Below are 72,089 nucleotides of genomic sequence, written 5' to 3'. Positions count from 1 at the left end.
AATACCTGTCCACTGACCACCGCCCCATATTCGTAGCAACTGAGGAAACAAGTGTTTTCACATCGCTAAATTATCGTGAAAATCCTATATAGCATTATGTCATAAACTACATTTCTTGTAAGCATTGTTTCATCCAGTAAAATAATATGTTCTAAGCTGTTGCGTCCCACAACGAGAAACTGCTGATTACTGATCCGACTCACATATCATATCTGTGGCGACTGCCATTCTCTGGCATGGTGTGTAGCCGCCCCCCACTATACCAGCACCACCAGGTAGAAGCCCTGCCACTCAAGCGGCGAACAGTGAACAAAATATTTCTATACCTATCTTCAGCTAACAATCATCATTACGCATAAGCGCCTGATGATGAGCAAAACATGCCTGAAATAGGTTGTAATTTGTTAAACGAAACATAAAATAAATATAACGGCTAAGTTCTGCCTTAGCCTGTACTAAAGCAATGAGAGAGTGGTCACATTCTCGACGATGTCTCACTAGCTCTGTTCTGCTGCAACTGTAGCCATGCATTGAGATCCCACTACAAACGTATTTCTAAAGTCTGATGTTTTTCTTCTTCCTCTGTTTTCATTCAAAGTGATCGCTACGAAATCAAACTAAAGAAGTCCTATGAAACACATGAGTTCGTAATCGTCAAATGAATGATGGAGTTCGCTTCAAATTGCCAGTCACTACTATAATATTGTTTATCAGTAATAAGCTCATTTATGCCTCCCATTTTCACTGCATTGTGAATGGTGGAGCTCGAAGCTTGGAGTCACTGGATGTTCACCACAACACAATATTAGTGTTAGCCTTACATATTCCTCTTCAGAGTAACAACAGAATAACCACCCAAAAAAAGCTGACAACAAGAAGCCGATAAGCTAGGTATGAAACTACATCCAGTGTCATATTTTAAGAAACATCCACGCTCGTTGATGTGGTTGGGCGGGGAGGGATGGGTGTGTATTATGTTGTGGTAACTGTAACAATTGTTTATTGCTTATAAGAGGAGGTGACTACTGCAAAAGAAGAAAAAAGAAAAAAAAATACGCAGCCGGAAAGTTGCGAGCGTACGGCATTTCACTGCGACCAAAAAATGGTTCAAATGGCTCTGAGCACTATGGGACTCAACTGCTGTGGTCATCAGTCCCCTAGAACTTAGAACTACTTAAACCTAACCTAAGGACATCACACACATCCATGCCCGAGGCAGGATTCGAACCTGCGACCGTAGCGGTCGCACGCACTGCGACCAACTGGCGTATTATGGGTCTTTGTGATGTGTGGGATACCAGGGTGTGGATGCTATTCATCCACTGGTGGGCAGATGTTTCATGAGCGGAAAATAAGTCTGAGTTACGATGACATGTAGTGGTAGTTTAACGTCATGAAGCCGGCCGAAGTGGCCGTGCGGTTAAAGGCGCTGCAGTCTGGAACCGCAAGACCGCTCCGGTCGCAGGTTCGAATCCTGCCTCGGGCATGGCTGTTTGTGATGTCCTTAGGTTAGTTAGGTTTAACTAGTTCTTAGTTCTAGGGGACTAATGACCTCAGCAGTTGAGTCCCATAGTGCTCAGAGCCATTTGAACGTCATGAACCAGCAGCATATAGATAGTCTCTGAAAGTACTAGAATTGTCTGCCCATCTGTGCCGTCGCATTACAGCCTGATAATTCTCATCTGAGTACTGTGGCAAGATAGAGGTGTCGTTAGTAATTGATATCATCACTGACTCAGTTAATAGCACCGTGTACCGACTGAAGATCTGCATAGAAAGTTAGCACTACGCTCAGAATGCTCAGCGTATTGTTATTTCGGTATCTCTCTGTCACAACCATAATGTGAGTTGAAAAGTTCTTCAGCGTGGATGCTCTTCCCTTTTGCCGAAAAAAAATCAGCAGTGGTTATTCTGTACTCATTATGAGTATATATTGTCATTCTTCCAGTATTTATAGGCTTAATGACAGTTTTGCTTAAGGATGACTTACTCCAGACATTTTCCTTACTCTTTGTCCTGATGACAACTGCTTCTCCTTTCATGTTAGCAGCAGCTCGAATAGAACTAACACTGCGCATATTCGCTGGCGTCAATTTTTACGCAGTTCGTTGAGCTCGCTTTTCACCTAATTCTTGGTCTGGAACCGAAAGTCATTCGTAGCTTATGAAGACTCTCCTTGGATGTTCACGTTTTGCAATGAAAGGTGTGCTGCCCTTTTTATTTGTGTTCTTCTGTTTCGGAGACGGTGTCAATGACAGAATTCTTAAGGGAAACATTTTCGAAATCTGTAATGTTGATAAGGCGTGTTACCTTCTCATAACGTATGCACTATAACACACTAGAGACGCTGCAGACCTGTGGGTGCCGTTTGGTGAATTAGCTTTTCAGTGTTCAATGCGCTTACGAAAGACAAACAGAAATATTAGTGACAGTTACTGATTTATGATCTTTGATCTGCAGACGGAGTATCTGAATATTTAATAACTACGCTGTAGTTCAGAAACGTGAATAAAATTCATTGCAATATATTTTTGGTATACAAGCCCTTATTCGCCGTGTCTTTCAGAAACAAGACGTGCTCGGTTAAGCGCCAGGCTTCACATCGTCTGGTGAAATGAATTCTTCCTGATCGTAGTATAACTGAAACTTGGTAACAAAGTAGAATACATTTGGCAATGGTGTGACTGCCGAGTTACTTTCTGGATGACATATAAACATACTGACAAATTCACATGATATATCCCTGTCAGTTTGATTGAATAATCTGAGTTATTTACTTCAAAAGTATGACATCGGCTTATCACCTTTTCCTTTTGAGTGCAGGGAGGTTATGCCACGCGGAAATTGCAACTAATCTCGTCTTTTACGTTGCAGTTTATCAGTTCTAGCCACCACTGGCACTATAAGGAAGAGACGATCACAACAGCACTTCAGCGGTACTGATTTGGATTGGATTGTTTGGGGGGGAAGAGACCAAACAGCGAGGTCATCGGTCTCATCGGATTAGGGAAGGACGGGGAAGGAAGTCGAGGAACCATCCCGGCATTTGCCTGGAGTGATTTAGGGAAATCACGGAAAACCTAAATCAGGATGGCCGGACGCGGGATTGAACATTCGTCCTCCCGAACGAGCGGCACTGAGACAATGTATTTGCTTCCGAAGCGCGGGCTGCAGTGGGTCACATTTCCAGTTTCGCTGAAGTCCAGATTTTTTAAGCCCGTTCCGGATAGAGAGCTACAGGCAGTCAGATCCGAAATCAATAAATAAATTGTAACTATGAAAAGCCAAATTTGCATACTGTTTCAGTTTTACATAGGACAGCAGGTAAACACAGACCATTTCGAAGTCCAGATTGAGTAGTATCTTATTCATTCGCGCTGTCATGGGCACCTTTGAGTTACAGTACTATCTGTTTTATTAAAACAGACTTTCGCCGTGAAGTTACCATGGTAAGCTTAATTACAGTTCTTAGTTGTTGACAACAAATACCAGCTGCAGTAGACACAGCCCTGGGGAGGCCTTCGTAGTGCACAGCACCCTTGTTGAGTCACCAGCTGCAAAATATGATGTTCTCACCTCCCTTTTCTAGAGGAGATATCTTTTCTATCAGTTTCATGTTAAGGAGTTAACATAAAGATGTCATAACCAGACATCAATTACAATATTGCATAGAATTCTCAATGAGCGAAATGATGACGTTGAAGGTAAAATACCGTAATAGTCGCCCCTTTGATTTTTGTTGCTTTCATTTAGAGCCTGTTTTACTTCTGCACCAGACTTCTGAACCTTGTTTAGTGAATACAAATGGCGTACTACGGTTAAATCGTCGCGGTCCATCATGTATAAAATGAGCCATGACTGAATGAAAGACAGTTCTTGAAACAGTAATATCCTTTCATAACATTTAAGTTTTCACGGCCAGCGTCTTCATTAAGTATAACTACCGGGCTGAATTGCCGTGGTCCATACATAAAACTTCTTCTGCTTCCTGACGTTTCGTTTCCTACTTCGGGCAACATCTTCTGAGGTGAGTCGGCGACTGACTGCTAGGCGCTGGAGATCACGCGTATATAGAGCGCTTAGCTGGCGCCACCACTTATCACGTGCTTTCGACTTTAAAACTATCTCTGGCTAGTGCCATCTCTCTCGATTACAGCTAATCGATTGTCACTTCGCTGGCACAAAGTCGACCGCCATATCTTATCTGGTTTTAATCCTTCTTCTTTTTTATTAAAATTATTTTCGTGCTTGTGGACCTCTATAGCTTCATGCGGGTATAATAATGTGAGGTCCTAGCTGTAACGTTTGTCTCACTAAATTTTATTTCTTGATCACTGTCTTTGAAAACGTGTTCCGCTACAGCTGATTTGTCAATTTGTCCCACTCTACAGTTCTTTTTGTGTTCCTTTAGGTGAGTATTAACACTCCTTTTAGTTGTTCCAATATAAACCATGCCACAGCTACACGGAATTTTATACACACCTGGGGTAGCTAAGGGGTGTCATGCATCTTTCACTGTTCTTAAACTTTCACTAATTTTCTTGGTAGGTCGAAAGATTGTCTCCACTTGAAACTTGGCCAAAACTTTCCCAATATGGTCTGTGATGTTACGAATAAATGGAAGAAAAACTTTTCCAGCCGACGGTTGTTGTTGTTGTTGTGTACCATGGCAATTCAGCCTGGAAGTTTTAATTAATGAGTAATATCCTTTGTTGAAGTGTTTTGCCCAAAAACACTTGTTCCACACACAGGGCTAGTGTTCTGGGCTGCCTTGCTGCCCTCACACCTCTGTTGAACCCAGAGGCCGGTCCTTGTGGCCGAGCGGTTCTAGTCTGGAACCACGGGATCGCTCCGGTCGCAGGTTCGAATCCTGCCTAGGGCCTGGATGTGTGTGATGTCCTTAGGTTAGTTAGGTTTAAGTAGTTCTAAGTTCTAGGGGACTGATGACCTCAGATGTTAAGTCCCATAGTCCTCAGAGCCATTAGAACCATTTTAACCCAGAGAAAACAATATGTTTCAAATTTTAAACTTTTTTCCACTTACAGCTCTATTTTACAACTCTTGAACAATGTTCATAGGATTCAAGCATGCAGAATCCAATATGTAACTGCAAAATAAAAGAACTTCAGATTAGAAAATGACAGTTGATGAAAACAATCACAGCGCCGCATTCACCAGGTAGCACGACGCCTGACGAAGCTGGCGAGTGTGTGCTGCCGGTAGCCGGCTGCCCGGGGCCGCTGTAGGGCGAGGAAGCTGTCGCGCGTAAGCTTGGTCTCTACACAGCCGCGACCTGTGTGGTGGAATTGTTGTGGAGATTTCTGGTATTACAGAGGGGTTAAAAAGTGAAGGGAAGTATTTTTATCTCCATCAGACTGACTGGTTTGGCAGTCAACCGAAATACGATTAAAAAATAAAAATAAAAAAAATAGGAATGGAGTGCATCTGATCTCGCGACTTCGTGGCCACATTGCGCGACGTTTTCCAGTAGACCACGAGCTGTTACAGCCTTACAGCCACTCGAGGAAAGGACAATACTACCTGCCGGCATTTCCGCGCTCTACAGTGCTGCCAGGTCGTGCATTTCGCCGGTCTTAGAATTCTGATGGGGCGATCTACTTTATTGGCCACCTTAAGTGAACGGCAGGCAATCAATTTGTTTGTCTAAGACTCTACATCCATCTTTATAAGGGGTTCACATCGTATCATTTTAACTGTGTATCTTTTTCGTTCTTAATCGAGAAACCCTTATGAAAGTGTCTTGATTTTTCTGAAGTCTTTCTTCCATTAGCGCGCGTAAAGGTGAACTGCCATCAAGAGACTGTTGTGAGTAAAGAAAAGAGGTGCAACAGTCAGTCCACAACCACCCTAGTGTAAACTAACATTAGGGTTCTGCTCTCCAAAATGCTAGTTATCTCTCATTGCATAAGAACATGAGACTCTACCTAGTTCGGCCCTCCCATCATATTGGGGCTTAAAAATTCAGCGATATTCTTGGTGTCACTCTCTGCTGTGTGTTTTCGCGATGATGATTAAAGTTAAAGCGATGAAGGAGAACTGAAAATGCGTAAATCTGACATAGTTATTGTTGTGGCGTAACAAGCTAGCTACGCCACACTGAGAAGGGAGCCGAAAGGCACGCGTACACACACGCCGACTGGCGTCAAGTCTGGAACAGGATAAGTAGGGAAAGCTAATAAGAAAAGTATGCAGCTCCACGAATACTTAACTTTTATTTCTTCATGTGACTACAGCATTCTTGATGTTGAGACATTTCATACGATAACTATCAAACTATGTAAGGCTAATGGCGCCTTGCTAGGTCGTAGCCATGGACTTAGCTGAAGGCTATTCTAACAGTCTCTCGGCAAATGAGAGAAGGCTTCATCAGTGTAGTCGCTAGCAAAGTCGTCGTACAACTGGGGCGAGTGCTATATCGTATCTCGAGACCTGCCTTGTGGTGGCGCTCGGTCTGCGATCACACAGTGGCGACACGCGGGTCCGACATGTACTAAATGGACCGCGGCCGATTTAAGCTACCACCTAGCAAGTGTGATGTCTGGCGGTGACACCACAGTTATCTTAGTCTGTAGAGACTCAGTTAAAAATTGGTAACGAAAATAAGAAATCTGCATACAGCATTTGCCGTTAGTCTGCTTAAGGCGATGAAAATCCAAGTAAACGCCTTGTCACAACAGTTTTATGTACCTACGAAACTCGAACAGAGTGAATTCGTAGCTGCTCTTCAAAGTGGCTTCCCCCAGCTCTTAAGCGTGACATCGTCGCAGCATCTTCTGTTGTTGGAACGGTATCTCAGGGTGCGACAACCTCGTCGTTGTGCGCCCAAAAATCACACACACACGAAACAATGTCACATCCACAAAAATTATTACCAGGTGACCCTCTGCACTCAGAGCACGTGTCTTTTACTGAAGGCTTTTCAGGCGATGGCAGAAGTAGAAATTACTTCAGATCAGATGAGGTGATCGAGTAAGTCACAAAAAAGGAACTCACTTTCGTTTACATGTTTAAGAGGACATCGGGCTTTGGTGTTCACGAGCTGGATGTGATAAGTGAGCTGAGGTCTAATTCGAAATTTGAAGCGTAGATCAGTTGAAACATCATTCAACAACGCGTGACCAAGTCTCAGATGAAACAGCGTATACCGGTGTAGGTAACTGGGGGTTAGGCAAATATAAATGTCTTAACCAATCATTGACTGTCCCCAGCCATAAACTGACAGCATATGTGTGTTGATTGCTCTTTGCGACTGTAGCGTACACGCACCCAACGGCCCATACATGACTAATAATTGTAAGAATTGGGCATCCCTTCTTCAGGGCTTCATCTAAGCAGAGTACATACGCAACACGCTGGGGATCAAGCATAAAGCATTGCAAATCTCACTGGCTACACAAATGTCAGATTCTAAGGCGTGAGTGAAAGCTGTGAACTATCGATGTAGCTGATATTGCTATATTACTTCCCACACAAAACTTATTTCCTGTGCAATTGATGGCGTGCTGATTGTTCTTCATTTACGCATGTAAGCACTGGTTCAGCCAAATCGAGAGTCCATACAGTCCCATGTCCTGCTCCGGTATTGTGTTGTATCCCGAAGATTGGTTTGATGCGGCTCTCCACGCTAATCTTTCCTGAGCTAGCCTCTTGTTCTCTGCACAACTACTTCCACAAATACGAACTTGCTTGCTGTATTCAAGATTCTATGACGCCTCAAGTTAATATTGCATCAGCTGATCCCTTCTTTTATTCAAGTTGCGTCAAAGATTTCTTTCTTTCCCCAATACGATTCAGTACCTCCTCAGTAGCTATTCGGTCTACGAATCTAAATTTCAACATTCGTCTGTAACACCACATTTCAGAAACTCCTGTTGTCTCCATATCTGTACTATTTATTAACCACGTTTAACGTCCACATATGGTTGCATTCCAAATAAATATTTTCGGAAAAGAAACCCTGACACTTAAATCTATATTCAATGTTAACAGATTTCACTTTCTCCGAAACGCTTTTCATTCCTTTATAGTCTCTCTACTTCGACCATCATCAGTTACTTTGCTACCTAAATAGAAAACTCATCTACTCCGTTTAGTGCCTCATTTCCTAATCTAATGCCCTCAGCATTGCCCTACTTAATACGATTACATTCCATTACCATCGCTTTACTTTTTTATTTTTAAAGACACTGTCCATTCTGTTCAGATGTTCTTACAAGGACACTGACGTCGCTGACGAAGTTACACTGTCATTGTCAGTGCTTAAAATTTCCATTTCTTCTCTCCAAACGTTAATTTTGACCCAAATTTCTCTTACAGTTTGCTTTTTGAACTGATTGAATAATGTAAGGGAGAAGCTACCATTTGTCTCACTCCTTCTCAACGAATGCTTCTGTTTCATGTTCTTCAACACATCTTGGAACTCTTGTCTGGTGTAAAAGTTGCAGATAGCCTTTCGCTCGCTATATTGTATCCCTGAGAACTTCAGTATTTCGAAGTGCGTATAAACTACAAAACATAATCAAATGGTTCAAATGGCTCTGAGCACTATGGGACTTAACATCTTAGGTCATCAGTCCCCTAGAACTTAGAACTACTTAAACCTAACTAACCTAAGGACATCACACACATCCATGCCCGAGGCAGGATTCGAACCTGCGACCGTAGCAGTCCCGCGGTTCCGGACTGCAGCGCCTAGAACCGTACGGCCACCGCGACCGGCCCAAACATAATCAATCAATTTGTTACATTGTACAAACAACGACTTGGTAGGTTTTCGTATCTTACGTTTCGTCTTTTAACTTCCGGTTCAGACTTTTATGGACCAAGGCTTCTCATTTCAGATTCACACAATAACACTTATATATTGTTCCTGAGAGCTTTATCATCATCACTAAAACACCGTGTATGCAGTGATCGCTGCTCAGCGCAGTTCGGGGAGGTACTGCGAGGAAACCGCCTTTGTTACGTAACTGAAATATCGCACTCCGCTTCGCAAGGAGACCGGTATGGCCTTATCTAGACTGAGAAAGATAATAGTGTTTCAACAGCCGCTCTTTCCGTTATCTGGTGTAACAGATTCGTGTTTTGTAAATATTAGTACACGTTGCGGACGATCCACTATATCTTGAACTTTGTTATGTCACACTACAAACGTGGGCCTGACAAGGTTAGCCCCTCTGTTACGCGATGAGATGCTCCCGCTATCGGACTGTAGGTTGAAGCGTTTCTTTCGACTCTAGTGCACTTCTGCCGTTACAAAGTGGTTTTCCCCGAACTGTTGGTCGACAAAACACACCGAACACTATTTGATGCTTTTCTTTTAGCAGCGCGTTTAGAGCAGATATCATAGTTACTTTGCATATAAGTAAATGTCATTGCTTTTTTTAATACTTAGTAGTTCTTTTATCTCCTGTCCTCAATCACATTAAATAAACAGACTTTTTACTTCAATAATAAAATTAAAAATAATACGCATACACACGAAGCGTGGGCTTAGAATAAAATACCTACTTGATTTCAAAACATTTACCACGTCATCTGTGTTTTCATTTCAAGATACACGAGTATGATGGTTCAAATGGCTGTGAGCACTATGCGACTTAACTTCTGAGGTCATCAGTCGCCTAGAACGTAGAGCTAATGAAACCTAACTAACCTAAGGACATGACACACATCCATGCCCGAGGCAGGATTCGAACCTGCGACCGTAGCGGTCGCTCGGTTCCAGACTGTAGCGCCTAGAACCGCACGGCCACTCCGGCCGGCCACGAGTACGATGAATGAAGTATCTTAATGTGCCGGTAAATTGACTAAACACGCACGGACTGCACTTGTTGCTTTGCAAATATGGTACCCATATACACGGTTAACCAGAGCTCCACTGACAAACTTTCAATATTAGTGATAACTGAGGAGTAAACGATGTTTCAAATGAATATATGGGTTTTAGTGCTTTATATCATTTATTACATTCAAGTTTGAATTATAAATAATACGTGAAATAAAATAGGAACTCGAACAGTTTTATTTGTATACCTGTGTGTGAAGGGAAGAGTATGAAACTATCAAGAGTGACTGAACAATATGTGAGTCAGAGAGTCTTTCACACGTAGCCTCAAGAAATCAGTAAGGTTAGTCGTGAATTAGCAATTCTACTCAAGTAAGTGTGGATATTTTTATGGAGACGCTTACAACTACTCTCTGATCAATCAATGTCCGCAGCTCGTAGTCTAGTGGTTAGCGTTGCTGCCTCTGGCTCACGGGGTACCAGGTTCGATTCCCGGCCGGGTCGGGGATTTTCTCCGCCAGGGGGCTGGGTGTTTGTGTTGTCTTCATCATATCATCGTTGTGACGAGACTGGACTGCGTAAAGCTTGGGAATTTGTTCGGGCTCACGTAGCCGCGCAGTTGAGCGCCCCACAAACCAAATGTCATCATCGTCATTTGTTATCGCTTGCATTTTTCACAAGCTCTAAAGCCTGCAGACTACGGTTTACGTGTCGACTTAGCAAACTAAATGTTGTTGCTGTATGTCGACGAAGATATTCTGGATCGCGTCATCTTCAGTGATGACTCGACATTTCTCCTAAGCACAAATGTCAACACACACAATGTGCGCTTCTGGGTGTCAGCAAATCCACGTTAGATGGTGCGCCGCCTCCCTGGCATAATTCAGTACGTGACTGGTTAAACGACATTGTACTTCACCGTTGGATTGGCTGCAAGAGATCGGATGACAGAGCTTGTTTTGTTTGACCTCCACAATCACACACGATCTGACGCCTTGCAAATTTTGTAGTGGCGTAAGCTGTCGCCAGCACACCGGTCGGCAAAGATGTAGCTAGAAGATCGATAGCAGGCGATGCATCAAGCGCTCCAATCAGGAGAGAGGCCAAAGATACGCTAGCAAGCACGCGCTGCCAACACCCTCTCGGCCGCAAACATTTAGATCACCGCCACGGGCCGGAGGGCTCAGTCTCCGTCACTACGTCAGTCTGAGTTACTGGCATACTAACCGACACTCCAAGTCGGCGTCTGACATTCATCGAATAGCGGGACTGGTTCTTCACCAGCAGTGAGGCTAACGTGGACTGATAATGAAGAGCTTGCACTACAACACATGGACGCTGTTAAAGTTAAGTAGCAGTTATTAGTTAAGTAAATAAATAACGTTGTTAATACATGTGTGCAGTTGTAGAAAGAGGATACCAACCACCAAGCAACATCCTCTCCTTTCATTCCTACGGTACAAGACTCTACAGCGGCAACGAGGCTACAACAGTTTGTACCATTGAGGGTTCATAAATGATAGTGTGTATGTGACTCCGTTACCAGCTGACATACTCGACTTCAGAAACGTCGCTGTTGAAACAACTACTCCATGGTCAAGGTTTGAGAAGAACACGCCTGTCGACTCGATGCGTGACGAATAGTACTCACATTGAACACTTATAAGAAAAACTATTTATGTCGCTCTTTCATTTCATGTATTATTTTTAATTGTAAGTTGGATGTATCAAATGCTACAAAGCCTTAAAAGCCGTAAATTCATTTTAAAAAAATGGCTCTGAGCACTATGGGACCTAACAGCTGTGGTCATCAGTGCCCTAGAACTTAGAACTACTTAAACCTAACGAACCTAAGGACATCACACACATCCAAGCACGAGGCAGGATTCGAACCTGCGACCGTAGCAGTCGCGCGGTTCCGGACTGCACGCCTAGAACCGCGAGACCACCGCGGCCGGCTTCATTTTAAAACATCTCGTATTTTTTGTATAAGGAACCCGCATGTACGAGGTTCATATCGGACAACTTCTCACCAGTAAACCTATCCATGCAACTGTGTATCATTGGTAACGCACAACTAACGCTCCCGGAAGAATAAACCCAAGGCAGAATCCAGCAGTATTGAATACATGCTTGAATTCGAAGAGAAGAATGGGTAGTATTCTCAACAGCAGGTGCCGTGAGCGAACATAGAGAAGACACACATCGCATTCCTTCGACATTTCCACTGTTGTACACTATTTTCAGCGCAATGCAGATACAAAAGATACGAAACTAATTGGGGCAAGAAACCGAAGGAAATGCAACAACTCTGTAATCAGCCGCCGGAGACCGTCGGCCCCCTTATGCCAGAGAACTCATTAGATATCTTTCAACAACTTATGAAAATTTGTCGTGGAGTTCAGGTTCACCTTACATGTGATTCTACGGGAATATGGAATGTTATCACGCGTTGATCTTCCCACAGCGCTGTGGACCTCCTCATATTGACCATTTAAAGTATATGGCGTGATTGATGATGATGATGATGAAGTCCCATACTCCTTCACAGAGCGTAGGCGAACGATGCGGGAGATCCGCATCGCCGTACTAGGTAACGTCATAGTGGACGTGGTTTGCCATTGCCGTCCTCCGACCGTATTATTTGTCTAATATTGCCTGATAATGGACGAACAGATCGAAATTAGCTAATCGACAGGGAAATAGTGTGCTCGTTTCAATAATTAGAGCTTCTTGCAGGGAAATGACATCTTTAAAGAATACTGATAGCTAATTAAATTGTAAAAAGAGGACTCCAATGCGTTCAAATGTTTCAGATGGCTCTGAGCACTATGGGACTTAAAATCTGAGGTCATCAGCCCCTTAGAACTTAGAACTACGTAAACCTAACTAACCTAAGGACATCACACTCGTCCAGGCCCGAGGCAGGATTCGAACCTGCGACCGTAGTAGTCACGCGGTTCCGGACTGAAGCGCCTAGAACCGCTCGTCCACAGCGGCCGGCCTCCAATGCGTGTACCGAACAACAAATCTGAAGTTATTTTTCGATCTCCACGATTGGAGAATACTACACTCATGAAGTACATCACAAGCTTCAGTTACCTCTCATTCCCTTGCAGCCGTTAATAAGAAGGCAAATCGTTCACAATGAATGCGTAAGAGATTAACAGTACATATTTTGGTCTGGAAGTTCGTAAAAGCTAAATATCTCCTCTGAATTTAGTACAGAAACACAAGGGTGAATTCAAAAGAATTATTGCAGCATAGGAAATAAAATAGAATCACCACAGCATTTTCAATACAGAAAAACACGGGTTAACGGAAAAAACATCATTTGATTAGTTTTTGTTGAATAATAGCTGAATCTCGTGGTTCATGTTTTTCAGTCACGTGCAGTATCTTCACAACTTGACTTTTCCATACACTAGAATCCTACCACTTACATGTAGCAAGTGCTAAACAGTTCCTCCACGCACATAGCACGAGATATCAATTTTACATTTGAAAATGCAATTTCGTCCATCGGCGATGACGTTCACAAAAGTGGACAACACATCAAAGCAGATTTTTTCGCGAACGAATGGGATGAAGCCCGTATGCGACAAAAAATTTCATTTCACAGGGCAGGACGGACTTGCCCGTTGGCCCTGCTGTTGCGTAGTTACGCAGAGCGACGCATGCCACGCATGTTCGTGGTCGCCCTGTTCGCACCTGCGTGGCACGTGACTCTACTCGCGTCCACCGGACTTCTGCTGAATAAAGCTTCACACACACACACACACACACTCACATAGCAAGGTACTGTGCAGCAGGCGGGCGCGCACCTGCCGTTTCGTCACTGCCCAGACCTGCCGAACTTTCTCTCCATCCGTGCGAGAAGTGCGTCAGTTGGCCTGACGTAAGCCCGGCCTGGTGTTGCGATCCGTAGGGGCGCGAACATCTACATCTGCATTTATACTCCGCAAGCTACCCAACGGTGTGTGGTGGAGGGCACTTTACGTGCCACTGTCATTACCTCCCTTTCCTGTTCCAGTCGCGTATGGTTCGCGGGAAGAACGACTGCCGGAAAGCCTCCGTGCGCGCTCGAATGTCTCTAATTTTACATGCGTTATCCGCTCGGGAGGTATGAGTAGGGGGAAGCAATATATTCGATACCTCATCCAGAAACGCACCCTCTCGAAACCTGAACAGCAAGCTACACCGCGATGCAGAGCGCCTCTCTTGCAGAGTCTGCCACTTGAGTTTGCTAAACATCTCCGTAACGCTATCACCCTTACGAAATAATACTGTGGCGAAACGCGCCGCTCTTCTTTGGATCTTCTCTGTCAACCCGGCCTGGTACGGATCCCACACCGATGAGCAATACTCAAGTATAGGTCGAACGAGTGTTTTGTAAGCCACCTCCTTTGTTGATGGACTACATTTTCTAAGGACTCTCCCAATAAATCTCAACCTGGTACCCGCCTTACCAACAATTAATTTTATATTATCATTCAACTTCAAATCATTCTGTACGTATACTCCCAGATATTTTACAGAAGTAACTGCTACCAGTGTTTGTTCCGCTTTCATATAATCATACTATAAAGGATCCTTCTTTCTATGTATTCGCCATATATTACATTTGTCTATGTTAAGGGTCAGTTGCCACTCCCTGCACCAAGTGCGTATCCGCTGCAGATCTTCCTGCATTTCGCTGCAATTTTATAATGCTGCAACTTCTCTGTATACTACAGCATCATCCGCGAAAAGCCGCATGGAACTTCCGACACTATCTACTAGGTCATTTATAAATATTGTGAAAAGCAATGGTCCCATAACACTCCCCTGTGGCACGCCAGAGGTTACTTTAACTTTTATGGACGTCTCTCCACTGAGAACAACATACTGTGTTCTGTTTGCCAGAAACTTTTCAATCCAGCCACACAGCTGGTCTGATATTCCGTAGGCTCTTACTTTGTTTATCAGGCGACAGTGGGGAACTGCATCGAACGCCTTCCGGAAGTCTAGGAAAATGGCATCTACTTGGGAACCTGTATCTAATATTTTCTGGGTCTCATGAACAAATAAAGCGAGTTGGGTCTCACACCATCGCTGTTTCCGGAATCCATGTTGATTCCTACAGAGTAGATTCTGGGTTTCCAGAAATGACATGATACGCGAGCAAAAAACATGTTCTAAAATTCTACAACAAATCGATGTCAGAGATATAGGCCTATAGTTTCGCGTATCTGCTCGACGACCCTTCTTGAAAACTGGGACTACCTGTGCGCTTTTGCAGTCATTTGGAACCTTCCGTTCCTCAAGAGACTTGAGGTACACGGCTGTTAGAAGGGGGGCAAGTTGTTTCGCGTACTCTGTGTAGCATCGTACGCGGAGAGTCACCATTTTTTGTGAGAAGACGTCCATTAATAACGTGAGCTCAAATTTGGAACGGGGGAGGGGTCCGGCAAAATACCAACAAATTTCATTTAAAAAAAGGGGGGTCAAAATCTCACAAACTTTTTAATTCAAGGAATATGCACAAAAGACAAATATCTTGGAATAGTGCTACGCCCATATACAGTAGTATCGCGGTTTTCTTTTTGTCATCAGCCAACTGACTGCTTTGACGCGGCCCGCCACGAATTCCTCTCCTGTGACGACCTCTTCATCTCAAAGTAACACTTGCAACCTACATCCTCAATTATTTGCTGCATATATTCCAATCTCTGTCTTCCTCTACTGTTTTTGCCCTGTACAGCTCTCTCTAGTACCATGGCAGTCATTCCCTGATTTCCCATCATCCTTGTCAGTGTTTTCCACATATTCCTTTCCTCTCCGATACTGCGCAGAACCTTTTCATTCCTTACCTTACCAGTCCACCTAATTTTCAACATCCGTCTGTAGCACTACATCTCAAATGCTTCGATTCTCCTTTGATCGGTTTTCCCACAGTCAGTGTTTCACTACCATACAGTGCTGTGCTCCAAACGTACAATTTCAGAAATTCCTTCCTCAAATTAGCGTCTGTGTTTGATACTAGTAGACTTCTTTTGGCCAGGAATGCCCGTTTTGCCAGTGCTAGTCTGCTTTTAATGTCCTCCTTGCTCCATCCGTCATAGGTTCTTTTGCTGCCTAGGTAGAATAAATCCTTCATCTACTTTGTGGTCATCAGTTCTAATGTTAAGTTTCTCGCTGTTCTCATTTCTGCTACTTCTCATTACTTTCGTCTTTCTTCAATTTACTCTTAGTCCGTATTTTGTACTCATTACACTGTTCATTCTGTTCAGAAGATCATGTAATTCTTCTTCACTTTCACTCAGGATAGCAATGTCAGCAGCGAATCTTACCATTGATATCCTTTCACCTTGAAGTTTGTTCCCTGTCTTGAACCTTTCTTTCATTTCCGTAATTGTTTCTTCGATGTATAGGTTTAACGGTACAGGCGAAAGACTACATCCCTGTCTTACAACCTTTTTAATCTGAGCACTTCGTTCCTGGTCGCCCACTGTTATTATTACCTCTTGGAACTTGTACATATTATACACTCCTGGAAATGGAAAAAAGAACACTTTGACACCGGTGTGTCAGACCCACCATACTTGCTCCGGACACTGCGAGAGGGCTGTACAAGCAATGATCACACGCACGGCACAGCGGACACACCAGGAACCGCGGTGTTGGCCGTCGAATGGCGCTAGCTGCGCAGCATTTGTGCACCGCCGCCGTCAGTGTCAGCCAGTTTGCCGTGGCATACGGAGCTCCATCGCAGTCTTTAACACTGGTAGCATGCCGCGACAGCGTGGACGTGAACCGTATGTGCAGTTGACGGACTTTGAGCGAGGGCGTATAGTGGGCATGCGGGAGGCCGGGTGGACGTACCGCCGAATTGCTCAACACGTGGGGCGTGAGGTCTCCACAGGACATCGATGTTGTCGCCAGTGGTCGGCGGAAGGTGCACGTGCCTGTCGACCTGGGACCGGACCGCAGCGACGCACGGATGCACGCCAAGACCGTAGGATCCTACGCAGTGCCGTAGGGGACCGCACCGCCACTTCCCAGCAAATTAGGGACACTGTTGCTCCTGGGGTATCGGCGAGGACCATTCGCAACCGTCTCCATGAAGCTGGGCTACGGTCCCGCACACCGTTAGGCCGTCTTCCGCTCACGCCCCAACATCGTGCAGCCCACCTCCAGTGGTGTCGCGACAGGCGTGAATGGAGGGACGAATGAAGACGTGTCGTCTTCAGCGATGAGAGTCGCTTCTGCCTTGGTGCCAATGATGGTCGTATGCGTGTTTGGCGCCGTGCAGGTGAGCGCCACAATCAGGACTGCATACGACCGAGGCACACAGGGCCAACACCCGGCATCATGGTGTGGGGAGCGATCTCCTACACTGGCCGTACACCACTGGTGATCGTCGAGGGGACACTGAATAGTGCACGGTACATCCAAACCGTCATCGAACCCATCGTTCTACCATTCCTAGACGGGCAAGGGAACTTGCTGTTCCAACAGGACAATGCACGTCCGCATGTATCCCGTGCCACCCAACGTGCTCTAGAAGGTGTAAGTCAACTACCCTGGCCAGCAAGATCTCCGGATCTGTCCCCCATTGAGCATGTTTGGGACTGGATGAAGCGTCGTCTCACGCGGTCTGCACGTCCAGCACGAACGCTGGTCCAACTGAGGCGCCAGGTGGAAATGGCATGGCAAGCCGTTCCACAGGACTACATCCAGCATCTCTACGATCGTCTCCATGGGAGAATAGCAGCCTGCATTGCTGCGAAAGGTGGATATACACTGTACTAGTGCGGACATTGTGCATGCTCTGTTGCCTGTGTCTATGTGCCTGTGGTTCTGTCAGTGTGATCATGTGATGTATCTGACCCCAGGAATGTGTCAATAAAGTTTCCCCTTCCTGGGATAATGAATTCACGGTGTTCTTATTTCAATTTCCAGGAGTGTATATTGCCCTTCTCACCCTGTAGCTCACCTCAATTTTTCTCAGAATTTCTAACATCTTGGACCACTTTCATTGTTGAACGCGTTTTCCAAGTCGACAAGTCCAATGAAAGTGCCTTGATTTTTCTTTACCCTTGCTTCCATTATCACCCGCAAAGTCAGAACTGCTTGTATGGTGCCTTTACTTTTCCTAAAGGCAAACTGATCGTCATCTAACACATCCTCAGTTTTCTTTTCCATTCCTCTGTATATTATTTATGTCAGCTATTTGGATGCATGAGCTGTTAAGCTAATTGTGCGATAATTCTCGCACTTGTCAGCTCGTGCAGTCTTCGGAATTGTGTGAATGATTTTTTCCCGAAAGTCAGATGGTTTGTCGCCAGACTCATACGTTTTATACACCAACGTAAATAGCCGTTTTGTTGCCACTTCGCCCAATGAGTTTAGAAATTCTGGTGGAATGTAATCTATCCCTTCTCCCTTATTTGATCTCAAGTGCTCCAAAGCTCTCTTAAATTCTGATTCTAATTCAGGATCCCCCATCTCTTCTGAATCGACTCCTGTTCCTTCTTCTATCACATTAGACTAATCTTCCCCCTCATACAGTCCTTCAGTGTACTCTTTCAAGCTACCCGCTCTCTCCTCAACATTTAGCAGTGGAATTTCCGTTGCTCCGAAGGTCATTTTGACTTTATTTTATGCTGAGTCAGTCCTTCCGACAGTCCTTTCTTTTTCGATTTCTTCACATTTTTCATGCAGCCATTTCGTTTTAGATTCCCTCTACTTGCTATTCATTTTATTTCTCAGCTACTTGTATTTCTGTATTCCTGAATTTCCCTGAACATTTTTGTAATTCCTTCTTTCATCGATCAGCTGAATTATTTCTTCTGTTATCCGTGGTTTCTTCGCAATTACCTTCTTTGTGCGTATGTTCTCCTTTCCAAATCTGTGATTGCCTTTTTAGAGATGGCCATTCCTCTCCAACTGTACTGAGATACTACCGAGCGAGGTGGCGCAGTGGTTAGACACTGGACTCGCATTCAGGAGGACGACGGTTCAATCCCGCGTCCGGCCATCCTGATTTAGGTTTTCCGTGATTTCCCTAAATCGCTCCAGGCAAATGCCGGGATGGTTCCTTTCAAAGGGCACGGCCGACTTCCTTCCCCGTCCTTCCCTAATCCGATGAGACCGATGACCTCGCTGTCTGGTCTCCTTCCCCAAAACAACCAACCAACTGAGCTATTCCTTATTACTGTTTCTGTAGCCTTACAGAATTTCAAGCGTACGTCGTCTTTCCTTAGTACTTCCGTATCCAGCTTATTTGCTTATCGATACTTCCTGACTAATCTCTTAAAATTCAGCCTACTCTTCCTCGTGGCTACATTGTGATTGTGTCTATATCTGCTCCTGAGTGCGCCTCACAATCCTATACCTGATTTTGAAATCTCTGTCTGACCATGATGTAATCTAACTGAAATCTTTTCTGAGTATACCTCCTCCTCTTGCGATTCTTAAACAGAGTATTCGCTACTATTAGCTGAATTTTATTACAGAACTCTGTCTTTCTCCTCTCTCATTCCTTGCCCCAACCCTATATTCACCTGTAACCTTTTCTTCTACTCTTTCCCCTACACTGCATTCCAGTCGCCCATGACTGTTAGATTTTCATCTCCCTTTATGTAATGTGCTACCGTTTCACTATGTACTTTCTCTGTCTCTTCATTGTCATCTTGCGACGTCGGCATGTATACCTGAACTTTCGTTGTTGGCGATGGTTTGCTGTCGACTCTGATAAGAACAACCGTATCACTGAACAGTTCACAGTAACACACTATTTACCTTACTTTTCTATTCATAGTAAATCGTACTCCGTTATACCAAAAAAGTTTTGCATCACCTCGGTTCCGAAAGTTCCGGAACCTGTACAGGAAATTGAAGTAGATATCAACATAGACATCATTTCCGCCCTTTTTATTGCTCATGAAAATCACACATTGCATGTTGTACCACCATACGGCGAGACCTTCACAGGTGGTAGTCCAGATTGCTGTACACATCGGTACCTCTAATACCCAGTAGCACGTCCTCTTGCATTGATGCACGCCTGTATTCGTCGGGGCATACTATCCACTAGCTCCTCAAGTCCAGATTGTCCCACTCGTCTACGGCGATTCGGCGTAGATCCCTAAGAGTGGTTGGTGGGTCACGTCGTCCATAAACAGCCCTTTTTAATCCATCCCAAGCATGTTCGATACGGTTCATGTCTAGAAAACATGCTGGCCATTCAAGTCGAGCGATGTCGTTATCCTGAAGGAAGTCATTCACAAGATGTGCACTAAGACGAATGCCTCGCCGATATGCTCCCGATATGGTTGCACTATCGGTCGGAAGAATCAATACGCAAAGAAGTGGGATACGGAAGTACTAAGGAATGACGAGATACGTTTGAAGTTCTCTAACGCTATAGATACAGCAATAAGGAATAGCGCAGTAGGCAGTACCGTTGAAGAGGAATGGACATCTCTAAAAATCGCCATCACAGAAGTTGGGAAGGAAAACATAGGTACAAAGAAGGTAGCTGCGAAGAAACCATGGGTAACAGAAGAAATATTTCAGTTGATTGATGAAAGGAGGAAGTACAAACATGTTCCGGGAAAATCAGGAATACAGAAATACAAGTCGCTGAGGAATGAAATAAATAGGAAGTGCAGGGAAGCTAAGACGAAATGGCTGCAGGAAAAATGTGAAGACATCGAAAAAGATATGATTGTCGGAAGGACAGACTCAGCATACAGGAAAGTCAAAACAACCTTTGGTGATATTAAAAGCAACGGTGGTAACATTAAGAGTGCAACGGGAATTCCACTGTTAAATGCAGAGGAGAGAGCAGATAGGTGGAAAGAATACATTGAAAGCCTCTATGAGGGTGAAGATTTGTCTGATGTGATAGAAGAAGAAACAGGAGTCGATTTAGAAGAGATAGGGGATCCAGTATTAGAATCGGAATTTAAAAGAGCTTTGGAGGACTTACGGTCAAATAAGGCAGAAGAGATAGATAACATTCCATCAGAATTTCTAAAATCATTGGGGAAGTGGCAACAAAACGACTATTCACGTTGGTGTGTAGAATATATGAGTCTGGCGATATACCATCTGACTTTCGGAAAAGCATCAACCACAAACTTCCGAAGACGGCAAGAGCTGACAAGTGCGAGAATTATCGCACAATCAGCTTAACAGCTCATGCATCGAAGCTGCCTACAAGAATACTATACAGAAGAATGGAAAAGAAAATTGATAATGTGCTAGGTGACGATCAGTTTGGCTTTAGGAAAAGTAAAGGGACGAGAGAGGCAATTCTGACGTTATGGCTAATAATGGAAGCAAGGCTAAAGAAAAATCAAGACACTTTCATAGGATTTGTCGACCTGGAAAAAGCGTTCGACAATATAAAATGGTGCAAGCTGTTCGAGATTCTGAAAAAATTAGGGGTAAGCTATAGGGAGAGACGGGTCATATACAATATGTACAACAACCAAGAGGGAATAATAAGAGTGGACGATCAAGAACGAAGTGCTCGTATTAAGAAGGAAGTAAGACAAGGCTGTAGCCTTTCGCCCCTACTCTTCAATCTGTACATCGAGAAAGCAATGATGGAAATAAAAGAAAGGTTCAGGAGTGGAATTAAAATACAAGGTGAAAGGATATCAATGATACGATTCGCTGATGATATTGCTATCCTGAGTGAAAGTGAAGAAGAATTAAATGATCTGCTGAACGGAATGAACAGTCTAATGAGTACACAGTATGGTTTGAGAGTAAAACGGAGAAAGACGAAGGTAATGAGAAGTAGCAGAAATGAGAACAGCGAGAAACTTAACGTCAGGATTGATGGTCACGAAGTCAATGAAGTTAAGGAATTCTGCTACCTAGGCAGTAAAATAACCAATGACGGACGGAGCAAGGAGGACATCAAAAGCAGACCCGCTATGGCAAAAAGGCATTTCTGGCCAAGAGAAGTCTACTAATATCAAATACCGGCCTTAATCTGAGGAAGAAATTTCTGAGAATGTACGTCTGGAGTACAGCATTGTATGGTAGTGAAACATGAACTGTGGGAAAACCGGAACAGAAGAGAATCGAAGCATTTGAGATGTGGTACTATAGACGAATGTTGAAAATTAGGTGGACTGGTAAGGTAAGGAATGATGAGGTTCTACGCAGAATCGGAGAGGAAAGGAATATGTGTGAAAACACTGATAAGGAGAAGGGACAGGATGATAGGACATCTCCTAAGACATGAGGGAATGACTTCCATGGTACTAGAGGGAGCTGTAGAGGGCAAAAACTGTAGAGGAAGACAGAGATTGGAGTACGTCAAGCAAATAATTGAGGACGTAGGTTGCAAGTGCTACTCTGAGATGAAGAGGGCCGCATCAAACCAGTCAGTGGACTGACGACCAAGAAAAAAAAAAATCGGTCGGAGGATGGCATTCACGTATCGTACAGCTATTACGGCGCCTCCCATGACCACCAGCGGCGTACGTCGGCACCACACAATGCCAGCCCAAAAAAGCACGTAACCTCCACCTTGCTGCACTCGCTGTACAGTGTTTCTAAGGCGTGTAGCCTGACCGGGTCGCTTCCTAAAACGTCCCCGACGATTGTCTGGTTGAAGGCATATGCGACACTCATCGCTGATACCAGTCCTGAACGGTCCATTCGGCATGTTGTTGGGCCCATATGTACCTCTCTGCTTACATCTTTGGGCGGGTTTAGTGACATCTATGAACAGTCAACGTGTATCTTCAGGAGTTCTAGGAACCGGGGTGACGGAATACTTTTTTTGATGTGTATATCTACTTTGACCTTTTAATTTCCTTCTTCAGATTTTCTAGATTCCCTACCACATTCAAGCTTCTGACATTCCACTCCCCGACTCGTAGAACGTTATCCTTTCATTGGTTATTCAGTCTTTTCTAGTGGTCAAGTCCCCTCCCAGAGTTCCGAATGGGGGACTAGTCGGAATATTTCGCCAATGGAGGGATCATTAAGGCACTTTTTCAATTACTGTCTTGTGGATACACGTTATGTGTCTTTAGTTCATTGGTTTCCATTGCCTTCTGCATCCTCATGCCGTTGATCATCACTGAATCTTCCGACTTTAGGGGCAGTTTCCCAACCCAAGGACAAGAGAGTACCCTGAATTTCTGTCCGCTCCTTTTCTTTGACAAGACCATTGGCAGAATGAGGGTGACTTCTTATGCCGAAAGTCTTCGGCTGCCAATGCTGATTATTAATCAAAATTTAAGCGGTGTCGGTTTTCGAAACCGGGACCAAGTCCACTTTGGTTACTAATCAAAGACGCTACACCTAGACCGCAAGTGCAGTATCGCGTATAAAAGGACAGTGCATTGGCGGAGCTGTCATTCGTGCTCGAGGTTTCCGACGTGATTATGGCCTCACGACGGGAGTTAACAGACTGTGAACGCAGAGTGGTAGTTGGAGCTAGACGCATGGGACATTCCATTTCGGAAATCGATAAGGATTTCAGTACCAGTATCAAGAGTATGTTGAGAATACCAAATTCCTGGCATTACCTCTCACTACGGACACGGCAGTGGCCTATGGCCTTCACTTAACGATCGAAAACAGCGGTGTTTGCATAGAGTTGTCGGTGCTAACAGACATGCAACGCTGCGTGAAACAACAGCAATAATCAATGTGGGGCATAAGACAAACGTATCCGTTAGGGCGTTACGGCGAAATCTGGCGTTAATGGTCTACGGCAGCAGACGACCGACGCGAGTGCCTTTACTAACAGCACGACGTCGCCTGCAGCACCTCTCCTGGGCTCGTGACCGTATCTGTTGGACCCTAGACGACTGGAAAACAGCGGCCTGGTCAGATGAGTCCCGATTTCAGTCCCGAAGAGCTAATGGCAGGGTTCGAGTGTGGCGCAGACTCCATGAAGCCATGCACCCAAGTTGTCAACAAATCACTGTGCATGCAGGTGATTGGCTCCATAATGGTGTATGCTGTGTTTACGTGGAATGGACTGGGTCCTCTGGTCCAACTGAACCGATCACTGATTGGAAATGGTTATGTTCGGCTACTTGAAGACCATTTGCAGCCATTCATGGGCTTCATGTTCTCAAACAACGTTGGAATTTTTACGGATAACAATGCGCAATGTCACGGGATCACAGTTGTTCGCGACTGGTTGGAAGAACATTCTGGACAATTCGAGCATATGATTCAGGCACCCAGTTATGGTACACAATCGAGGCGTCAGTCCGTGCACAAAATTCTGCACCAACAATACTTTAGTAATTATGAACGGCTATAGAGGCAACGTGACTGAGTATTTCTGCAGGGGACGTCTAACGACTTGTTGAGGACATGCCACGTTGAGGTGCTTAACTACTCCGGGCAAAAGTAGGTCCGGTACGATTATAGGAGGTATCACATGACTTACGTCAACTTAGTATACATTGTTATAACGGATAAAATTTTGTTTTATACAGTTGTTTACGCCGAGCGTAGACAATATTAAAGTGCCCACCGATCTTCATGGCCTCTCTTAACTTAACTCAATGCTTTACACGTAAGTATGTCGGGGATTCCCAGATCTGAAACAAGAGCGTCACAGATGTCAGATTTCGTTCGGGGGGTTCCCTGCCTCTTCCGTCGAAAACACTGCGTATCACGAAGTGCGTCATCGTGATACTCTGCAACGCATATGAAGTCGATCTTACAGTGTTCAACATGGATTTGTATCAAACCTTTAATGCAATGCGTATATTAAGTGGCATGCCGACAAGTCAAAAAACACGTGCGAGCTCTTTCTCTTAATCTCTTGTAGAAGGAACCTAGGATGAACTACACCAACAAGAACTCTCTTAGTGACCATATAAATCCGGATACTGCAAAGCTTTGTAATGATACGGCACAAATAAAGGTACAAACAATTATATCTTTCGTCTACAAAGTAAGTAAAGAATCACTGACAGTTAATTTTTATGTTTCCGGCGTTGTGTGGAATTCCGGTATTCTATAGAATGCCTGGGAAAGGTATAGCATTCCTGATGGCTTTAGACAAACTATGAAATATAAGTTTTTTGTAAAAATGTTACATCCTTTTCATAGGCATCATACACAGTTCCTAGGCATTATACATAATCGCCAGTACCATTTACGCGAAGTGTTAGAAGGGTGCAAAACTGAGCAGACTTGATGTATAGATACGCATATGAAACTGAAAGAACAAAACTAGAAAATGAAGCACAGGATATCCTTACCGGGAAACAATGAAAGCAGAAATGAGATTGAACTATTTCTTACAGTAAGTACTCACTTTTCTGCTTCACAAAAGAACACATTTCGGCAATTTGATCTGGTACATAAATTTCACGACTTAAAGAAAAATGCAAACAGAATATTTTTACCGATAAAACACAAAGCAGAGCAGGCATGGCCTACTTGCAGCGGGGAGGCTAGATCGACGTTTTGAGTTGCACTTTATTTTAGAAACTTTGGCATTTCGTGTTGCACATATAGCTGACGAATCTTTGGCCGATTCCTGAGGACTAAGGAGAGATATTTCGTGGTCAGGAACGTCTTCAGTTCTCATTAAGTTATTTGGACATTCGGCAAATTCTGATCTCACATAAAGCTGCTTCAAGATTCCTTCTGCAGTTCGGTAGAAGCCATCTTCCGTTATGTTCATAACAACTGCCAACAGATTGCGTGAGTCGTCCCTCCCTTTGTCAACGACACGAATCGAAACTCGCACAGTGGTATCCAAAGGCACAGGAGAAATTTTTTGTCAGAATCCATTTTCATGTTTTCGGCTTGAATCTTAAGGTTCAATTTCGATTCCGTTTCACTTTGAATACCTTTCTCAATATTGAAGCAAACACTGCACAAAATGCTAAACCCATAACCTACTTCGTCCTCGTCGTCATAGTCTTCAGGAGAATGTCCACTGATGGCATGAACATTTCGGCAACACTTTTAATGATAATTAATTGCAACCCTCAGCTGCCGACAGGTGTTGTTGATGTACCTCGATGGGGACAGCAGAAAATACGTGCCCCGAATGGGACTCGAACCCGGGAACTCCTGCTTACATGGTAGACGCTCTATCCATCTGAGCCACCGAGGACATAGTTGAACAGCGCGACTACAGGGACTTATCCCTTGCACGCTTCCCGTGAGACCCAACTGTCCACAATCTACATACGTCGGAGCACACGTTTCCAGCTGTCCCCATCGAGAAATATCAATACCACCTGTCTCAGCTGAGGGTTTCAGTTAATTATCACTAATTCTAGAGAAGCTGCAGGGTCATCAGTGGTATCTGTTCTTTCGAGAACAGTTACTATCTTCATATAAACACTTTTAATACCTAGAAAACCGCTGGTTTCTTTTGAGCAGACGCAACAGACAAAAGAAGCATTTTTGATAACCACAGAAATGAAGGGCTCTTCGATAACCACTACTACATTTCACCAAGGGGAGAGAGGGGGTTAAAATTAAAAAAAAAAAATACCTCACGTACTTAATGGACGTCCCCTAACTGTGAAGCGAAGCTCAGTGTACAGTTCTTGTCCATACATAAGCTGGATGACACTGCTCACATATACCGAGCGAGGTGGCGCAGTGGCTAGCACACTGGACTCGCATTCGGGAGGACGACGGTTAAATCCCGGGTCCGGCCATCCTGATTTAGGTTTTCCGTGATTTCCACGAATCGCTCCAGACAAATGCCTTGATGGTTCCTTTGAAAGGGCACGGCTGCCTTCCCCGTCCTTCCCTAATCCGATGAGACCGATGACCTCGCTGTCTGGTCTCCTCCCGCAGACAATCCAACCAGTGCGCACATATTTATTTCTTCTCTGGAGTTCCGCCGCACTGATTCGTTGGTTTTAACGCTTCACCACCCTCTCCCACAGCCAGATTGGTCATACACGGTGGATGGCTGAAAATATGGCGTTCGGTTCCGAATTAAGTCCCAAACGTAAGGGGAAATGTACGTCTACCAAGGCCAGTGTTTAGTATGTGCAGACCTGTAGATGCAGGCCGACCACGGGAAATTTCATGACAAGTAATCAACATAAACAACAATTCAGACCAATTTTCGAATTACAAGCCCATAACGTAGCATTTAAAGTTTAGTATTTAATTGTTTTAAATTTTTGTGTATAATTTTTGACTTAATCAGGTCATAAGATTGACAAGAGAGAGAATTTTCGTTTCTCGCTTCCACTTCCAAATTCCTCTTTCTTTTATGACATTTAGTCTGTATTTTATGATGGTCCATAGCAGTAGAATACACAGCGCCTTATTGCATTGATGACTGTGGTCTGCTGTTGCATAATTGTTATTCGCCTGCTATGACTGGTACAGCCGCAGGGCGTTTCAGAGTCTTCACATCAGCCGTCTAGGGGTGATAGAATATATCATGGGGGACAACTTTCGTGGGAGATAAAGGTACTCGCTGTCGATTGCCAGCGACGCAAGATTTCTTTTTATTGAATTCGCTGGCCCTCGGACGACGAGCTTTCACCTAACTTACAGGGTCTACTAATGCGTGTGCTGTGTTTGCATTCTACCTACCCCAGCAAATTACTAACAGTGATTTTTGGAAGAGAAACCTTAAGAATATGTGTCTCTAAGAAGAGAGATATTTTAGAAGCGAATCTTTTGCTCATCCTGCCCACTTTCAAGTGGAGCAGATGACTGACTTATAGGCAACCCACATTGCATATGAACGCTGCAGAGTGCCGATGCCTTGCCCCGCCTCTCAGGGCATAATCATGTATAAAACATGCCCCTAACAAAGTATATACCCCATGATGTTATCTATCATCCCTAGACGTTTGATGCGTCGTTAGGAGTGTTCAGTGCACTGTGTGTTCGAAGACGCATGTACTCTGCCCTGCATTAAAGTCTGATGTTAGTTCCGTCACAGTTCGCCGCCTGTCCTGTTTTAACAGTCTTCCCAGCCTATGCCGTCTGACACCTGTAATGAGGGGTGGCCGCCCAACCACACGACGCCTGGTTTCACGTTCGTTTCACGTTCGTTTCAAAAATGGTTCAAATGGCTCTAGGCACTACGGGACTTAACATCTGAGGTCATCAGTCCCCCAGACTTACAACTACTTACACCTAATTAACTTAAGGACATCACACACATCCATGCCCGAGGGAGGATTCAAACCTACGACCGTAGCAGCAGCGCGGTTCCGGCTGAGCCGCCTAGAACCACTCGGCCACAGCGCCCGTCCACCTTGGTTTCGCCACGTGTTACTCACCACAGCACTCCTCGAACACCCTACGAGTCGAGCAGTTTCCGAAATGTTTTTGCCTAGCCTCCGGGCCATTACAGTCTGCCCTCGATCAAACTCAGATACAGCGCCCATTCTGCTCACGCCCAGCACGCTCATCGATACTACATGCACCGTGCGTGTGTCTGACTAGCAGTCATTCCTCGCCAGGTGACGCTGCTCTCGTCTGGACGGGTTTACATCGATAGCAGATCAGTGGTCATAAAGTTATGGTTGATCAGTGCATACATATTGTCCTTACCATGTTATGTGCCTGCAACGGCTCCAGGTGGAAGTCAGTCGATGTGAGCGGTGGCAGTGTGTTAATGTTCTTGGTTCATGAGAGAGTATCGTGATTACTGGCTGATCCGCAGTTACTCTAGCAAACATCGCTTCCAACCGTGAGGGGTACTTGCTAGCTGTCTCAAGCCTGTTTCTTCTCCCCTCGCCCTTTTCCCTCTCGGTCAACAGAAGAACGTTGAAAGACATCTCTCATAGTCTTTTTGTTCTGTTGCGAAGGTTCTTTGCGAGACTACCTATCCTGTTAGCGTTACTTTCGAATTCTGTGTCATGGCGACGTCCAGTCTATAAACGTATTTCCACGCTTTAGACATTCAGCATAAGTTAAATTTCATTATCAAGTTTTACAATTTTCATGTAAAAACATTATTTACATACATCACTAGTTTTGAAGAACAATAAAAAAGCTGATGCCAAAATGAGATTTTCACTCTGCAGCGGAATGTCCGCTGATATGAAACTTCCTGGCAGATTAAAACTGTGTGCCGGACCGAGACTCGCACTCGGCACCTTTGCCTTTCGCGGGCAAGTGCTCTACCATCTGAGCTACCCATGCACTTGCCCGCGAAAGGCAAAGGTCCCGAGTTCGAGTCTCGGTCCGGCACACAGTTTTAATCTGCCAGGAAGTTTCATATCAGCGCACAGTCCGCTGAAGAGTGAAAATCTCATTCTGGAAACATCCCCCAGGCTGTGGCTGAGCCATGTCTCCACAATATCCTTTCTTTCAGGAGTGCTAGTTGTGCAGGGTTCGCAGGAGAGCTTCTGTAAAGTTTGGAAGGTAGGAGACGTAATACTGGCAGAAGTAAAGCTGTGAGGACGGGGCGTGAGTCGTGCTTCGGTAGCTCAGTTGGTAGAGCACTTGCCCGCGAAAGGCAAAGGTCCCGAGTTCGAGGCTCGGTCCGGCACACAGTTTTGATCTGCCAGGAAATTTCATATCAGCACATACTCCGCTGCAGAGTGAAAATCTCATTCTGGAAACATCCCCCATGCTGTGGCTAAGCCATGTCTCCGCAATATCCTTTCTTTCAGGAGTGCTAGTTCTGCAGGGTTCTCAGGAGAGCTTCTGTAAAGTTTGGAAGGTAGGAGACACTGGCAGAAGTAAAGCTGTGAGGACGGGGCGTCAGTAGTACTTGGGTAGCTCAGTTGGTAGAGCACTTGCCCGCGAAAGGCAAAGATCCCGAGTTCGAGTCTCGGTCCGGCACACAGTTTTAATGTGCCAGGATGTTTAAAAAAAGCTGATGATTTCTGGTGTCAACTGACTTACTTGGTCGTAGTTTCTGTTCGAATTTTGGATAAAAAGGCTTGCTGCCAGATGATTGTAGCAAAATTATATACAACCACTATCCTTTTTTTTTTCAGCCTTCGCTGGTGCTACCTAGAGAGACCGTCCGTCTTCGAATTCGTTCATTTATCACTTAAATTTTAGACTTCGCTCATTCTAATATTTGTAGTTGTAACAGAGCAGATAATGTAGGTTTGGCCCCTGGCAACATCGACATTGTCGAATACCCAACTACAATAAATGTTGTTGATTTCTTGAAGGTTATACCGTGAGGCAGCAAAACGTGTCCAGGGTGCGAGAAAATGAGGTACCTCCTATTCCGGCGTTACTCAGCTGGTGCAGCAAAAAGCGGCGTGGCGCCCATGACGAGGCGCGCACCCGAGTTTCTTAGTCGCTAGACGCGTGTTACTTCTCGCGCAGGCCTCGCTCAGGTAAATTACGTCCAACGACTACCTGCCAGCAGGGACCCAATGGAGCGGAACGCAAGGCGACAGGACGGCTAATTAGCAAGGCTGTGCCTCTCCAGCAGTAAATTAACCGCGCCGTTTGCACATAGCGCCGAAAATTTATGTCTAATCTGCTCTGACATACTTGCTAAACTACTGCTCGAACAGACTAGCAGCGTTTCATACACTGATTTACATTCCACTGTCATTGTGATAAGTGAACCGACTAATACAAGGGCTGGATCTTTAATGCTGGCCACTAATTACTCGTATTTGCAACTGATACCACCTACGCAGGGCGTTCAGCAACTACTGAAACAAATTTTTTTCTCAGCCATTTTCGGTTGTAAAAATGAGGAATTTACTGTGGAACTTTCTTTCTTTCTTTCACTAGTACCATGTCCCGCACTGACGCAGGGTCAGCATTGTTAGGAATGGATTTGGCCCTTCCTGCTACCACCCCATACCCCCCGGGAAGAAATTAGTGTACCCCAGCTATCTGTGTCTAGTGTAATTCATGGAATAGTGCGAACGTATTCAGATGTGGGTGAGTGGTGTAACTGAGGCGGAACGTGGGGAGCAGCCCGATATTCACCTAGCGGGATGTGGAAAACCGCCTAAAAATCACATCCAGGCTGGCCGGCACACCGGCACTCGTCGTTAATCCGCCGAGCGGATTCGATCCGTGGCCGGAGCACCTACCGGAGCCCAGGAAGCAGCGCGTTAACGTTCTCGGCTATCCTGGCGGATGCGTAATTTACTGTTGAACATTGTGCAATATTCCGGTTTCAGTTCCTACAGGTTCATGAAGTTCCGATAGGTGGCGGCGCTATACGTAGCCAACGAAAGGGCTTTTTTTTTTTTTTTTTTTTTTGTCAGAAAAGCAGAGCATCGCCGATGTTCATAGGCGCTTGCAGGTAGTCTGTGGAGACCTGACAGTGAAAAAAAGCACGGTGAGTCGTTGGGCGAGGCGTCTGTCATCATCGCAACAAGGCCGCCCTTGCCGTTCTGCCGCACACAGATGTGACTGCTGCAATGTTGGAACGTGCGGACACTCTCATTCCAGGTGATCGACGGATCACAATCATACATTTTGCTGCGAACTGGACGTCAGTGTTGGTAGTGCCGACACACCTGTCCACCAGTTGGGTTACTCGAAGGCGAATGCCCGCTGGATACTCACCACCTAACAGAAAACCATAAAGCGCAACGCAGGATCATACGTGCAGAGCTGCTTGCGCGTTACAAGGTTGACCGCGACCATTTTTTGTCGAACACCATCCCGGGCGATGGGACATGGGTTCACCATTTCGAACCGGGAACACAACAGCAATCCATGGAGTGGTGCCACACCACCTCTCCTCCGAAAGGGAAAGTTCAAAGCCACACCCTCAGCCGGTAAAGTCATGGCGACTGTCTTCTGTAACTCTGAAGGGGTTATTCTGTTTGATGTCCACCTTCACGATGCAGCAGTCAACTCTGAAGTGTATTGTGATCCATCAGGAAATTGAAGAAACCAGTTGAGAGCGCGCTCGTCTCCATAAAAATGCAGACAATCTTCTCCTTCTTCATGACAATACGAAGACTCGCACAAGTCTATACACCCTAGAGGAGCTCACAAAATTTCATTGGACTGTTCTTTCTTATGCACTCCACAACCGAGTTCTCGCACTTTCCGTCCGCTTGACTCGACGAAGGATGCACTCTTGGGAAGCTCTATGTGGATGATGGGCAGATTCTTGATGCAACAAGACGTTGGCTCCGATATCGACCAGAAGAACGGTACCATGCTGGCCTACAACCCCTTCCAGTGTCGTGGCGTAAAGCCGTCACATTGAACGGAGATTATGTTGAAAAACAGAGTTTTGTAGCTAAAAGAATGGGGAATGATATGGTAAACTGAATAAAACCAACCTGCTTTCAGAAAAGAAATGTGTTCCATCACTTATTGAACGCCCTTTGTATATTACTAAATGGATGAAATGGAAATGAGCGTTTGGCGTCATTGGCCTGGGGATCTTACGGGGCAGGTCCGGCCGCCTTGGTGCAGGTCTTGTTACATTCGACGCCACATTGGGCGACCTGCGCGCCGAATGGGGATGAAATGATGATGAAGGCAACACAACAGCCAGTCCCTGAGCGGAGAAAATCCCCGACCCAGCAGCAGTCCGTCACGCTGGCCATTCAGCTATAGGGACGGACACTAAATTGATAAAACGACCACACAGTCTGAGTTTCGGGTTGCCTATTTAACGGCTTCCAGAGGCAACAAAAATTTTATTCTCAGATGTTTGCGTAATTATTGGCCAAATGTAGAAATTAAAAATGCTGTCATTCCTTACTCATTAAGAGGTATTACTTTACGTTAAAAGTCTAACATAATAACTCAGTTAATTAAGTTGGAAACTGTTTATGTCTTGATGCACCGTAAATCACGGCGCGCAGATTACCCAGTTTATATTCATATAGTTTTTGAGAATGAGAGCACTGTAAGTGTAATTACAAATCCTTTCTAGTCCATTTCTCCCTTACGGCCTCACAAAATAACAAAATCAGTGTATCACCTATTGAAACTGACTTTTTTTGCCAGCAATGTGGAACTCGTAGGAAATTTTGAAGAGAATAGCTCGAACGGAATTGTCTATGGTCCAATGAATGTTTGGAACAGTTCTGAAGAGTATACCACGAAGTGCTTCCTTTATCTTGGGAATCAAGTCGAGGACATGTGAATGTGGTGGATGGTAGAGCGCTTCCCAGTGCCATCGACCGAAGAACACATTCGCAACTCGCGCTGTACGCACCCCCATATTGTCTCTGCAAAACGAGGGGTTGGCTCTCCAGAAAGTATCGCCGCTTCTTTCCCATAGCTAGTCGTAGATTGCGTTCTAAAATTGATCACCAATAGTGTGCATCGACGGTCTGCCGTTGGTGGAACAGTGTGTGTTACGATGACTCTGATACGGTTGTGCGTGAGAAATACCATAACTGGGACAGTGACGAATTCGTTTGATTGGCCCATATGGTTTGACCCATGTCTCATACTGGGTAATGATACGGCATAAGAAAGCGTCTCATTCACGATCTTAGCGTTGGAAGTGGATACGAACAACGTCGTATCGTAGCCATTTCCGCATGTCCGTCAAATAATGAGGAACCGATCGCGATGCAGTTTTCCTCACGCCCCGATGTTTGTTCAGAATGTGGAACGCGATCTTGTGCTGTAAACCTGTCTCTCGGGCCAGCTCGCAAACCATTTGGCGTCGGTCACTGTCCGTAACGCGATAAGAGCGGACACTTCATCGACACAGTGACGACCTGGCTCACCAATTTCTCTCACTTTTTGACGTCCCGCTTTTAAAACTTTCAGCCATCTTGCCATTTATGTGCAAGCAATGTAGCTATCCCGCAATCCTCTAGAAAATCCTGTTGATACTGTCGTGCTGCACGTCCTCTGGTACTTTCAATTTTAATCCAACAATATGGTTCTGGTTTCTAAAAAAACGTGACGACACTACATTAGAAAGTCCGCTACGTGGAGCTGTGTTCTCGCAAATGCGCATGCGAGCGGTTGTGAGAGTGTGGGTTTTATTTTTGTCAAGTTGCGCAATGGATTGATCCAACAAGTACCCTTTGGCTCCTGCAAGAAACAATTTCCACCTCACGCTACCACAGAAGTCAGACAGACGCTCCTAATGTACCAACAAGAACTGCTTGAAAAACATTCAGCAACAAATATCTTCCGGAGTCGTCCGCTGTAAGGAAAAGACACACAAGTATTCTATATATTCTTACGCGACTAGTGGAATGCTTGGGTACGGGAGTATTGCTAGTTAGTGTAAGAAAAACATTAAATGAACGAAAAATATAATTTATTACAAAACATTCTGAGAAATCAAGTGAAACTTTTTCTTATAAAATGATAATAAATTTCTGGGCTCTTTTCGGAACAGCAGATTGCCTCTTATGAATAGGAATGCTATTATTTTACAAAGTATGGAAAGGTTCTTTTCTCCCTTTTCGTTAAGAATGTTATTTACTCGGCAGAATGGCTGGGAGCGGCGCCTACTTAACTTGAATAACTTTTCTAGGTACGGTCAAAGCTGTCGTGTGAGAAATGTAGTGGAATGTACTGTTAGAGAGGACAGATGTGGCTCGCATACGCTGTAGCGCACAGTACCGTGAGCTGCGACGACTGCTGGCTGCGTCGCTCGCTGCTGACAAATAACACAACTATCTCTTTGTATCTGGATTGACCTTCGCCAATCAAACTCTCCCTACGCCTTGATGAAGTCAAGGACTCCTACCCGCCCCTAGTCTAACTATTGGAGTGGTACATCGGCCAGATAACCAGTCCACCGCGATACCACTCAATACTAGCTCGCAGGCGTTTACTTAGTACTCTGCCCGTGTTCACTCCGCACAATAAGAGTGGCGGCCAACACAGTGAACAACGCTTAATCGCGATCAACTCTATGTCACTCCGATTCGCTACCGACTGAGGCGCTCTCCCAGTGAAATACGAGCGCACTCGCTCTCGTTATGTGTTCGCACTCCAAGCGCGACAACGGAACTGCCCCATTTTCTGGAAGAGCTGCAAGGGTATATCACCTTCCCTCACTCCTCTGGCTCTTTGTGTCAGAAATATTCCGCCAATCAGCGTCGCTCTTTTAAACAGGAGAACGATGTTTCATGTAAGTCGACCAATGCGGAAATCTATAGCATCTCTGTTAGGCGTATACTGTTCTCCTGTGAGAACTCCGTAACTACGCAGTCGGCCCGTCAAAAAATGCGTCTTCTGGGTGCTCCCACACAATGTAGCGGAATTTGCTTTTAAGTCGAACACGGGGGTCGTTATCCCTTCGCTCTGGCAAAAGCTGTCTTCGATCTGGGCGGTCGCTTCGGCCGAAGTAGGTATGTTGTTGACCCAGCCCTCTGAAGAGACGGTCTTCCCAGTGGGCTGGTTTCCTGTGGCCGTCATGTTGTGTTCGCCAGTCTCGACTTTTTTAACCTCGCTTACATGAATTCACACAAAATTGACTCTACTTTATCGAGTTTGGGTTCGAATGATGCGTCTTGATGTGCAGAATACGATTGTGAGGCCGGAATATGTAAGAAATGATGGTCAGGAGACCACACCACCTTACACGGTGTGTGGAGGGAAAGTTCATTTGACTGAAATAAGACAGTCGTGTATGACTAAACAGTGGTATAAGCGATATTATTTGATTCCGTTGCGTTGCATTTCTATGGCAGTGTTGCCACTATTAAAGGTCCACCCCTCGTATACATAATGGAGTTATCAATATAGAACTAAAATTGTCCTCTGTGTAAAGTAGGAATAATTTTCCTCCGTGTATAAACAAGTATTACATCAGTTTTTTTGTGAGCATCAGGCATGCTGACCAAGCTGCAACTGCTTCCACTATATGCAGAAAATTATAGCTCGCCTGAAGAACTTCCTGTCTCCTTGATGGTCGCAGCATAAAAGAAATCGCAGCACCAAGGAGTTGTGCGGCATAAACGGCAGTTGTGTGTCTACATCTGACATATGATTTGCGTTCATATTTCGCGCCAGTCGCATAAGAGTAGCGCCTCTACGAGTATACAAATCACGTTTGCTTTAAATACACCCTGTAACAGTCATGAGCGTTAATAACTTTTGAGACTGGACATGGTGAGTAAATGTTAGACAAGAAGGCCTTTAAGGCGACAAACATACCATTATCGACACCTCAGAGTTCTAATGATGTCGTGTAATAGAGCTACAAGAATCTGGAGGTTCCTTCTGCGACACTGCAGAAAGACTTAACAGGAATGTAGCCACTGCACATGATTGCTGACAGAGGTGGCCACGAGAATGTACGGTCGCAAGAAGACCGGGCTCCGGACCGCCACAAGGCATTACCGAGACGGAAGACCATAGTGTTCAGCTTACGGTTCTGGAGCATCGTACTGCATCTGCAGCAACAATATGAGCAGCAGTTGCCACCACAGTGACACAACGAAATGTTACAAATCGGTTCCTTCAGCGACAGCTCCGAGCCAGACGCCCTGCAGCGTGCATTCAAAAAAATGGTTCAAATGGCTGTGAGCACTATGGGACATAATTGCTGAGGTCATCAGTTCCCGTAGAAATTAGAACTACTTAAACCTAACTAACCTAAGGACATCACACACATCCATGCCTTAGGCAGGATTCGAACCTGCGACCGTAGCGGTCGCGCGGTTCCAGACTGTAGCGCCTAGAACCGCTCGGCCGCCCCGTCCGGCCAGCGTGCATTCCATTGATCCCCAACCGCCACCATTTGCAAATTCAGTGGCGTCAAGCGAGGGTTCATTGGTTGGCAGGGTGGAGGTTTGTTGTGTTTGCTGATGAAAGCTGGTTCTGTCTCGGTCCCAGTAGTGCCCGTGTGTTCGTTAGGAGGAGGTCAGTCGAGAGCCTGCAACCACCTTGTCTGCGTGCTAGACACAATGGAACTACACCTGGAGTTATGGTCTGGGATGCGATTTCGTATGACAGCAGAAGCACTCTCGTGGGTTTTATAACCCAATGAAAAGATAAACATACAGGGTGATTCAGTTGGCTCTACCGATTTCGTTTTGCGTTAACCTACATGGCAGAAGAATGTTGTTGGCCAGTTTGCTCTGGAGATGTAAAGGACATTGTCACAATGTCGCAGAATAACTGGTAAAGTATACAAAGATATCTCACACCTGTTGTACAAATTTTATTTATGAAACTTTTTTAGCACATTAACGCAGCCACTCATATGTTAATCTTCTCATTGCCCTAGAACCGGAAAGTTGTTGCTTCCATGCTTCCCATTTTGATATCTCTTGTTAATTTCGTTGTTTCCGATGGTGAAACACACATTATATGGCAACCTTTATGAACCACTTACGAAAGATTAAGCACTATAAAAGGAATAAATTTAAAAAGACATCCAAAACTTGTATGACTGTACTGCTAATTACGCAAAGGAAGACTGGAGACACTTGAACAAGTGGGGCAGAAATAATTTATCTTGGTCCAAAGATTCCGTATACGAGGGCTATTCGGAAAGCAAGGAAAGATAGGTCGCGAAATGGAAACCACAGTGAAAACCAAAACTGTTTTATTTGCAAAGTTAGCTACACCTTCCAGCTACTTCTCTACACAGTCGCCGCTCAGACCTAGACATTTGTCGTAGCGCTGTACCAGCTTTTCAATTCTCTCGTTATAGAAGACAGCGGACTGTGCTTTTCGACAATTTTCTGCTCTGGACTGCAGCTCGTTGTCTGTGTCAAAATATTGTCTTCATAGGCAGCGGTTCATTTGAACAGAGAAGAACCTCAGGGGTAGCCAAATACGGGCTATATTGTGGATGATCAAATACTTCCCATCGAAAACACTGCAGGAGCATCTTCATTGCCCCTGCAGAGTGCGGCAGAGAATTGTCGTGTAGAACGAACTGCATGACAGTTATGTTATGTGGATTGCATAGCTTCAGGCGAAATGTTTCGCCTGGCTCTCATACTTGATGGGAGGCGCTAATTTATAGCCATCTTTATGTTCTGACTGTGAGCTCAGAACTGAAAAGAGCGACATGATGCGATCGACAGGTGTAACAGACACAGTGCCCAACGCATCTGCGCAAAGCTTCATCAGATTTTCACTGTATTTTACACTTCGCAACCGATCGTTCCTTACTTTCCGAATAACTCTAGTAACTCTTGGCCAATCTTCACTGATATATTTTAAAGCGTGATTTCATTTCTTAACTGTCGCCAAAAGCTCTGAGAGGGAACTTGGATAGATTATGTGGCTGTAGCCTGTCAGGATATCATTCCTGACACATATGTAACGTGGGTTGCATAAAACAGCATCGGTAGGGGCAGCTGAATCATCCTTTATATACATGGATATATAGCGTGTCCCAGAAGGAAAGGTCAATATTCAGGGATACAACAGGCACCATCATTCTAAGCAAAAATCCCTGGTAGATGCTGGCTCTAAAATGCATTCTTTAAGACCTATGAGGACTACCTCATCTTCGATACTGTGAAACAAATCCGTATTTTGGGAAGAGGTAGTACGGATCAGAACTAGCAGGGACTTGCTTACCCATTCCCCCGACTTAAATGCCAGAGTGCACTTCTGGGATCCGTTGGGGCGACATATTGTAGCACATCCACATGTACCATAGGCCATCGAGCATTTGTTAGCAGCGCTGGTGGAGTAACGGAACGCCCTACCACAAGAACTCCTTACCAACATTGTCGCCCATATGGAGCACATTGCAGAGCATGCATCGCCGACCGTGGTAATCACACAACCTATTAAGAACAATGTCCCGCCTTTTGTAATGTCCAGGGGACCATCATGAATCGCGGTGAGTTCTGTGTAATTATTACTGTTGAATAAAAGTAATTTCTGTTCGTCACATTGCACATTTGTTTCAGTTATCTTCTGTACTATAAAGTAACAGTTCTATATACGTATGTCCAAGTTTCATCGAGCTATCTTACTTCGCAGTGACACATCATGTGAAAGTTATGTTTATCCTTAAGTTTTGCACGCCAGTAGACACAAAGTATTACTGGGGTCTAAAAGTATGAGATCTGACTGCGTTAGGTGTCCAGCTTCGTACGCTGCTCCATGTGTAAACGATTCCCAAGGAATAAACAGTTCTCCCCATCGCACGCAGCAGTCACCAACAAAAAGTGACCGTGCAGAACACTCTAATTAACAGAAAACAGTCATCACCATATTAATCATATCTCTCAGTAAAAATAAGTCCTATTGTTGAACTCAACAAGCTGCAAATATTCTTCCAGAATAAAATACAAAAAATGCACTCTTAATATCTAACTAATCTTTAAGGAATTTCGTTCGGGATTGGAGATAACTTCAAATATTATCATTTAGTTTGATATGAGGCAGTAAATAATTTTCATGTGTTAAGACGAACACAAGACAAAAATTGGTGTTTAAAAAGTTTGGTTGAAGTCTTGTTTTAGCTCGGCAACAGGACCTGTAGACTCCGTCCCGTCGGACCCATTGTTTCCTCGCTTCCACCGCTCGCTCATTATCCGTCCGAGTACTCCGTCCACCAGTTTGAAATATTACGTGGCGGCTCGTAAACTCAGCGTGTAATAGCTTTTCCAGAACCAATTAAAAACAGCACTGTCCTCCATTTGCCGTCCTTATTCCATCAAGTAGCAGACTCGTATATATTAGGTTGGTGCGTGAGTTCGTAGCGTTTTTGTTTTGCACGTCGGTAATCCGATAACTATGGGTTAATTTATCGATTGTCGTTTCTTATTTGTACTTTCCTGATGCTATTTGAGTTTACATACAGTAATTTTGCCATTTGGAGACAGCGAGTGGAGCAGTGGGCGCTAGAAAATCGAGGTCCAAGTAGAGAAATCGTAACATTTCCGACATACTCTTCTGATTTCAGTTCAGTGGAGTGTGACAGCAGCGGAGGCGGATAGAAACATTTGCGCCGTGTATGGGGATAATGCCATTGGATAGAGCACGGGAAGGAAATGGTTTCCTCGTTTTAAGGAGGGTCGTTTTGACATTAGTGACTCTCCACGTTCAGGAGGACCTTCGGGGTTTTATGAAGATCGTTTAAACGCATTAATCCATAATGATACATGTCACTGTACTCGAGGACTGACAGATCTAATTAACTGTGATCATTCCACCATCGTGCTCCATTTACATGCAATGGGGAAAGTTCAGAAATGTGGTGTCCGGGTACCGAATACTCTAAGCCAAAAACACAAAAATGAGATGGTGGCCATATGTCCCTTTCCGCTTGCTCGTCATCAATTGGCTCGTGAACAACACCGACCATTCCTATACTCTATCGCCACCGGTGACAAGAAATACTGTCTTTATCCAAACGAAAGGAAATTAAATGAATGGTTGAGCCCAAACAATGCAGCAATTCCCGTATAAAGACCTGTGCGCATCCGCAAAAGGTAATGTCATGCATCAGGTGGAACAATGACGGTTTGGTGTACTAATAATTGCTCCCTCAAGGTGCCACCATCACAGCTAAAATTTAATGTCGACAATTGAGACGTCTTGCTGACGCAGTCCAAGAACAACGATCTGGAAGACTTTGTGAAGAGATCCTACACCACGATAACGCCTGCCCGCATTCTATTAGAGTGACAAAAAACACTACAACAGGAGTTGGGCTGGGAAGTTATCCCGCACTCTCTTATTCACCTGATCTTGCACACTCAGGTTTTCACCTTTTCCGCTCTCTATCGAACAACCTTCAAGAACTTACTTTCCGGATGAACATGTGCGCCGAAGATGTCACGACGAATTCTTCTTCACCTCTGAACCACGTGATTTCTACAGTCACAGAATCTTAAAAGTTACTCCAATGTCGGCAGTATTTTTAAACAGTGAATTAGAGTATATTATTGTTGTCTAAAGTCTCTGTTATGTGTATCTGTTGTGCTTATTAAACTTATAGAGAAACCCAACCAACTTATGCACCAACCTAATAATAAAACCTGAACAGCAAGACTTCCTGAAGATGACTCTGGAACCAAGATAGCCTGCTCCTTCCTCCCTACAAAGAAATGCTCATCCAAATCACAATCGGCATATGAAACTTCTCTGAAGCGCCAAAGAAACTGGTATAGGCACACACATTCAAATGGCTCTGAGCACTATGGGACTCGACATCTGATGTCATCAGTCCCCTAGAACTGAGAACTACTTAAACCTAACTAACCTAAGGACATCACACACATCCATGCCCGAGGCAGGAGTCGAACCTGCCACAGTAGCGGTCGCGTGGTTCCAGACTGAAGCGCCTAGAACCGCTCGGCCACAACGGCCGGCACGCATATTCAAATGCAGGGATACGTAAACAGGCAGAATACAGCCATGCGGTCGGCAACACCTATATAACACAAGTGTCTGGCGCAGTTGTCAGAACGGTTACTCCTGCAATGGCAGGTTATCAAGATGTGAGTGAGTTTGAACTGGTGTTATAGTAGGCGTACGTGCGATGGGACAAGGCATCTCTGAGGTAACGATGAAGTGGGGATTTACCTGTACGACCGTTTCACGAGTGTACCGTGAATATCAGGAATCCGGTAAAACATCAAATCTTCGATATCGCTGCGGCCGGAAAAAGCTCCTGCAAGAACGGGAACAACGATGATTGAAGAGAATCGTTCTATTGACAGAGTTGCAATCCTTACACAAATTGCTGCCTCGAAAGGGACTTTCGGAGCCGAATGCCCACTCGTGTATAATTGGTGACTGCACAACAGAAAGCTTTACGCCTCGCCTGGGACCTTCAATATCAACAATAGACTGTGGATTACTGGAAACATGTTACCTGGTCGGACGAGTCTCGTTTCAAATTGTATCGAGCGAATGGGTGTGTACGGATATGGAGACAACCTCATGAATCCATGGTCCTTGCATGTCAGCAGGGGAATTTTCAAGCTGGTGAAGGCTCTGTAATGGGATGTGCGTGTGCGGTTGGAGTTATATGGTACTCCTGATACGTCTAGATACGACTCTGACAGATGACACGTATGTAAGCATCCTGTCTGACCACCTGCATCCATCCATGTCCATTGTGTATTCCGACGGACTTGAGCAGTTCCAGTAGGACAATGAGACACCCCACACGCCCAGAATTGCTACAGAGTGGCTCCAGGAACACTCTTCTGAGTTTAAACATACCTGCTGGCCACCAAACTCCCCAGACATGACCATTATTGAGCATATCTATGAGCTTTGCAACGTGCTGTTAAGAAGAAATCTCCGGATTTTTGGACAGCCCTGCAGGATTCATTGTGTCAGTTCCCCCCAGCATCATTTCAGACATTAGTCCAGTCCATGCCACGTCGTGTTGCGACACTTCTGCATGCTCGCTGGGGCCCTACACTATATTAAGCAGGTGTACAAGTGTCTTTAGCTTTTCAGTGTATATACGATCCTACTTTCGGTGGTAATTACGACCATGCGGGCAAGATGGCTGTCTGTTGCATTCTGTGCCAGATTATCGCTTCCAGTACCAGTGGTTCCACATACGCGCCCCTCTCGGCATATTATGTCCCATAGGGGATGAAATTCCCATTTCAGAAACTAGGATATTCTGCCGCTATTGGAACTCACACATTGAACTACTGACGTCGACAAGCCAGGTTGGAATTTGCTTTTACTTCCATGTCGTGTGGCGCCTTTCACTATGATTGTCATAACAGACACACCTCTAGCCACACGAAAGAGAGAGAAGTTACAGCCTGCATGGATAGCTATAAACAAGGGAGGTATGTGGGGACACTTGCCCCCTCCTGAAATATGGAGATACTGACTTCTTATTACTTTTACAAAATTCTCACTTTGTTCTGGCAATGACTGTGTGCTACTCTACTAAACCACAGTTCTAACACTGCAGAGCGCGATGTGAATTACTACGGTTTTGGCAGTCATAACTTGCTTTTATTATTATTATTTTTATTATTATTATTATTATCATCTTGCTCCTCATGGGAAATTGCGCCTTGGGGGCGTTTTCCGTGATATGTAGCACCCAAGGTGAATGCTCATCTTTACGGAACAGAACCGAAGAAGGGTCTTTTCTTTGTAGTTTACCCACACAGTCTTTGTGTAGCTACAAGAAAGGACCTCTCCAACACAGTGGCTCACAGACTCTAACGACAATTCCCAGCACACCAAGTACAGCTGCAGTGCAGAAGGATGATCCTATTGCACAACGGTAGTTTACCATTTGTCCGACGTCAAAAAAGATGCATGACTAATTGTTATTTTAGTGGACTTTGAATGGCATGGTCATGCTGTACTGTAGGTCGGTACACTACACCTGCAGGGTATAATGGGTATAAGTGCAGATAATTTTATATGTGGTACCTTAATGTGTACACACGTCAGTGTGTTGGTTGTTTTTTCTCTGTATTGAACAATATTTCCACAAATTCCTCATATAGTTTTCTAGCTGATGTTTTCTACGTGGACTTAGCTGCACCACTAAGTGGACTACGCCTGTCAGGATAGACTAAACGCTCCATGTCCACACATTAACACTTCAACGGCTGACCTGCTGCCCAGGGGAAAACAAACATTAATGGCTTGCTCTTGCAACATATACTTGAAGATACCAACTAACCTAAAAACATACAGTTTGTAATAACTATAATTGTTAATCTGGAAATTGTGTAAATACTGATGTAATGTTTCTAAGTACAACGTCCTTGGTCACCAATAAAAATATCTTCACTTATACCAGTTACAAACTATTGAGCCAGGTTTATCAGTCCACAAGAGCACAACGAAAGAGTGAAATTTCAAAATAAGGTAGATGTCTCCAGGGAGTGAGTCTTCTTCAGTCCTTGTCTATTAATAGGCGAGTTTGCCATATAATATGCAGATGGTTTTGGGATATTTCCTACATTCATCTAGTCGAATACTAACCCTGCTTTTCATTTTACCCGAATAGCCAAAGGTATGGTAGCTTCTAGAATACATCTTTTGCCATTTTGACCATGTGAGTCAACATTACATAATGGAAAGTATGGAAAAAATGCAATAAATCTTAACATTTACAGACCTATAGTTTTCTAGGCAAACAAAGTGTTGTTGATATATTTTATGATGGCATCAGCTTGAATAAGTGTTTTTAAGTCCATTTTTTGTTTCTACTCTACGAGAAGTATTTATGTCTATTTCTTTTATTGCTTCTTATTGTCGCTATCGAACAGTGTTTTCTCCATCAAGCAGATTTCTTTAAATTTCAGATTTTAAATTTTTAGTGCTACATTAATGTTGTTGGTGCACGAACAAATTATTGTGAATAAGGTGTTGGATTAAATGGATTTAATCATAAGTAGAAGTTAACTTTTCATCAATGAAATAAAATGATGACATTTATATTCATACTGATGATACAAAAAGGTATGTTTCACTTCAAATGGTTCAAATGGCTCTAAGCACTATGGGACTTAGCATCTGAGGTCATCAGTCCCATAGAACTTAGAACTACTTAAACCTAACTAACCTAAGGACATCACACACATCCAAGCCCGAGGCAGGATTCGAACCTGCGACCGTAGCGGTCGCGCCGTTCCAGACGGAAGCGCCTAGAGCCGCTCGGCCACAGCGGCCGGCATGTTTTGTCTTACAACAGTGAACTATGCATACAATGTTGGTGAGCAAGGTACCTTAAAACGTTGACACGTCGCTTATCAGTCGTTTCAGATGCAAACAATTCGTGGATTTCCTGCCAGATTTAATTCTTGGCGCAGGATACGGTCTCAAACTCACCTGGCCAGGTGCATTGAAAATGGCAGTTTTAATGGACAGATTTCTGCCGACGCTCACCCCTGCGTGTTTGATGATGATGATGATGATGTTTGGTTTGTTGGGCGCTCAACTGCGTGGTTATCAGCGCCCGTACAATTATCCAATCTTTGCTCAGTCCAATTTCGCCACTTTCCTGGATGATGATGAAATGATGAGGACAGCACAAACACCCAGTCATCTCGAGGCAGGTGAAAATCCCGGACCCCGCCGGGAATCGAACCCGGGACCCCGTGCTCCTGCGTGTTTGCCATCCTTCTCCAACCTCAAACAGTTATTGCTGTTACGCTTTTTTCTACTCCGTCTCGCATTCTGATTTCATTCAGTGTATGTTATCTGAGGCCTCAAATTTTTGACAAAGTTAGCGTTGTTTGCCACATGTCAAATTCTTTAGAGGGCACGAGAAGGTCTGATACATTGGTATTCCGCTGCTGTCGCTCCCAGAAAGGCATGTAGATGGAATCATGAGCGGGATGCCATATCATTGCTTATGTCGTCCCCGTCACGGTGACAGCCAGCACCGGCGATCCAAGGACACGGGTTTTATAGGTTCCGCTGCTGACTTCACTCGGCGCTCGTAACGCAGGCATTTCAAACCGCCGAGTGTCCACTGTACTGCCAACAGCAGCCAGGTAATGTCCTGACAGGTGGCTAGAGCAATGAATGTGGTGTTACATGCAGATACTGATCTGGAATTTGAATTAACAGTTATGAGGAGCAAGTATTTCGACTCAAATTAACCAGACGTTATACGAGGGTTTATGTGAAAATGCTTATAGATTTTTTAATTAAATGGAGTTGATAAACATTCTACGTCTACATTCTACGTCTTTATTCTTCGTGTGTACATACTTGTTTCTCAACATAGTCACCCTTGTGATGAACACATTTCTTCCAACAAGAGACCAGTTGGTTGATACCGTCACTGTAGAAAGCCTGACCTTCTTGACAGCACCACAGCCTCTCATCTCCTCGCACCACTTCATCACTATCAAAGTGAAGTTCTTGAATGTGTTCTGTAAGTTTTGGAAATGGCAGAAAATCGGATGGGGCCAAGTAGAGACTTTATAGAGTGAATCCAAGGCGTCGGATTGCTGTAGATGTCGTAGCGCTCGTGTGTGGTGTGACATTGTCGTGCTGAAGGAGAGAGTGCTCCATGTATGGACGAACTATCAGAGTTCGTGCTTTCAATTTTCTGAGGCCCTCGCTGTGCCTTGCAGAGTTTATGGTGGTGCCTTTAGGCACGAATTTCAAATCCATCACAGAACTCTGTGAGCTTGACTTTGCATGTGTTTTGTACCAGTGTGATAAATATACTCTATCCCTAAATAACTTGTTCCAAAATAAATAAAGTTCACACCTTCCTTACTTTTCCCAGCAGCCCAGCGCAGGCTGAGTCATTTTCGCGCCGTTTTCACCCTCCAGACCACCATATAGGTTTACATCACAGGAGGGATGACAGTACCCTCTGGTGGCAGTATTGTGCACTAAGTCAGTTGCAGTCTAGATCTCATGCTGGAGACATTGCCTGCAAAATAAAAACTTATGTCCATCACAAGCAGAGTCGTTTTCCCGCCATTTCCCCCCCTCCCCTACCATCTTGGATTACACCACGGGCCGGACGACAGCACTCTCTGGTGGTGGTCCTGTGTAATAGGTCTAGAGTGGTGGTACTGTGTACTAGGTCCAGACCTCATGGTGAACACACTGTTTGCCGTCATCTTGGATAATGGTAATTGCGTCATTAGCTGACGTCATGGCTGCCATCTTGAACAACAGAGCCATCTGCTGGTGATAGTGTGTACTAGGTCAGTTGGAGTGCGGACCTCCTGGCAGCCACACTGCATGGTGGTGCTGTCACTAATTGTTTAAATAAAGACTGATGCATGATTTCGACAGTTGACATTAAGCAAGCATGTTTGTAGAGTCTTTTAGATGGATTATTGTTTTGACAATTTACGAGTTGTCTGGATGTAAATGTATTGCATTATTTACGAGTGGTTTGCATGTCTGTAGGCTGTGCAATGCGTTATTGTGACAATTTACAATTAGCAAGTGCGTGTGTAGAGCATTATACATGAGTTATTTAGGAGTAGTTTGCAGGTCCGTATGCTGTGTGGCATGTCAGAGCGTGTGTCCTGTATCACTGTGATAAATATACTCCATCCCTAAATAAATTATTCCAAAATAAATAAAGTGCACTCCTTCCTATCTCCACCAGCCCAGTGCGGGCTGACTCCTTTTCCCACTAATCCCTAGGAAGAGGTGGCAGTTGGGTGACTTGGATTAGTGGAGGTAGCCCAAGTGACCTATCTTCCCGCGATTTTCTTAGGTTAGTAAGGTTAGTAGAGGTAACCGCAGTGTGTTGCATTATCCTGATGTAATTTGAACTTCCCGCCAATTTCTGGCGGAGGGGGGGGGGGGGGGGGGTTAGGTTAGTGAAGGCTACCCAATTGACGTACTTTCCCGCCAAAATTCAAACTTCCCGCCAAAAGCCACCATCTTGGATGACATAATCGCCGCCATTTTGGATGACGGTACATTGGATTTCACAAAGGAACATAGGTATATCAGGAGAACTGAGCAGCACTTTGTGATTGGGAAGCACCCGTTAATTTACGCAAGTGCCTGACTTTGTAATCGGGAGTAAGGGCTTGCAGCAATTGCATCCGGTAAGAATTCAGTTTCAGTCCTTTCCTTATCGTTTTCGAAACTGTAGGTTGTGATATGTTCTGAACTCTGCTTCTGTGGATTACGTGTGAAACTCGACCTTATGCGGTCAACAGTTTCTTCACTCGCTGCAGGCTGACCTGTTGATTTCCCTTAAAGAGACATCCTGATGCTTAGAACTACGCATACCACTGCAGAAAGGAGTTGGCAGTTGGTGGATCATTGGTGTACTTCGTTCTGAAGTGTAGTTGAATTGTTACTGCAGACTGATGTGGATGCATATCAAGCACAATGTACGCTTTCTTGCAACACCAGATACATACAAGACCATAGAACAGTATCGTGACGTCATAGCCAAACGGCCATGGAGATATGTCTCCACACAAGCGGCGATCGTACTATAAAGCAGGCAACACCAAAAGATTTAAGTGACTCCCTAAAATTAGCAATTTTTGAAGTGATACTTGAATGATTCGTTAACAGAGAAAACTCGTATAGTTATTTAACAGAGAAAAGACATATAACTGTTTATGTGGAATTAAGAACGTATAATTACGATTAATTTCATGTGTAGCATGTGCAACATGACTAGGAAATCTGTAAACAAAGCTGCTGAAAAATATTTTCGTACGCAGGAACTGTCAGGAACATCTGGGGCACTTTTAAATATAGCCTACAGTCGATATTTAGTAAAACGTTCACACATTCCCAAATAATATTTTCATACCATACATAACGCTGGGGCGTGCACAACACGGTTGGTTGTATCCACACAGTTTTATTTTACCAGCAGAAAATGAAAAACAAGTTCAATGGCTCACACAAAGGCAACTTAGTAACACACAGTGTGACTTCTGCGTACTTAAATAACAATCTCGTAACAATCACATAGTACCAAGAGTTTTTGTTTCCAAAACGTTTTTGATACAACACAGCTGTTGTCTTTCGCCTCTTCTCCCTGACGTCACAACTTCGAATTCCCGCAGCTGTTCGGCCTTTCCAACCTGCGGATAATTATCCATTGAGGTGTAAAATGAAGTTTGCTAAGGGGTAAAAACTAAACGATTCGATTCTGTTTCAGTCACGATACTAAATTATTTTCAAAAAATCATTACTATTATCATAATTTTGTAGGACTCTAATATTCATTATTTTACGTTATCAATAATTACTTTTTCTCAATTAATAGCATTAATGCAGTGGAGGTTACAAGTTCCTCACATAGTCCATCCACACATGTTGTGATTTTCCCGTACATCGCTGATGGTAAAAGTGAGACATGTACAGTACGTAACAAATGCTAAATATCTCAAGAAACTACGTGCAGTAGTTCAGGAATTGCTTCGTGAATCGCTACGAAACAGACAAATGAATTAACTGGCAGCACGCCACAGCAGTAACTACATAGGGGCTACTACAGAGCTGTACACAGTACGTTATTATTATTATTATTACGATTATTACTATTACTATTAGTGGTAGGGATCAGTCACACAACAGCCTGAAGTCTTCCAGTTCCTACCAGTTCGGAGGTAAGGAGCGCAGCAACCAAGTGATTGACGAACGTAAGGGCACACATTTTAACTTGATTGGTTTTATATGGGGTTACAGTGTGCAGATCAAGCATGTGCCGCAATGGAGAGGTGTAATGAAGGGGACATTCCTTTTCGCAACAAGTGTCTATCCTCACTGTGAATAGTTAGCTTTCCTATTCCAGAAGGAGTTGTGGGTAGCACTTCCGATGTATCATAAATTCCTTCGTCATTCATTCTAACGCGCGCGCGCGCGCACACACACACACACACACACACACACACACACACACACACAACTAAACTACTGGCCATTACAATTGCTACATTAAGAAGAAATGCAGATGATAAACGGGTATTCATTGGACAAATATATTATACTAGAACTGACATGTGATTACATTTTCACGCAATTTGAGTGCATAGATACTGAGAAATCAGTACCCAGAGCCGTAATAACGGCCTTGATACGCCTGGGCATTGAGTCAAACAGAGCTTGGCTGGCGTGTACAGGTTCAGCTGCCCATGCAGCTTCAACACTATACCACAGTTCATCAAGGGTAATGACTGGCGTATTGTGACGAGCCAGTTGCTCGGCCACCACTGACCCAACGTCTTCAATTGGTGAGAGATTTGGAGAATATGCTGGCCAGAGCAGCAGTCGAACATTTTCTGTATCTGCTGAAATATAGGGTTTCACAGGCATCGAATGAAGGATTGAGCCACGGGTCGTAACACATCTGAAATGTAACGTCCACTGTTCAAAGTGCCGTCAATGTGAACAAGAGGTCACCGAGACGTGTAACCAATGGCACCCCATACCACCACGTCGGGTGATACGCCAGTATCGCGATGACGAATACACGCTTCCAATGTGCGTTCACCGCGATGTCGCCAAACATGGACGCGACCATCACGATGCTGTAAACAGAACCTGGATTCATCCGAAACAATGACGTTTTGCCATTCGTGCACCCAGATTCGTCATTGAGTACAACATCGTAGGCGCTCCTGTCTGTGATGCAACGTCAAGGGTAACAGCAGCCGTGGTCTGCGAGCTGATAGTCCATGCTGCTGCAAACGTCGTCGAACTGTTCGTGCAGATGGTTGTTGTCTTGCAAACGTCCCCATGTGTTGACTCAGGGATCGAGACGTGGCTGCACGATCCATTACAGCCATGTGGATAAGATGCCTGTCATCTCGACTGCTAGTGATACGAGGCCGTTGGGATCCAGCACGGCGTTTCGTATTACCCTCCTGAACCCACCGATTCGATATTCTGCTAACAGTCATTGGATATCGACCAACGCGAGCAGCGATGTCGCGATACGATAAACCGCAATCGAGATAGGGTACAATCCGACCTTTATCAAAGTCGGAAACGTGATGGTACGCGTTTCTTCTCCTTACACGAGGCATCACAACAACGTTTCACCAGGCAACGCCGGTCAACTGCTGTTTGTGTATGAGAAATCGGTTGGAAACTTTCCTCATGTCAGCACGTTGTCGGTGTCGCCACCGGCGCCAACCTTGTGTGAATGCTCTGAAAAGCTAATCATTTGCATATCACAGCATCTTCTTCTTATCGGTTAAATTTCGCGTCTGTAGCACGTCATCTTCGTTGTTCAGCAGTAGTGTAAATGTTAATCATTTTCCATTATACTAAAAATAAAGTGTTCCAAGAGAAGTATTTCATTCTACAGTTTAGTTTGATGCTAATGTTGGTGATAATGTGGAGGGGAGAGAGGGGGTAGGACACGGCAGGGGGGGGGGGCTATCACCTAACGTCTAATTGCACTCAGGGGTAATGGTCTAAGAAAGGTTGGGAACCACTGATCTAGGTGGTGGTCCATCACCGTCTTCTCTAACTGCTCACTGCTGCGCTCTCGTGGCAGAAATCTGAAGCGAGGCTGCAACAGTAAAACACTTTTTAGTTTTTCTGTACGAGTGTTGAGTTTTGTGACAATATGTCAATTAATGTAGCTACAGCGAGTTTATGAAATCTCTTTAATGGTTTATAACAATCCTGTGCTATGAAGAAGCATAAGTACGAGTACAAAATTTATTACGAAGAAGTTGAAATACGAGTACTAAAACGAATATGCTAAACGGGTAGGCATCCACCTTCTCCAGTACGCCGATGACACCGCCTTCCTCGCCCTCGGCCGCGCTCCCAACACCTTCTCCAATTCCATCTTGACCGGTTCACCACTTGGTGCAACCAGTGGTTGCTTAATGTCAATCCTTCCAAATCCCAGGCGATCATTGTAGGCAAAACCACCCCTTCCTTCCGCCTCCTAGACTTCTATGTCACCATCTATGGCCGTCCCATCACCCTCACCCTCACCCTTAAGTACCTTGGCGTCACCCTTGACCGTCGCCTCTCCTGGACCCCCCCCCCCCCCCATCTCCAGACAATCCAAACCAAGGCACGCTCCCGACTTCGTCTCCTCAAGCTCCTTTCTGTCCGTACATGGGGTCTGGATCCCTCCACCATCCTCCACACCTATTAATCTCTCATCCGCCCTATGCTCTGCTACGCCCACCCTGCCTGGATCTCCGCCCCTCCTACCTTTTACAAATCCCTTCAAATTCTCAAACGCCATTCTCTTCACCTTGCCTATCACATCCATCTCCCCTCCCCCACGTGGATCCTGTACGACCTTATTCCATTCCCCCACCTCCTCCTTTTCCTCGAATGGATACGGATCCTCTACACCTCCTGTAAACTAGATCCCCCTCACCCGCTTGTCTCTCACATCCTCTCCCACCCCCGTCCACTGCCGCACCTGTATTTCCACATTCCACCTGCTCTCCATCTCTTCACTCTCCTTACCCTCTCCCAAGGTGGCTTCCGCTAGCTCCCCCTCCCTGATGATGCCCTCTTCCCCTCCATCTAGCCCTCCTACCAACTTTGATCCTTCCCTCCCACTTCCTGTGTTTTTTCCTCAGGGCATCCTCTTTCCCTTCTCTCTCCCTTCCCTCCCTCCTCCCCCCTCCTCCCTCGGGCTTTCCCTACCCCCCCCCATACCCTCATTCCTCCGCCATCTCGTCTGCCATTGGCATCTCTACTCTCCCCTCTCCCTCCCCCGACACCTTCTTTCCCTCTTGGCAGGTCCCCGGACTCACACACGTTAAGTGGAGATCATCGCCATCGGTTTAGTGTGTGTGCCGTCGTGTTAGTGATTCAGTGTTTTTCGCCGCCCACGCTCCTTCGTTCACGTGTGTCGTCTAAATCATCAGTGTTTGTGCACAGTGCCGCCAGTTTTCTTGTTTTTCGTCGAGTGTGAACGGCTTCATGTTTTTTTTTTTTAAATTACTGTTCAAAAAACTGCTTCAGATGGCTCTGAGCACTATGGTACTTAACATCTGGGGTCATCAGTCCCCTAGAACTACTTAAACCTAACTAACCTCAGGACATCACACACATCCATGCCCGAGGCAGGATTCGAACCTGCGACCGTAGCAGTCGCGCGGTTCCGGACTGACGCGCCTAGAACCGCTCGGCCACCGCAGCCGGCTTAATTACTGTATCTACTGTTTTTTAACCACCATTATGTTACTTTTCTGTCTTCATTGGTTCTCTCTCTTATTGTACTGCTTGTGGCTGAAGAGCGGAGTAAAATTTTCCGCTGCCAGCCCGCCTTGCATGAGGCGCGAAATGGCAATAAAGAAAAAAATAAAAACGGATAGGCGTATTGGCGACAGGAAACCCGCCTCACAATGTTGTTGACCAGCGTAGAGCGAAGGAACCTGTGGACCGGCCAGCGGCGGCAGGTGGGTCCGGGGTACGGCTTTAGCAGGGCCGGCGGTGGCGCTGCCAGCGGCTCGCCCACGCCGCGGCTGTCTGCTGCAGGCATTTGGACGGCCGGCGCGCCGTGGCGTGGTGTGACTTACCGGCGCCCGTGAGGTAAGCGGATGCCAGCCAGCTATTCTCTGCAGTGATTCCAGCTGCCGAGGAACGCGGCGTGTGGGTTTCGTTCCGGCCGGCTACGCAAATGCGTTCATGCTCTCTACGGGTACGTGTATTTCGTCACATATGAATACGTGTACTGCGTCACATAATATAGGCTACAGCTTAGGGATACTGAGTCCTTGCTTACATTAAGGTGGTAGCCGTCTTTAACCGCATGAAAACTGGGTGATTTTCGTGATTTTTTTTCAAATAAAATAGAAAGTAATGCTAAATCCAGTAACATAGTCCTTCTATTTTTGCCTTTAAGAAATCATTTTTGTGTCCACATAGGAGACTCCGTGTAACCGCTGCGCCACGTGGAAGGATCCCTTGCAGCCGCATCATACGTCATCGGCGTGAATTCCCGAAGCCCTCCCACTTTGATCTGTAACAAACTAATTCTGTGTAAGTCATTTTCAATACATTCTCTGTCAGTATTCATAGGATAACTGAAAAATATTATTTTCCAACAAAATGGTGACGTATTACATCAAAATTAGAACTATATTAATACCTTCAGCAGCTGCTGACGGGCGTTTATATATATCAATGGGGACAGGTGAAAATGTGTGCCCCGACCGGGACTCGAACCGGGGATCTCCTACTTGCATGGCAGACGCTCTATCCATTTTTTTAAATTTTTTTTCGATTTCGTTCGTTGCATCTGCTATGGGCGGACGTCGTAAGACACCCGTTTAAGTTCGTTGCTGATCGATCACCTCATTTTTTTTATTACAGAGGGCAGCTAACACACTGACCGAACACGCTGAGCTACCGTGCCCGCATCCATCTGAGCCACCGAGGGCACAGAGGATAGTGCAACTGCAGGGACTATCTCGCGCACGCCTTCCGCGAGACCCACATTATCACTGTGTATGTCCACACACTACATTCGTAGTTTCCCACCCCAAAACACTCATTACTCGTGGAAGACATTCTTACCAAGTCCCGTATGAGTTCGGGGAATATGTGTGCATCCGCACAGAAGAAGGTCATGGCCGGTATTTCCAGAACTGTATACTTATATGGATATCTTGTCTGTTCTTTCGGACATGTCCGAAAGAACAGACACCATATCCATGTAAATAAATGTACAGCAAATGTCATTTTCTTCGTCCACAAGCACACCTCCAGTCAGCAATCCCTGCACCATACAGCAATCCTTTCAGATCCAAAAGGAGGTACTCCTCCAGCTTCTTCGTTGCCATTGTGGTCCTGCGGGCCTCTTTGGCAGCTTCTGTCACCCACTTCTCTGCTCGCTCGATATGCTTTTCGCAAGCTTTTGTGCAGAAGTTGCAACAAACTGGCCTGATCTCAAGTTCGAGCACGTTCATAATTTCCATAATGCCTGTTAGGCCGCCGCTGAAATTACATGCTGCCACACTGTTCGCGAAGTCGACTGTTTTTACCCTCTGTGAACTATTGTTGGAGACACTTTTTCAGAAATCGCCTTGTAAATCTATAAAGGAGTTTCTGGCGATACTTCCGATGGAATTGGAGGATTTTTTCACACCTACAAAAAATTCACCCACCCACCCGCCCTCGCACCCTCCATATCGTTACGTTGTACACGTAACACATACACAACAGATCCAGCGTGGCTGCAATAGAAGTGAAGGTAAAAAAGGTCAGTTACTTTCAAAGATAAAATATATAGCAAAGATATGCCTACTCATACGCATACGCTTCTCGGCTTTTGTCAAGATCAATATACAGGTTGGTTATAATTAATGATGGGTGATTTCATTTCAAAAGCAAAGCATAATATCGCTAATTTTAGTGAATCTTTCGTTTACGTCACAGGTCAGTCCTATTTTGAAAAAGAAATGCGATCTAGAAGGACGCTTTAACTCAAAGGGGAAAAACATACTGAGGCGATTGCATTCACACGTAATAAACATCGCAGTCAGTCTGAGCAGCATATTTGTTTTCAAGAATCAACCAGAAATGTTCGCCACATGTGAATATACCAATGTTTTATACAGACAATCTTGTGGTAGATTCATCGCAGTCTGGACAAATCGGAAATGAAAACGATGTACTTTTCATGCGTCACGCTTCTCTTCCGTTGCGTGGGAAACAATTCCTTCTGCTTGTAACTTCTTGGTCGGGTCGTAAAAGCTCTGTACCATTAATTTCTGCGTTTGAAGCTCACCTAGCAAAAGAAGTAACTTCGTAAGAGGAATGTGTTGATCATTAGAGAAGTTTTTCGTCAGTGGAAGGTATTTTAGAAAACTTAAACAGAGAAAATTATTATGGGCAGACTACTGCAGTTTCCGTCTCCCAGGGTGGCAAGATGAGGTTAATCCATCCTTGCTTTCGTGAGCAAGCAAGTAGGCAGCGTGTTAGAGTCCCCTCCAATAATTTTTCTTGCAGTTATTAGCGCTATCATGTTATAAGCAAAAAAGGTGTGGTTCCTCATAGGGTAGCGGATATCTACCAATAAGAAATCGGAATGACATCACGGCGCGTTTGTAAATAAAATCCGTGAACTTCACAGTAATAAGCCGGCCGGTATGGCCGAGCTGTTCTAGGCGTTTCAGTCCGGAACCGCGCGACCGCTACGGTCGCAGGTTCGAATCCTGCCTCGGACATGGATGTGTGTGATGTCCTTAGGTTAGTTAGGTTTAAGTAGTTCTAAGTTCTAGGGGATTGATGACTTCAGATGTTAAGTCCCATAGTGCTCAGAACCAGTTGAACCATTTTTCACAGTAATACCCTCTTGATAACAGTAATAATCTTCACCACGTATGGTAAAGAAAACTGAGGATTTGTTAGATGATGATCACTTTCGCTTTCTGAAAGGTAAAGGCACCAGAGAGGCAGTTCTGCCGTTGAATCGGTAATGGAAGGGAGACAAGGAAACTCAGGACAGGTTTATAGGTTTTGTCGACAGTGTAAAATGGTGCTTAATGTACGGAATTCTGAGAAAAATAGGAATAAGATATAGGGAAAGACGACAATGTACGAAAGAAGCAAGAGAAAAAAATACGAATGAAAGACCAAGAACGAAGTGTAAGGGTGTAAGACAGGGATGTAGTCTTTCGCCTCTAGAAAATCTATAGAGTGAAGAAGCAATGACGGAAATAAAGCTTCGAGAGTGAAGAGATACCAGTGATAAGATTCGTTGATGACATCACTATACTCTGTGAAAGTGAAGAAGAATTGGAGGACAAATTGAATGGATAGAACAGCACAATAAGTATAGCATATGGATTGAAAGTAAACCGAAGAAAGGTGAAAGTAAAGAGATGTAGTAGAAATGAGATTACCGATAAATTTAACATCAAAATTAGGGGCACGAAGTACACAAAATTAAGGAATTCTGCTATATTGGAAGCAAAATAATACGTGCCAGACAAGTCAAGGACAACAAATGCAGATTAGCACAGGCAAAGCGGACACTTCTGGCAGTAAGAAGTCCACTAGTATTAACTACTGCTCTTAATATGAGGTGGAAATTTTTGAGAATCTAGGTTTGGAGCACAGCATTGTGTGGTAGTAAGTCGTGGACTGTAGGAAAATCGCAACACGAAAGGATCAAAGCGTTTGAGGTGTGGTGCTATAGAAGGATGTTGAACATTAGGGTGACCGGTAAGATAAGGAATAAAGTTCTCAGCAGAATCGACGACGAGGGTAACATACGGAAAAGTGACAAGAAGAAGGGATATGATGATAAAAAACCTGTTAAGTCATTAGAGAATGACTTCTATGGTGCTAGAGGGAGCTGATGGATGAACATTACAAGGGAAGACAGAGATTGGAATACATCCAGCAAATAATTGAAGACGTGACGTGCAAGTGCTACTCTGAGGCACAAGATAGGAATTCGTGACAGGTGATATCAAAGTAATCAGAAGACTGCTGACCAAAAATACTCGTCAACAAAAATCGAGAAAACTTATTAGTATTCCTAAGGTATATGGTTACATTATTTTTGAAATCTGTCACCTCGAGAGTACTCATAAAATTAATATTCAAATTTATGTACTTAATGTTCAAATGTGTGATAATTTCTAAGGGACCAAACTGCTGAAATCATCGGTCCCTAATCTTACACATTACTTAAACTAACTTATGCTAAGAACAACACACACATCCATCCCCGAGGGAGGACTCGAACCTCCGGCGGGAGTGGCCGCGCAGTCCATGACATGGCGCCGGAGACCGCTCGGCCACTCCGCGTGGCAACGACTTAATAATGGATATTTAGTAAAGATAGGCAATTATTTTCTAAAATTTTGGTTACAACGTTTACAAATTCAAACTCGGTTACTTTCAATATGCTACGCATCAAATGCGCTGCTCTTATCCCACCTGTTTTTTCGCTCTTGAAACAAAAGTTGAAAGCAACTCTCAATCATGCACTTCAGAATCACCTCTTAGCTTTCACGGTCAAAATTTCATCGTCGAAACGACATCCCTTAAGGTCCTTTCAGAGACTGTGGTTGAGGAATAGCCACATGGTTCCAGGTCTAGACCGCAAGGTGGGTGGGGTACCGTAGAAATACTTTTGAGGTCAAACCCTCTATCACACTTTGGGCAACGCGAGGGCAGACATCATTCTAATAAAGTTTCCACATCCCAATAAGTACTTTTCGCTTCTCTGGAGTGTGAGTACTCATCAATTAGATCAGTAACTGTCTAGCATGCTGCACTGATTGTAGTAACTCTTGTCACAATGTGCATTTACACCATGCCTCACTCACAGACTTCTTCTGTGCGAACACTTTTTTGGAAAGGGGGGATTTGGCCGTGTTGGTCCAATTTTGTACGACTCCTTCACTACTCCGTACCATTTATGGGTCACAGCAATACACCCACGCTTCACATGCAGTGCCACCATGCATCACCCTCTTCTTCAACACACTGTTTCCAACAACGCCTAATTTTGCTCCGAAGTAAGCAGGTGTGCTGTCCAGCGTGTGCGCACTGTGGACACGTACGAAAGCTCCTTAAAGGAGCATCAACTTTTCCAACTGCTACGTCCAGAGTGCGTGAAAGTAGTGTGAGTGTGAGAATCGATTCATTGCTAATAACATCGGTTCACGTATTCGTCGTTGTCTCTGTCACTGCTGTTGCCTTCTCCTCCTTGCAATTCGCTACTGTCGTGGCTACCCTGTAAAGCCTTCTGGCAACGAAAACGGTATCGATGGGACACAACATACTAACAAAAAACTGTCTTCAATTCGCCTTGGGTCACAGAGGCGTTTTTGTTTAGTCGATTGCAAAATTTCATCGTGTAACGCTGCTTCCGAAACTCACACAAGCTGTATTTTGTAGAGATTCCAAAAAAGCACACCCACTTCCATTCACTTGCTGCAACTCAGCTGAGAGATCGGGAAGAATGACATGCAGATACATGCGAAATCCAGCATGTTGTTTCCTAGACGGCGATGGATGGCTGTCGTACTCACTGCACGCGATTGAGGGAGTTGGTGCGGGTCTTTATTGAACATCCTGAACTTTTTGATATGAATCTTGAGCTTATTTCACCTTTTCTACTGGTTTTACTTGATTCTTAAATTTAGATGCATGATAACGCCATAGCTTGTGGGTGTGTTAGATCAAGCCTGATGTATTCGTCTAGATCATTGCCACAATAAGAAAGGAAGAAAAGTGCTCACGTAACTAACGCTTAAATGTCTCATGAGCCAGCTGACAGCGTTATCATAGGATCTCATCTACCAACATGCAGAATATTAAAGCGGCCCAACCAGATATTAGCCGTTAGACCGCAAGTTTGAACTTTGGTAGCGTAAATATTTGACGTTATTATTCACGGGCGTTCGGTAGCCGACAGCGATGTGCAAATGTGCCTGCCACAAGTGTGCATAGACGCCAGACAATTAACGTTTCCCTGTTTTGTATTACGCAGCCGGGCAGTAACACGTTCACCTACTGCATGATTTAAATCAACTTTAATTCTCGTATGGATGGCCACATGCGACAATGAAATAACTAGAAATTGCAGGTCTGGTATGTTTAATATACATGTAATATCACATATATTCTTACTGTAAAACGAACGACGACGACGACGGGTGTAGAGTGATAGGTGTTGGTGACTCATGCTTAAGGCAAATCTGCAACTGTTGCAAGTTCACACAACTCAAATGGTAGCGAGTAAAAGACCGCCATTAACAGGGAATGTGCTATATTTGTGATTGACCAATACAATTTCGCTTACTGAAGTTCTCACTGCTGTAGTGTGTGACAAATGTCAACTTTACTGCTTCAGTTCCCAAATACACTATATGCTTAAAAGTATCCAAACACGTATTAGTGGATATTAATATGGCGTGTGTCCACCCTTCGCATTTATGACGGCTTGAACACTGGTGGAGACAATGTAAAGTTTTCACATGTTTACTGCCTTTGTAAATATACACATCAAAAAAAGTTTTGCATCACCTCACTTTCGAGAGTTCCGTAACCTGTACAGAAAATTGGAATAGAGACCAACATAAACATCACTTCCGCCCTTTTTATAGCTCATGAAAACCCCACATCGCATGTTGTACCACTATACAGCGAGACTTTTAGAGGTGGTGGTCCAGATTGTTGTACACAACCGTACTCTGATACCCAGTAGTACGTCCTCTTGCATTGATGCATGCCACTATTCGTCTTGGCACATATCCACGAGTTCATCAAGGCACTGTTGGTCCAGATTGTCCCATTCCTCAACGGCGATTCGGCGTAGATCCATCAGAGTGGTTGGTGGGTCAAGTCGTCCATAAACAGCCCTTTTCAATCTATCCCAGGCATGGTCGATAGGGTTCATGTTTGGAGAACACGCGGGCCACTCCAATCGAGCGACGTCGTTATCCTGAAGGAAGTCATTCACAAGATTTGCTCGAATGGGAACGAATTGTCATCCATGAAGACGAATGCCTCGCCAATAGGCTGCCGATATGGTTGTTCTATCGGTCGGACGATAGCATTCAGGTATCGTACAGCTGTTACGACGCCTTCCATGGCCACCAGCGGCGTACGTCGGCCCCACATAATGCCACCCCAAAACAGCACGGAACCTTCACCTTGCTGCACTCTCTGGACAGTGTGTTTAAGTCGTTCAGCTTGACCGGGTTGACTCCGAACACGTCTCCGACGATTGTCTAGTTGAAGGCATTTGCGACACTCATCGGTGACGAGAACTTGATGGCAAACCTGAGACTCCACGAAAACCATTACTCAGCATGCTGGCGTTGCTGTCAGGGTTCCTCCGAGCCATAATCCGTAGGTAGAGGCCATCCACTGCAGTAGTAGGCCTTGGGTGGCCTGAGCGAGGCATGTCATCGACAGTTCCTGTCCCTCTGTGTCTCCTCCATGTCCGAACAACATCGCTTTGGTTCACTCCGAGACGCCTGTACACTTCCCTTGTTGATAGCAATTCCTGGCAGAGAGTAACAATGCGGACGTGATCGAACCGCGGCGTTGACCGTCTAGGCAACTGTTGAATTACAGACAACACGAGCCGTGTACCTCCTTCCTGGCGGAATGACTGGAACTGATCTGCTGTCAGACCCCATTCGTCTAATAGGCGCTGCTCATGCATGGTTGTTTACATCTTTGGGAGGGTTTAGTGACATCTCTAAACAGTCAGAGGGACTGTTTCTGTGATACGGTCCTTTACTCTGTGTTCAGTTTAACCTGTGGTGCGCTTGGTCACTAGACAACCGTGCAGCGCTGGGGCTTTATTATTAAAGGCATAATAGCGAACAGTTGAGTTTTAGAGGAGTAGGTCTGACATTTGTGAATCTGGGAGTAATTATCTAGAAGACAAAACATCTTTACACACAAGTTGTGTGGATGGAGAAGGCTTTTGGAGGAATATTTTAAGGTAACCAATGCACGTGCAAGTATGAAATATGTTTGTCAGAACTATTAATTGAAGGTAATCTTTGTCCCTTAAATAATAAATAATATTCATGATTAGTGTCAATTCCATCTCTTTGTTTTCCTTATGTCACAAGTAGCGCTGCTGGTTTAAATCTCTCTAATTTTTGTAATGATTGTATTTCGTAATTGTTAAAACCTTCTTGTGTTGTACAGTCTTTTTTTCGATAATAATCAGAATTTAGTTTTTTGAGAATGCTTTTCTTTAAAATAAAACCCCCATCCATCATCCACAGTGAAGTTATAAATATTTTGTCATGAGAGCATTGCACCTTGCCTCACACGCTGACAGTCGGCGAAAAACATAGAAGTGAGTAGATTATTTTTCTTCAGCTGCTGCATTTACTGATTTCAGTTTTCTTTCGGGAACATCACCACACCAGTCACAAAATAGCATGCTCGGCAAGAGGGTAGAGCTCACTTATGGGCAAACAGTACGTTGTCAAAATTTTCGGGTGTTGTGCTAAATAAGCAGATTAATTTACAGTAAACAGCGAAGGTAACGTTAAACATTTATTTTCTTTCGAGTTCAGCAGTATGTTATTTTGAGGATATTTCAACTCAGATATTGCATTTCATGTTACATAACTTTCATAACTTACTTCAGTGTTGAGTTCCAGTTAAATAGTCTTCAAAAAAATGGTTCAAATGGCTCTGAGCACTATGGGACTTAACATCTCAGGTCATCAGTCCCCTAGAACTTAGGACTACTTAAACCTAGCTGACATAAGGACATCGCACACATCCATACCCGAGGCAGCATTCGAACCTGCGATCGAAGCAGCCGCGCGGTTCCAGACCGAAGCGCCTAGAACCGGTCGGCCACCTGCGGTCGGCAATATTTTTCACTGAGTACTTAATTAGCGTCTTTTGCCATTTAATTATATTCAATTTCATTATTTCAAATTAAGCATTTGACCAACATTTAAGGTTTGTTTCACGACACTGCCCACAAGCGCAATACCGGGCCAACCAATAATCACTATTACTCAACTGTTTAATACTATTTGTGAAGGATACGTTACACGAAGAGAAAGTTTTTGAAAAAGAATATTCAGTATTTCGTGTAAAGATTAATTACACAGAATGTTTATAATACACTACTGGCCTTTAAAACTGCTACACCAAGAAGAAATGCAGATGATAAACGGGTATTCATTGAACAAATATATTATACTTGAACTGGCATGTGATTACATTTTCACGCAATTTAGGTGCATAGATCCTGAGAAATCAGTACCCAGAACAACCACATCTTGCCGTAATAACGGCCTTGATACGCCTGGGCATTGAGTCAAACAGAGCTTGGATGGCGTGTACAGGTACAGCTGCCCATGCAGCTTCAACACTATACCACAGTTCATCAAGAGTAGTGACTGGCGTATTGTGACGAGCCAGTTGCTCGGCCACCATTGACCAGACGTTTTCAATTGGTGAGAGATCTGGAGAATGTGCTGGCCAGGGCAGCAGTCGAACATTTTCTGTATCCAGAAAGGCCCGTACAGTACCTGCAACATGCGGTCGTGCATTATACTGCTGAAATGTAGGGTTTCGCAGGGATCGAATGACGTGAAGAGCCACGGGTCGTAACACATCTGAAATGTAGTATCCACTGTTCAAAGTGCCGTCAATACGAACAAGAGGTGACCGAGACGTGTAACCAGTGGCACCCCATACCATCACGCCGGGTGATACGCCAGTAGGGCGATGACGAATACACGCTTCCAATGTGCGTTCACCGCGATGTCGCTAAACACGGATGCAACCAACATGATGCTATAACCAGAACCTGGATTCATCCGAAACAATGACGTTTTGCCATTGGTGCACCCAGGTTCGTCGTTGAGTACACCATCGCAGGCGCTCGTGTCTGTGATGCAGCGTCAAGGGTAACCGCAGCCATGGTCTCCGAGCTGATAGTCCATGCTGCTGCAAACGTCGTCGAACTGTTCGTGCAGATACTTGTTGTCTTGCAAACGTCCCAATCTGTTGACTCAGGGATCGAGACGTGGCTGCACGATCCGTTACAGCCATGCGGATAAGGTGCCTGTCATCTCTACTGCTAGTAATACGAGGCCGTTGGGATCCAACACGGCGTTCCGTATTACCCTCCTGAGCCCACCGATTCGATATTCTGCTTACAGTCATTGGATCTCGACCAACGCGAGCAGCAATGTCGCTATACGATAAATCGCAGTCGCGATAGGCTACAATCCAACCTTTATCAAAGTCGGAAACGTGATGGCACGCATTTATACTCCTTACACGAGGCATCACAACAGCGTTTCACCGGGCAACGGCGGTCAACTGCTGTTTGTGTATGAGAAATCGATTGGAAATATTCCTCATGTCAGCACGTTGTAGGTGCCGCCACCGGCGCCAACCTTGTGTGAATGCCCTGAAAAGCTAATCATTTGCATATCACAGAATCTTCTTCCTGTCGGTTAAATGTCGCGTCTGGAGCACGTCATCTTCTTTGTGTAGCTGTATTAATGGCCAGTAGTGTAAATGCTGGTACCTTTTGGCTTTCAGATACTTCGTCTGTCTTGTGGGAGAATACTAGTAGAAAAATATCACGTCCTGGTGCAAGCGTTTAGTGTGCAAAGAACAAAATGAAAATTACAAAGCCGCGCGGAGTGGCCGTGCGGTTTGAGGCGCCAAGTCACTGAATGCGCGACCCCTCCCACCGGTGGTTCGAGTCCTCCCTCGGGCGTGGGTGTATTTGTTGTTCTTAGCATAAGTTAATTTAAGTAGTGTGTAAGTCTAGGGACCGATGACCTACGCAGTTTGGTCCCTTAGCAATTCACACATTCGAAAATTACGAACGCACTAAATCCATTACTGTGATTAGATCGGGGTGATTGGGAAATGGGTTAACTTCCGATGTTACGAAAAGGCGATACAGTGTACTGTTTCTTCGCATGCGCATTCTACAACACCCTCGAGTATTTAGAAATAGCACTCAGTCAGCTGATCACTGACAGCGCTCTCCCACTAGCGAGTTGGCTGGCAAATCGTGTATACGCATGCACGTGACGCGCACCCACAGCGAGTTGTCGACTTTGATCAGAGAGTCACTCCTGTAAAACAGGCTTGAGACGCAGTAAAGAGAAATTTAAAGGCATATCGTGGCGGACGTCACGTACACAGTTGCAGGGACAGCAGCGGCTGCGGCGCCTTGACGGGCGACGGGTGGGGACTGCCCAGCGGCGCCGCGTAGCGCCGGCAGCAAAAACTTGTTTTCCTGGGCGGTCGTTGCTGACGGGAGCGAAGGAGGAGTGAGCCAGTGACTGGAGCGGATCACCGGCGTGGCGTGCTCCGACTTGCCTTACCGCAGGAAGGAAAGGCAATCGCTTGGCGCCGGCGCCGTTGCTGCGTGGCGAGAGGGGGAGGGGGGAGAGCAGGCGCCGCGTGTGACGTAACCCTAAGCGCGTGCGCGAGGTGGACCCTGCGACCAGCTGGCGCCGCGCTATGCGCTGCGGAGGCCGCCGGGGAGAGCCGCAGCAGGGCAGGCACCGCCTCCCCGGAAGGTAGCTACAGCTGTTCTCAAGCGCGACGTCAACGAGAATAAGACAATCCGCACCCGGTGTGTTTGTTTACAGATTTACAGATATACAACGACTTTTGTTTTTACCGAGCATCCTGTGTGCTACCTGCAGCGGTAGTGTCCTGTATATTGCGTCCAGTGAAATCTGCGCCCAGAAAAGGTGGAGAAAAGGTACACCAATCTTCCCTCTCCAAACTCTGCAGGCTGAGTAGAAGAGCCGAGGACTCTTTACTTGGTGTACCGATGACGACTGGAGGTGTTGAAACTAGAGATGGGCAAACTCGTTCATCCTTGGGAACTAGTCCACTGCTGATAGTTCTTTTTTGGGAACCGTTCATTTTTACTCGTTCGCCGTTCATTTGTGCTTGGTATATGGTTCTTGTGAAAAACAGAAAACTAGTAGTGTAGGTGACTGAAGGATGGAGGGTCCCAAGAGGGGGCACTTGCCTCCCCCTTGCAGTATAGAGTTCTTATTCATTACAGAATTCTTACACACTTTTAGAAGTAATTTCTGTGATTCTGCAGAACCTCTCGTTTAGCCAACTGTGGCGTTGTGTCGCTGATCGCAGGGAAATAATATAGGGTGGCGCACGGAAAACCGGTCCCGAGTACAGACTGCTCGCCAATTACGGACGTTGTGTTGCCCATTACGAGCAGATATAACAAACAGACAAACATGTAATAATTAGGCAGTGAAAAAATAACAAGCTAATGCAAGCAACAATGGCGAAACAATCGATGACGATGTGTAGAGAGCTGGAGAAGAGAACATGAAAGTCTCACGCGACGCGCATGGGCTATAGGACATGTAGTCTTGTAAACCTGTTGGTGGCTGTTTCCCAACTTAATAGATCACAAGTGTCTTGTATAAAATTCTTCGTTTGGACTTCCACAACATAGCTATGCTACGTTGTAAGCAATAATCGGTTACATCCTATATATACATCAAATGGCTCTGAGCACTATGGGACTCAACTGCTGAGGCCTTTAGTCCCCTAGAACTTAGAACTAGTTAAACCTAACTAACCTAAGGACATCACAAACATCCATGCCCGCGGCAGGATTCGAACCTGCGACCGTAGCGGTCTCGCGGTTCCAGACTGCAGCGCCTTTAACCGCACGGCCACTTCGGCCGGAATATATACATCACGTTGTCTCAGAGTTCGTAGACGAAGTAGACTTTATGGAAGCATAAAATAAAATGTGGTTTTCTCATCATACTTGCGTCACACGCTTAGTAAAAATTAGGTTTTTATGTTGCATTATTAAATTTAATTCAGCAATAATAATAATAATAAAGTTCGCAGTAATAAAGTTTTTGGTTTCAAACCTCCTTCTGAACAAATGTTTTTGAGATAATAAGTAAATACGATTTTATGGAAATCTATGTCTTTTCAAATGGAGAAGCACCGCTTTTGCTACTGAGCCAAAATGACCCACAACCCACTTTTTTTTTTCAAAGAAACCAAACTAGCAGGTAATGCAAATTAGAAACAACCAAACTTAAAAATAATTAGAGCCTTCCTAAATGTAATGTTTTGTATATGAGAGATACACGAAAATCGTTTTATATGAATTTTCTTACACTAGAAATTAAGCAAATTATTGAAAGTTGGTTGCTAAATCAAGTCGATGAAACCAAAAAATATATGAACAACAACAAAAAACTTGCCTTGTTATAAGTATGTCTTCTGCTGTTCATCGATATGATGAAGTGAGCTGATATGCCCCTTTTGTTACCTGAAAAGACGTACCTATTACATACAAAGTGATTTTTATGTAATTTACGTAACTATAAAATACTTTCTGGTTACCGGTCGTGGACCCTGAATAGCCAGACCCAAGTGGAAGAACAGTTTGGAACACATGTAAAATGGGCGAGCGCAGTGAACGAAACGAACTGGATACTGAACTAACTAGGAGCAGTCGGCAGTGGAACTGAGACAGGTGTGGTCATGCGAAGAACGACGAGTGCGGCCGAGGGAGACCGAGACTGAGACGAGCACGCGACCGAGACTGGAACGAGAACTGCCGAAGTGACCGCCGCGACCGAAGTGAACAAGTGAACTATGAACCGATCGTTCCTCGTTCCCGGGAACTATAAGTAGACCGCCGCGACCGAAGTGAACTATAAACCGATCGTTCCTTGAAATTCGTTCCTCGGTTCTTTCGTTCATCTTGGTGAATCGTTCCTTTGCACCCGTTCGTTCGCGAACTACCCATCTCTAGTTGGAACATCCCCTTAGAAAAATTTATGAATTACTGTGCTGGTAAACCTCTTTCGTTATTTGATTTTCAAGCAGCTGAGCAAAACTGAACGTACTCGGACATTTCTCTCTTTACTTATTATGATCATCACTAAACTGACACACAGTATTTTTAGCGCAACGCAACCTGACTTTCAATAATCCCTACAAAAGAATGGCCCTGATTAACAATAACCTATACCTTTCATGGATCACTTACGTGACAAAAATGTTCGTTACTCGAACTACTGCAATACAGCGAACGCCTACACTGCCAGGTAATAAAAGATTCTAACTACTGAAGGCACTAACTACTGATAGGCATACTGCGCAAATGAAAGATTTTGATAGAGAAAAAACAATGTATTTACCTCAATAGTGTTCAAAAGCCATTATATATATAATCAGTTCATGACATCCAGTCTTACAAATTTCGTTTTTCTGACGGACACACGTCCAGATCGTCCGTTCTCAAAACTCTGCCATCTCTCTCCCCACATCCACCACTGCTGGCGGCTCACCTCCAACTGCGCAACGCTACGCGCTGTTAATAGCCAACTGCCCAACACTACAATAGCGAATATTCGGACAATGCCAACCAGCCACAGACTGCACACAGCACAGCCAGTGATTTTCATACAGAGCGCTACGTGGCGTTACCAACATAAAAACCTAAACAGCCTACTTACATAGCCCCCATACTCCCCACAAAAATTTTACAAATTGTTTTGGGCAGTGGCCAATACAGATTTGAAAAAAATTTTCATAATTACAATAACAAAAATATCAAATGCACACACTTATTGATACACTGTTGGTCAAAAGCAAAGATTTTCTCACAGTCCATAAAGACAGTCCTGATCATTCATCACAGTAGCAATTGCAGTGTTTTTCTCAAAGTATGAGCCGTAAAAAAAAAAAAATGCACACGGAAGTAGTGGATTTCCATGCAGTCTTGAAGAAGTAGTGTTGTCCATCCAACGGAAAGACAATGCTGACTCTTTACATGCAGACAGGTAATGGGCCACAACAGAGCAAACCCACAGCAGAGTCAATCGAAGTTTTGAAGAATATTGGTAGGTAGGTCATCACAGAGCAGACGCACTATAGTCCTGGTAGAGACTATGGTATTGGTGTGCCATCAAAGGTGCAGACTCACTGCAGTCTTGTAGAGATGGCCAGCAGCCATCTGTTGCGACTGTGCAGGTGCACAAGCACCATCGAAGAGTCTTGCGGACAATATAGCAAGTCCATAAACCACCACTTGTGCAGTCACAAACTTTTTGGTATGTCCTTAGAACCAGCAATGCTGTTAACCAGTCCCTTGATGAATTATCAACACATGTGCGAGCACTAACAGTCCCCTTTTTTCACATATTGTGCATTTACTATGACCAACAGAAACGTGTGCAGTGAAATGAAACTTAATTTGAAGAACTGGTGTCTATACAATTATAAATTTACAACATAATAATACAATTACAAAGGTACAAAATACATCCTTAAAGAACATAACAATACAGGTAACATTTGTAGTAATACTGGCTTTACAAAAGAATAGAAATAACATATACATCAGTGTTACAGGAATTACGACATAAGTAAATACATAAAAGATCAGAATAACTTTCGAAACATCAACTTAACACATGAGCATTAAAACAAAACAGAATAAATAATGCCTAAACATTTTTACAAAGTAAATAACTTATTATTAGAAAAATTCTACAACATAACTCTTGTCAGATAAACACATAAAGACAGGAAGAACACAAATACACAAGGGTACACAAACACATAGCAGAATAACACAAAAGGAAAGGACAGGATTTGTTTTACTGCAGTATTTGTAGTATTTGATTCGCAAACAAAACGTTCTTTACGTCTTGGAGATCTCCCTTAGTTCTTCATTATTCCCAAAAAGTCCTATCTATACCTGTTGTCCCTAAACCCTACTGTTTTGTTCATATCCTCTTTCAAAATAATTATTCTTCATTGTACACTACTCATTTTGGCCCAAATCTTTTTCATGTAACTTCTCAATGCATTCTTTCCCTATTCTCCATAGTTAGTTTCTTATATAGTATCCTCCCCCCTCTTAAGATAACTTAAATCTATTGAGCTCAGATACATAAACTAAGGGACAAGGCTATGCAGCAGTACAAAACAATTAACACAAACAGCAATGACAAAAAAATGCAAATTGGCAAAGCAAGCAGCTGTTTATCTAAATTAGCAAAGCAAATGCAACATTCCAACCAATATGAGCCAATGTACAGCAACAAGAAAAATAAATGAGTAGTAAAACTGGGTTAATACAATTTACAATTCAGTAGAACTATGCCTGGCAAACAGCAGCAGCAAATGCAATAACCTACACCTAAACATGGTAAAGCTCAAGCAGAAAGAATATTACAGTAAAGATAGGAAACGTCTGATACCTAAGTCAGATCTTAACACAAGAGTGATGCAGCACAAAAACTTACTCTGTCAAAAAAGTTACCAAATCGTTGAAAAATTATGTATGCAGTTGTTGTGAAGAGAAATGTCTGTCTGTGCTCCTCCCATTTTTTTTAAGAAAGTAGATCATATAATTATTATTTAATGTATCTTAACAATGTTCAAAAGTCATCATATATATATATCAGTTCATTACATCCAGTCTTACAAATTTTGTTTTTCTGACGGACACACATCCAGATTGTCCGTTCTCAAAACTCTGCCATCTCTCTCCCCACATCCACCACTGCTGGCGGCTCACCTCCAACTGCACAACGCTATGCGCTTTTCACATCCAACTGTCCAACCCTACAATAGCGAATATTCCAACAATGCCAACCAGCCACAGACTGCACACAGCACAGCCAGTGATTTTCATACAGAGCGCTACGTGACGTTAACCAACATAAAAACCTACACAGCCTACTTACAACCTTAGTACAAACGACAACTCCGCCAGTGCACTGTCCTTATATACCTAATGTACGCGATACCACCACCATCCGTATACATCATATCGCTATTCCATGACTTTTGTCACCTCAGTGTACATTGCTTTTTCACATGTTTGTTGTGGTACGAAGCGGAAACGGAAATGAAATAATGATGTTTAAAAATGCAGCCGCAGGGCGTCAGTCGAAGAACGCTAATCAGTGGTTGGGGAAGGCCAGTGGCGTCACAAAGCTAGAACGGTTTGGGCTTTCAGTGGCGTCAGATGACAAAAAGCAGCATCGCCTGAGAGTGACGCGGCAGGAATCTGTGTATTTCCCTAAGGAACCTTCGTGACGCCACTCTAGTGACTCAAGTAATTACACGTAGGAAACGGTTTCAAGCCCGCGCCCCAGCAGTACGTTCTCCTCCAAGATTTGTTCACGGCTTGTAAGTAGGAACCGCTCATTACTAAGCAGTTTGCATAAAGGTAGCCTTATCTGAATGAAGGAAAACTCTTACGGTTATTTCGGCTGGGAGGTCTTAAGTGTGTCTGTTTGTTATAAGTGACTAAAATGGATATGTGTGTGTGTTTGTCGTGTCACGTTTGTGTCGTACGGTAATGTGAGAAGGAAGAGGGTGGAATGTACCCCTCTCGTGTAGCACCAAGGGGGCTGCTAAGTTCGAAGACCCCATCCGACGGATAGACCGTCATTAACATTTCCACACGTCCACAGTCCTAGAGATAAGCAGAGAGGTTTGAAATTTAATTGAGGGCAACGGAACAACGTCTGGTGGTCAGGAACGGTACGCCACCACTTCTCCCACAGTTGCGGCCGAACACATGCAGCGACAATTTCTTCACCACCAGCAATAGAATCGGCTACCTCCCAACCGAGCAGGCATGCGGTAGGGACCTCTGCTGCGGGGGTGGGTGTGGGAGTACGGGGGAACTCACATGCTACCTGCCTCTGAGCATAATGTCGGTCTTCCACTCCGTGTATTATTTGTGTCTTAGGTGTACCTGTTGCGCAGTTTTCCTCCTAAGATTCTTTGAATGTTAACTGCGCCGGCCAACGCCTGACGTCATAATCATAAAGCAAAGAGACTGCGAAAAACGTTTCATTTGAACTTAACCGTTTGGCTTTGTGATGAAGAGACCAATATTGCTCCTATTAATGAAAATAGGGAAGAGTTGTGTTTGTTCGCTGTAGAAACGCACGTGTATTACAACAAACGCCTGAGGGCTGAACCTCTGGCAGGAAATTCCAGTAAAGTGGAAAAAAAATTGGAAATTTGTGATAAAGACTATGGGACCAAACTGCTGAGGTCATCGGTCCCTAGCCTTACACACTACTTAATCGAACTTACTGTAACTTACGCTAAGGACAACACACACACACACACACACACACCCATGCCCGAGGGAGAACTCGAACCTCGACTCGTCTCAAGAAAGGATCACAGGATTTGTCGAGCTAGAAGAAACATTCAGTAACGTAGAATCATATAAAGTGTTCAAAATTCTGAGAAAGAATAATTTAATATATAAAGAAAGACGGGTAACATAAAATATGTCGATGAACCAAGAGGGAACAATAAGGCTAAAGTCCATCAACGAACTGATCGGACTAAAAACTATTTAAGACAGGGATGTAGTCTTTTGCCCCTACTGTTCAGTCTGTAGAGGGTGTATCATAATTACTGGCGCAAACGCATACAATTGAAAGTTCACGACACTAGACTTTTTGGTGCCCATGTTTCCTGAGACTTCTTTGCTTGTAGTATCGTGCACTTTAAACTGTTTGTGTTTACACCATTAATAACAATATACCCTATATATCGAAGAAGCAATGACTCTAATAAAGAAAACGTTCATGTGTGAGAGCATATGAGTGATAAGTTTCGCTGTACACATTGCTGTCCTCAGTGAAAGTGCAGAAGAATTATAGGACCTGTTGAATGGAGTGAAAAGCGTAATGGGTACAGAATATGGATCGACAGTAAACATAAGAAACACGAAAGTGATGAGAAGTAACAGATATGAGACTAGTGATAATCTTAACACCGAAATTAGCGCCATGAAGTAGGCGAAGTTAAAGAATTCTGCTACGTTGCAAGCAAAATAACACATGACAGACGAGGCAACAACTTGAAAAGTGGATTATCACAGGCAGAGGGGCCACTCATGGCCAGAAGAAGTCTACTAGTATCAAGCAGTGGCCTAAATGTGAGAGAGATATTTCTGAGAATGTATGTCTGGGGCACAGCATTGCAAGGTAATGAATCACGGACTGTCAGAAAACCGGAAAAGAAGACAATCGAAGCGTTTGAGCTGTGTTGCTACCGAAGGACATCAAAAATTATGTTGACTGAAATGGTATGAGGAAGTTCTCAGCAGAATCAGCGAAGAAAAGTGTGGTGTCATCCGGAGACCACGATGCTACACGAAAGTCCACAACATACGTCAGTATGACTGATGTTAGCGATGTCTCGCTGCCATCCACAATGATGTATGGGAGGTGCTCCACAAGACCACATCCCACATCTCAGCACTGCAGCGCCATTGTACTGAGGTCAATATAGAGATGAGCTTGGAAGAACGTTGCCTCAGTTTGTTACCCCAACTTCAGCAGTGAACATCATTTAGTCGGGTAGTGTTAATAAAAGTCTCAGTGGGACATGTACTTCAGTTGAATGCTGTACTTAAAGAGAACAGTGTACATCAAGTCATGCTTTCACAGCCAATGACAGTTGTAAATGTTCTACACTCTCTAGTGGCTAAGATGTGTCTCAAGTTAAGTAAATCTTTTTATTCGTTCATGTAACGAAATGAACTAATATT

This window comes from Schistocerca serialis, chromosome 2, assembly GCF_023864345.2.
Source record: "Schistocerca serialis cubense isolate TAMUIC-IGC-003099 chromosome 2, iqSchSeri2.2, whole genome shotgun sequence".
NCBI classification, from domain to species: Eukaryota; Metazoa; Arthropoda; class Insecta; order Orthoptera; family Acrididae; genus Schistocerca; species Schistocerca serialis.
The sequence above is the reverse complement of the archived record's forward strand: the minus strand, read 5'-3'. Positions refer to the sequence as shown.